This window comes from Ovis canadensis, chromosome X (genome assembly GCF_042477335.2).
Source record: "Ovis canadensis isolate MfBH-ARS-UI-01 breed Bighorn chromosome X, ARS-UI_OviCan_v2, whole genome shotgun sequence".
Taxonomy (NCBI): domain Eukaryota; kingdom Metazoa; phylum Chordata; class Mammalia; order Artiodactyla; family Bovidae; genus Ovis; species Ovis canadensis.
In genome coordinates this window covers 131526774-131598862 of record NC_091727.1, presented here as the reverse complement: position 1 = coordinate 131598862, position 72089 = coordinate 131526774, and the positions used below count along the sequence as shown (strand labels likewise).

General features: G+C 45.4%; 1 protein-coding gene across 1 annotated transcript; it reads left to right on the top strand.

Annotated features, from left to right (window-relative positions):
• Positions 1-46822: 46822 nt before the first annotated feature.
• Positions 46823-66007, top strand: LOC138930561 (glycine receptor subunit alpha-4). The gene is made up of 8 exons (XM_070290987.1): positions 46823-46997; positions 47272-47339; positions 47992-48215; positions 48342-48424; positions 50487-50627; positions 53508-53722; positions 59173-59322; positions 65661-66007. Exons 1-8 carry the CDS (start codon positions 46823-46825, stop codon positions 65949-65951), a joined length of 1347 nt encoding a protein of 448 aa, XP_070147088.1. The 3' UTR covers positions 65952-66007.
• Positions 66008-72089: the final 6082 nt, after the last annotated feature.

The window sequence follows — 72089 nt, the reverse complement described above, 5'->3', positions numbered from 1 at the left end:
CAGGTATCCTTCGTTGGCAAGTGGATTCTTTATTGTTTGAGCCACCTGGGAAGCCTGGGGAGCAGGGGACAAACTGTTTAAGATCCAGTGGTTCCCTCCTGAGAATTGGTTAGGAGAGGCGCTATTTATGAACTTCACAAGACTGTACTGAGGGCCTTCCCACGAGGGCACTATGGCTGGCAGGGGTAGACGGTGTGCTTCATACAGCCCTCTTGTAAGTGTTATAAGCACCAGGTATACTCCCCCCACAAAGTCCTAGTTTAATATGATGCCTTGTTCATGGCTGGCCTTTATTAGATAGAGTACATTTTCCCATCTTCACTCACAGATTTAAGAGGGGAATAGAACCACTGAAGTGATCCGTGGCTTTCTTGAGATTGGATCCTCCAAATTTGAACCTGGAAGGTTAGAGTGGGGGGCTGACTTGGTCCATCTGGACATCAGTCATCTTGTTTGTCCCACAGTCACTAGTCACCAGCCCAGTTTCTACTCCTCTTCTTAGAAAGCCCCAGGCCCCACAAGACACAGTGCCTCTTCTGCTGTCTCCAGCAGCCCAATTGACAGCAGGATGGCATTTAAAAAAAAAGAACCTCCCTTCAACCCCTCTCCAAATAGGAGATAATGAATAGGAAAGAAAGCATCAATAACATGATATGGAAACATTCTGAAAGCACTGACACAGTTCATTGGAGTCACTCCCTAGAAGGAGAATGGAGCTTCCCAAAGTACTTCTTTTATAATGTCAGTTCCACCGGATGCTAAAAGGTGGCTGTGAGGAGAAATCTGCCTGTGAAAGGCTGAGTTAATCAAACTTAAAAATTTAAAAAAAAAAAGTTTCTACTTCGAGACTTCTTAGAACCTCTAATATGCTAATGTGCATTTATGGTTTCTAAAAGATGGAAAGAATGGAGTTTGCAGCTAGATGCCATTGATCAAGCCCTTACTGTGTGCTAAGTCTGAGCTAAGTGCTTCACTCGTAGTTTTTAAAGCTTGTTTCTTTTTTATATTTATTATTTATTTATTTGGCTGCACTTGATCTTAGCTGAAACATGCAGAATCTAGTTCCTTGACCAGGGATCAAACCCAGGCCTCCTGCACTGGGAGCACAGAGTCTTAACTGCTATACCACTAGGGAAGTCCTTGCTTCACATATATTAATCCTCATGTAACCCTTATCATGTAAGATAGATGCTACTGTTCTCTTCATTCTAGAGGTAAGGTAGAGGAACAGAGAGGTTAAGTTAACTTCATCCAAGTCACAAGCAGAGCTGATACTTTGGGAGATTGCCCTGTAGTATATCAGATCCCTGTGGCAGAGACTGTTTAGATGCTCAACAAACACATTTTCTCTTCTTAAGAGCCCATCGCTAAATTAGATCTCCCAGGCTCCCTTGTAATGAGGTGGTTAGTTCTTATGTTTGGAATGTAAGTAGAAGTAATGTGTGTCCTCTCCAGGCTGAAGCAATAAAGAATGGGTGTGTCCTGAGACACATAGTAATCAAAATGATGAAAATTAAAGACAAAGATAAAATATTAAAAGCAACAAGGGAAAAACAACAAATAACATACAAGGGAACTTCCACCAGGTTATCAGCTGATTTCTCAAGAGAAACTCTACAAACCAGAAGAGAATGCCATGATATATTTAAAGTGATGAAAGGGAAGAACCGATAACCAAGAATACTCCACCCAGCAAGACTCTCATTCAGAGTTGATGGAGAAATTGAAAGCTTTCCAGGCAAGCAAGAGAATTCAGCACCATGAAACCAGCTTTATAGCAAATACTAAAGGAACTTCTCTAGGCTGGAAACAAGAAAAGGAAAAGACCTACAGAAAATAAATGCAAAACAGTTAAGAAAATGGTAATAGGATCATGTATGTGTGTGCTCAGTTGCTCAGTCATGTCTGACTCTTTGTGACCCCATGGACTATAGCCTGCCAGACTCCTCTGTCCATGGATTTCCCAGGCAAAAATACTGGAGTGAGTAGCCAGCCATTCCCTTCTCCAGGAGATATTCCTGACCCATGGATCAAACCCCAGTCTCCTGCAGTGCAGGTGGATTCTTTACCTTCTGAGCCACCAGGGAAGCCCAATATGATCATACATATCAATAATTACCTTAACTGTAAATGGATTAAATGCACCAACCAAAAAACATAGATTGGCTGGATGGATGAGAGCATGTGCATGTATGCACTTCCACTTACCACATCTACTTAACCCCCCAAACTGTATGTAATTATTTTATATTGTCAAGTTTCTATTATGGCTTGCAATTGTAATTACCTTTTATTTGTTGTCTGGCTATTGACTGTGAAAACTGATAAACATATTCTACTATTTTGATTATGTAACTAAAAAATAAGAATGGTTGTGCCTCCTCCAACTTCTCAATTTTCCCTCACCTCTTGGCAGAATGCAGAGGATTCAGTAAAGGACTCCAGGGACATAAAAGTGACCAAGTCACACTATGAGATGAGCCTTGGTCACTGGAAGTCTGTGTAGATCAGAAACCCCCAGCCCAGCCCGCCCACCCACCACTCCCTCCAAGCAGCATTGCACTGTGACAGGGATACAAAATAATCATTTATTGCATTAAACCACTGAGATTTGGGAGGTGTTTGTTTGTCACAGCAGTTTTCCTATCCTACCCTGATTAATGCAAGCAAGAAATTCTTTTTTTTCCTAGAGCGTTTCCTGGAGCAAAGATTCTAAGGAGTCAACACTGAGGAACACCTGTGTAATATAATGAGTATCAGCTTCAAAATCAGAACCAGATTCAAACCTCAGTTCTGCACCAGCTGTGCCTCTCTGGGCAAGTCACTTAACTCTTCTGAGCTGCTGTTGCCTAATTAAAGTAGACATAATAATGCCAAATTCAGGGAGATTAAGTGAGATCATGTACAGAAAAGTGTCTGACATGCAGTAGGTGCTTGTTAAAAGGTATGTGTGCATGCTCAGCCGCTCGGTCTTCTCTGACTCTTTGCGATGCCAAGGACTGAAGTCCATCAGGTTCCTCTGTCCATGGGATTTCCCAGACAAGAATATTGGAGTCTCTTATGATCCTTTGTATTTCTGTGTTGTCTGTTGTGACTTCTCCATTTTCATTTCTAATTTTGTTGATTTGATTCTTCTCTTTATTTTTCTTGATGAGTCTGGCTAATGGTTCGTCTTTTATTTATCTTCTCAAAGAACCAGCTTTTAGTTTTGTTGATTTTTGCTATAGTCTCCTTTGTTTCTTTTTCATTTATTTCTGCCCTAATTTTTATGATTTCTTTCCTTCTACTAACCCTGGGGTTCTTCATTTCTTCTTTTTCTAGTTGCTTTAGGTGTAAAGTTAGTTTATTTATTTGATTTTTCTCTTGTTCCTTGAGGTAAGCTTGTATCGCTATGAACCTTCCCCTTAGCACTGCTTTTACTGAATCCCATAGGTTTTGGGTTTTTATGTTTTCATTTGCATTAGTTTCTATGCATATTTTGATTTCTTTTTTGATTTCTTCTGTGATTTGTTGGTTATTCAGAAGCGTGATGTTTAGCCTCCATATGTTTGTATTTTTAATAGTTTTTTTTCCTGTGTTGACATCTAATCTTACTACATACAAGAGATTTCTTTGTTATTCAAAAGCATGTTGTTTAGCCTCCATATGTTTGTATTTTTAATAGTTTTTTTTTCCTGTGTTGACATCTAATCTTACTACATACAAGAGATTTCTTGGTTATTCAAAAGCATGTTGTTTAGCCTCCATATGTTTGTATTTTTAATAGTTTTTTTTTTCCTGGAGTTCACATCTAATCTTACTTCATACAAAGGATCACAAGAGACTACTATCAGCAACTATATGCCAATAAAATGGACAACTTGGAAGAAATGGACAAATTCTTAGAAAAGTATAACCTTCCAAAACTGAACCAGGAAGAAATAGAAAATCATAACAAACCCATCACAAGCATGGAAATCAAAACTGTGATCAAAAATCTTCCAACAAACAAAAGCCCAGGACCAGATGGCTTCACAAGTGAATTCTACCAAAAATTTAGAGAAGAGCTAACACCTATCCTACTCAAACTCTTCCAGAAAATTGCAGAGGAAGGTAAATATCCAAACTCATTTTATGAGGCCACTATCACCCTAATACCAAAACTAGACAAAGATGCCACAAATAAAGAAAGCTACAGGCCAACATCACTGATGAACATAGATGCAAAAATCCTCAACAAAATTATAGCAAACAGAATCCAACAACATATTAAAAAGATCATACATCATGACCAACTGGGCTTTATCCCAGGGATGCAAGGATTCTTCAGTATTCACAAATCAATCAATGTGACACACCACATTGACAAATTGAAAGATAAAAACCATATGGTTATCTCAATAGATGCAGAGAAAGCCTTTGACAAAATTCAATACCCATTTATGATTTAAAAAAAAAAAACTCTCCAGAAAGCAGGCTCAGAAGAAACATACCTCGACATAATAAAAGCCATATATGATAAACCCACAGCAAACATTGTCTTCAATGGCAAAATACTGAAAGAATTTCCCCTAAAGTCAGGAGCAAGACAAGGGTGCCCACTCTCACCACTACTATTCAACATAGTTTTGGAAGTTTTAACCACAGCAATCAGAGAAGAAAAAGAAATAAAAGGAATCCAGATTAGAAAAGAAGAAGAAGTAAAACTGTTTGCAGATGACATGATTCTCTACACAGAAAACCCTAAAGACACCACCAGAAAATTACTAGAGCTAATCAATGAATACAGTAAAGTTGCAGGATATCACTTGCATTCCTATACACTAACAATGAGAAAACAGAAAGAGAAATTAAGGAAGCAATCTCATTCACCATTGGAATGAAAAGAATAAAATACTTAAGAATAAATCTATCTAAAGAAACAAAAGACCTATATATAGAAAACTATAAAATACTAATGAAAGAAATTAACAATGACACAAACAGATGGAGAAATATACCATGGATGAGAAATAGACCATGTTCATGGATCAGAAGATTCAATATAGTGAAAATGGGTATACTACCCAAAGCAATCTACAAGTTCAATGCAACCCATATCAAGCTGCTACTGCTGCTGCTGCTAAGTCACTTCAGTCTTGTCCAACTCTGTGTAACCCCATAGACGGCAGCCCACCAGGCTCCCTGCCCCTGGGATTCTCCAGGCAAGAACATGGGAGTGGGTTGCCATTTCCTTCGCCAAGTGAAAAGTGAAAGTGAAGTCACTCAGTCATGTCCGACCCTCAGCAACCCCATGGACTGCAGCCTTCAGGCTTCTCCATCCATGGGATTTTCCAGGCAAGAGTACTGGAGTGGGGTGCAATTGCCTTCTCCGCCCTATCAAGCTATCAACAGTATTTTTCACAGAACTAGAAAAAATAATTTCACAATTTGTATGGAAATACAAAACACCTCAAATAGCTAAAGCAATCTTGAGAAAGAAGAATGCAGCTGGAGGAATCAACCTGCCTGACTTCAGACTACACTACAAAGCCACAGTCATCAAGACAGCATCATACTGGCACAAAGACAGAAATATAGATCAATGGAACAAAATAGAAAGCCCAGAGATAAATCCACACACTTTTGGACACCTGGCAACCCACTCCAGTGCTCTTGCCTGGAGAATCCCAGGGACGGCGGAGCCTGGTGGGCTGCCACCTATGGGGTCGCACAGAGTCGGACACAACTGAAGCAACTTAGCAGCAGCAGCATGGGCACCTTATCTTTGACAAAGGAGGCAAAAATATACAGCGGAGAAAAGATAATCTCTTTAACAAGTGGTGCTGGGAAAACTGATCAACCACCTGTAAAACAATGAAACTAGAACACTTTCTAACACCATACACAAAAATAAACTCAAAATGGATTAAAGATCTAAATGTAAGACCAGAAACTATAAAACTCCTAAAAACTCCTAGAGGGAAACATAGGCAAAACACTCTCTGACATAAATCACAGCAAGATCCTCTATGATCCACCTCCCAGAGTAATGGGAGCAAAAATAAACAAATGGGACCTAATTAAACTTAAAAGCTGTTGCACAATGAAGGAAACTATAAGGAAGGTGAAAAGACAGCCTTGAGAATGGGAGAAAATAATAGCAAATGGAGAACAGTGTGGAGATTCCTTTAAAAACTGGAAATAGAACTCCCATACGACCCAGTAATCCACTGCTAACCATACACAGCAAGGAAATCAGAACTGAAAGAGACACATGTACCCCAATGTTCATTGCAGCACTGTTTACAATAGCTAGGACATGGAAGCAACATAGATGTCCATTGGCAGACAAATGGATAAGAAAGTTGTAGTACATATGGACAATGGAGTATTACTCAGCTTAAGAAAGAACACATTTGAATCAGTTCTAATAAGGTGGATGAACGTGGAGCCTATTATACAGAGTGAAGTAAGTTAGGAAGAAAAACACCAATGCAGTATATTAACACATGTATATGGAATTTAGAAAGATGGTAATGATGACCCTATATGGAAGACAGGGTGGGATGATTTGAGAGAATACTATTGAAACATGTATATTACCATATGTGAAATAGAGGATGAGTCCAAGTTCAATGCATGAAACAGGGCACTCAAAGCCGGTGCACTGGGACAACCCAGAGGGATGGGATGAGGAGGGAGGTGGGAAGGGAGTTTGGGATGGGGTACACATGTATACCCGTGGCAGATTCATGTCAGTGTATGGCAAAAACCACCACAATATTGTAAAGTAATTAGCCTCCAATTAAAATAAATATATATTTTTAAAGAATACTGGAGTGTGTTGCCAGTTCCTTTTCCAGGGGATCTTCCGAACCCAGGGATCAAACCCTTGTCTCCTGTGTTTCCTACACTGCAGGCAGATTCTTTACCACTGAGCCAACTGAGAAGCCCAAGAATACTGGAGTGCATTGCCATTTCCTTCTCCAGGGGATCTTCCTGACTCAGGGATCAAATCCGAGTTTCCTGCTTGGCAGGCAGATTCTTTACTACTGAGCTGCCAGGGAAGAATGCCTGTTAAAAGGTAGCTATTTTCATTACTGAAAAGCCCTGGCACTCTCTCTGACACATAACATAATAAAGAGTAACTCTTGTTCAGTCACTCAGACGTGTCCGACTCTTTGCGACCCCATGGATGCCAGGCTTCCCTGTCCTTCACAATCTCCTGGAGCTTGCTCAAACTCGTGTCCATTGAGTCAGTGATGCCATCCAACCATCACATCCTCTGCCATCCCCTTCTCCTCCTGCCCTCAAGCTTTCCCAGCATCAGGGCCTTTTCTAATGAGTCGTCTCTTTGCACCAGGTGGCCAAAGTATTGGAGCTTCAGCTTTAGCATCAGTTCTTCCAATGATGTATAGTCAGGGTTGATTTCCTTCAGGATTGACTGCTTTGATTTCCTGGCAGCCCAAGGGACTCTCAAGAGTCTTCTTGAACACCACTCTTTAAGTCCTTCCCTCATCCCCATAGCTTAAGAGCTGGCTTTGACTTGGCTAGCACCTTGTTGAAATTACCTCTCCCAGTTCCCTCCTAACCAGTGTCTCCTTGGCAGCACAATCCTCTACCACACCTTCCAAATCTGGTCCATACCCCATCTTCATCTTATCCCACACAAACCACAAAACCCAAGTGAAATGACTCTCTACTGAAGACCTGCCTTTTTAAAAAAGGTTCTGTGGGGGTTAATAATGTCCCTCTTCCTAAAGCAAGCCCTCAGCTCCAAGCTCCTCTGGGGTCCTCTGAGCTGACTGATGATGTGCCAGGGATATGGTGCCACTCTCCACACCCAACATCCAATTTAATGCTTCCTTCAGCATGCAGGGACCAAATGTGAATTCTTCCGGTGCCAACCAATGTGGTGCCACTGAAACCTACAAAGGGGCACACCTATGGAAGACCTGGCATTGCAAGAACTGCAGACAGAGGGCTAGTGGGTAGTGAGAAGGGAGTGCCCACTGCACAAAGAATTCCGGGGGCAAGGGGATCCTTGATCTGTGGAGATCTGTGGTTACTGCAGGCAGTGATCCAGAAAACTGAATTCACATCAACTCACCTCTTCCCGGAGCAGGCAAGAACAAATGCTTCTTGCTTCCTGTCCAGTTCTAGCACCCTCCTAATTCCCCCACCACCACTAAAAGAAGAAGAAAAAAGTTCAGCTATTTTTAGTTCTCTGCTTTTTCAGAGTTGGCCTGGATCTCTCAACTGTTTTTCCTCTTCCTTCTGTGCTCGGTTTTTCACTGATTTGAAACTTTCTTATTCCCTTAGGCTGATCAAGCTCCTGAGGTAATCTCTTTGGAGGGTAGCACAGGTGGGTGTCCATGTTCTTTCTGGGGACAAGGAAGGCCTTCCTTGGCCCTTGTAGGTCATGACCTCCTCCTGTTCTCCCTCTGGCTTTTCCTGCTGTTCTTGACTATGAGCCTAGGGGCACCTATGCCTACCCTAAATCTAGACCATCTGTCTCTTCTGCATGAAGTAGATGGCTGGACCTTAAGTCTGAAAGGAATGTCAGTGCTCGAACTAATACAGGCAGCATCTGCATCTTCAAGGTCTCAGGGCTGATTACAGGACTGAGGCTGAGGCTGAGCCAGGGATCACTGGAGAGAAACCTTTAGAAGATTCCATGGTCTCCGAGAACAGTATGAAAAGGCAAAAAGATAGGACACTGAAAGATGAACCCCTCAGGTCAGTAGGTGCTCAATATGCTACTGGAGTTCAGTAGAGAAGTAACTCCAGAAAGAATGAAGAGATGGAGCCAAAGCAAAAACAACACTCAGTTGTGGATGTGACTGGTGATAGAAGCAAAGTCTGATGCTGTAAAGAGGAATATTGCATAGGAACCTGGAATGTTAGGTCCATGAATCAAGGCAAATTGGAAGTGGTCAAACAGGAGATGGCAAGAGTGAATGTTGACATTTCAGGAACCAGCGAACTAAAATGGGAGGGGGGTTCAGGATGGGGAACACGAGTATACCTGTGGTGGATTCATGTTGATGTATGGCAAAACCAATACAATATTGTAAAGTAATTAACCTCCAATTAAAATAAATAAATTTATATTTTAAAAATTAATAAAGTGGACTGGAATGGGTGAATTTAACTCAGATGACCATTATATCTACTACTGTGAGCAAGAATCCCTTAGAAGAAATGAAGTACCCATCACAGTCAACAAACGAGTCTGAAATGCAGAACTTGGATGGAATCTCAAAAACGACAGAATGATCTCTGTTCATTTCCAAGGCAAACCATTCAATATCATGGTAATCCAAGTTTGTGCCCCGAACAGTAATGCTGAAGAAGCTGAAGTTGAACGGTTCTATCAAGACATTCTAGAGCTAACACCCCAGAAAAGATGTCCTTTTCATTATAGGGGACTGGAATGCAAAAAATGGAAGTCAAGAAACACCTGGAGTAACAGGCAAATTTGGCCTTGGAGTACAGAATGAAGCAGGGCAAAGGCTAATAGAGTTTTGCCAAGAGAACACACTGGATAGCAAACACCCTCTTCCAACAATGCAAGAGAAGACTCTACACATGGACATCACCAGATGGTTAATACTGAAATCAGATTGATTATATTCTTTGCAGCCAAAGATGGAGAAGCTCTATACAGTCAGCAAAAACAAGACTGGGAGCTGACTGTGGCTCAGACTATGAACTCCTGATTGCCAAATTCAGATTAAATTGAAGAAAGTGGGGAAAACCACTAGACCATTCAGGTATGATCAAAATCAATTCCCTTGTGATTATACAGTGGAAGTGAGAAATAGATTCAAGGGATTAGATCTGATAGACAGAGTGCCTGATGAACTATGGATGAAGGTTTGTGACACTGTACCAGAGACAGGGATCAAGACCATCCCCAAGAAAGAGAAATGCAAAAAAGCAAAATGGCTGTCAGATCAGGCCTTACAAATCACTGAGAAAAGAAGAGAATTGAAAAGCAAAGGAGAAAAGGAAAGATATACCCATTTGAATGCAGAGTTCCAAAGAATAGCAAGGAGAGATAAGAAAGTCTTCCTCAGTGATCAGTGCAGAGAAATAGAGGAAAACAATAGAACGGGAAAGACGAGAGATCTCTTCCAGAAAATTAGAGATACCAAGGGAACATTTCATGCAAAGATGTGCTCAATAAAGGACAGAAATGGTATGGACCTTACAGAAGCAGAAGATATTTAGAAAAGGTGGCAAGAATACACAAAAGAACTATACGAAAAAGATCTTCACAGCCCAGATAATCACGATGGTGTGATCACTCACCTAGAGCCAGACATCCTGGTATGAGAAGTCAAGTGGGCCTTAGGAAGCATCACTACAAACAAAGCTAGTGGAGGTGATGGAATTCCAGTTGAGCTATTTCAAATCCTAAAAGATAATGCTTTGAAAGTGCTGCACTCAATATGCCAGCAAATTTGGAAAACTCAGCAGTGGCCACAGGACTGGAAAAGGTCAGTTTTCATTCCAATCCCAAAGAAAGGCAATGCCAAAGAATGCTCAAACTACTGCACAATTGCACTCATCTCACATGCTAGTAAAGTAAAACTCAAAATTCTCCAAGCCAGGCTTCAACAATACATGAACTGTGAATTTCCAGATGTTCAAGCTGGTTTTAGAAAAGGCAAAGGAACCAGAGATCTGTTCCAATTACCAACATCTGTTGGATCATCGAAAAAGCAAGAGAGTTCCAGAAAAAAAAAATCTATGTCTGCTTTATTGACTATGTCAAGCCTTTGACTATGTGAATCACCACAAACTGTGGAAAATTCTGAAAAAGATGGGAATACCAGACCACCTGACCTGTCTTTTGAGAAATCTGTATGCAGGTCAAGAATCAACAGTTAGAACTGGACATAGAACAACAGACTGGTTCCAAATAGGGAAAGGAGTACGTCAAGGCTGTATATTGTCACCCTGCTTATTTAACTTACATGCAGAGTACATCATGAGAAACGCTGGACTGGCTGAAGTACAAGCTGGAATCAAGATTGCCGGGAGACATATCAATAACATCAGATATGCAGATGACACCACCCTTATGGCAGAAAGTGAAGAATTTAAAAGCCTCTTGAAGAAAGTGAAAGAGGAGAGTGGAAAAGTTGGTTTATAACTCAACATTCAGAAAACTAAGATCATGGCATCTGGTCCCATCACTTCATGGCAAATAGATGGGGAAACAGTGGAAACAGTGTCAGACTTTATTTTTCTGGGCTCCAAAATCACTGCAAATGGTGACTGCAGCCATGAAATTAGAAGATGCATTCCCCTTGGAAGGAAAGTTATGACCAACCTAGACAGCATATTAAAATGCAGAGACATTACTTTGCCAACAAAGGTCCATCTAGCCAAGGCTATGGTTTTTTCGGTAGTCATATATGGATGCGAGAGTTGGACTATAAAGAAAACTGAGTGCCGAAGAACTGATGCTTTTGAACTGTGGTGTTGGAGAAGACTCTTGTGAGTGCCTTGGACTGCAAGGAGATCCAACCAGTGCATCCTAAAGGAGATCAGTCCTGAATATTCATTGCAAGGACTGTTGCTGAAGCTGAAACTCCAACACCTTGGCCACCTGATGTGAAGAACTAATTTGAAAAAACCCTGATGCTGGGAAAGATTGAAGGTGAGAGGAGAAGGGGATGACAGAGGATGAAATGGTTGGATGGCATCACAGACTCCATGGACGAGTTTGAGTAAACTCTGGGAGTTCGTGAGGAACAGGGAGGCCTGGCGTGCTGCAGTCCATGGGGTCACAAAGGGTCAGACATGACTGAGCAACCGAACTAAACTGAACTGAACTGATTAGGCCAGGTATCTAGGAATCGTTGTGAGCTTGGGAGTTGGGATCAAATCCTCTGGCCAATTCCCTGGAATGCAGACTAAAACAACATCAGTAGCTATTGGATATGAGGAGGAGGAGGGGAGTTGACAACACATTCCAAAATGGCAGACAAGCTCCAGCCTCAGAAAGGCATGACTGGCCGAAGGATGGTCCATGATCCACTTCATCTGACTTGACTGTAAGCGGAGAATGAGAGAAGGAAACGAATAATTACAGCTAATAGAGTGAACAAAGCCAGTTGTAAAATACCCCATTTGTATGATTCCATTTATATGATATGTCAAGAATAAGCAAATCTACAGAGTCAAAAAGATTAGTGGGTGCCAGGGGCTGGAGCGAGCGGGAACGAAGAGTTACTGCTAATGCATACAGGATTTCTTTTGGGAACAATGAAAATGTTCTGGAGTTAGATGGTTTCACAATTTGGTGAATATACTAAAAACCACTGAACCGTACACTTTAAACGAGTGAATGTACATATGATATATGAATTATATCTCAGTAAAGCTGTGAAATTAAAACAATTACTAACAGTTATTGAGTGTTTTAGTATTAATATATGTGGCTTCCCAGGTAGCTCAGTGGTAAATAATCTGCCTGCCAAACCGCAGGAGATGGGAGTTTGATCTCTGGGTTGAGAAGGTACCCTGGAGGAGGAAATGGCAACACTCTCCAGTATTCTTGCCTGGGAAATCCCATGGACAGAGGAGCCTGGCAGGCTACAGTCCATGGGGTCGCAAAAGAGTCAGATAAAACTTAGTGACTGAGCATGTGGGCACACTTTAATATATGTCCAGCTGTGTTCTAACCACTTTGTAGATAATAATAATATGTTGAATCTGTAAAAAAAAAAAATCCTCTAAGGAAGGTATTATTATTGTCCCCATTTTAGAGTCAAGGCAACTGAGGCACAGAGAGGTTATACACCCAGTACTGTAAGAACCAAGGTTGGAACCTAGACAATCTGCCTTCCAATCCCATGCTCCTAACCAGTATGCATACTGCCTGGCCAGTGTCCATCCTGCCCTTCGCCTCCTGAGTGAGTCCTTCTCCTCTCAGGACCTAGGGGCTTCATCTACCTCAGAGAAAATCCTAGTGTTTTGCCCTATAAGGCCCTGGGCCAGTGTGACCTTAGGGCACAGAGCAGGAAGCCTCATAGGAATCTGAAGAGGACCAGGAAGGAAAAGGAGAGAGAGTAACTAAATTCCATGTCTGGAGAAGGAGGCAGCTAGTGAAGGAGCTGAAGAGTGAGAGAGAATCCTCCCCTCCCCCTCAATACAACTGCTCCCCCAGCACCTCCCTACACACACACACACACACACGCACACACTTGCACACACTCACATGCACATGCTTCTGTGCTCAATTATTCCAGCAGAAGGGCAGAGCAGGCTGCCAGAGAAGAGATTGCTTGTTAGTGAGGGAGCTTGGCGAATATGCCCTCCAGCTCTGCTTTTGAAAGCAGCTGGAGGATTGGGGGCTGGGTGACCTGCAGAACTCCTGGGGCCCAGAGAGCACCCCTAGCGGGAGCAGATGCTAAAAAGTCACTTGACTCTTGCTCAGGACTGGCTTATTCAAGATTCTGTGGCTAGCCCCCAGAACTCCAAATCAAGTTCTAAGGCTTCATTCTGGAACTTTTCTAAAACAGACACAATAGGGATATACAGACGAAGCCTCATTCCCTGTTGACTCTGCTTATCCTGCAGGACCCCTCCAACTTCTCAACCAATGTGCTAGCTGAGGACATACGCAGTTCATGAGACTTTGACTCCTCTGCATAAAAGTACAGTCGTGGTGCCTGGCCCCTTGTTCCCCGAGAAAAAGCTTCCTAGACATAAAGCAAAGCTGCCCACGATGCTTCTCTCTCAATAGCTTTCCACCCTATGTCATTAGAAGCCTTCCACTTGACATCATCACACATCTCTTCTTACTTTTCTACCTTCACAGGCATACGGTCTCAGAGAGACTTACTTGACTCACTTTATTCATCTGTCAAATGAAGATGATACTGCCCTGCAATCTCCTAGAAGTTTTAGGAGATACAGTTCTGAATACTCTAGCAAAGTACACAAAGGGCTGCAAGTGCTAGGAGATACATTCCTCTCCTCCACCAGCCTGTGAGCTTCTCATCTACCTGACTGTTCCCTCCCTAGCACGCAGCTGAATATTTTGCACATAGTAAGTTACTGAATAAAATGGTGCTTCATGAATTCAAGCTATGGATGGGAGTGTAGCATTTCAGGTCTGCAAATGACAGTCAAGCCTCTGTTACCATGAGCTGCTTCCCAACCTGAACCTGGGACCCCAGGCCTTTCCCATATCCCCCATAGCAGGATCAGGTGACACCAGGTGAAGCCAATGTCGTTCACTTTTCTTCAGAAGAGTCCAGTGGGAGTAAGATTGTGCCAGGCTGTAAGGAGATTGGGTCACAGTCTTTCATAGCAAGGAGTAGAGGAATGGCAATACCTGGGACCAGCACCATGGTGGCAGAGGGTGAAAGGGGGACAGCAGGAAACATGGAGACTGGACTCTAACTCTGTGCTCATTTCAAAGCATTTCTGATCCAGTCAGTGTGAGCACAGTGAAGGAAGAAGGCTGCATAGGACCATTTCATGCCAGCAGCAGTCAGATGGGTAAAGACTTGAGAGAGGAGAAATAATCACAGACCCACAGACTTGGATGGATGGGACCTTCAAGACCACCTCCTTCATTTTACACTTAAGGCCTGGGATTCTGAAGTAATTTACCCAAGATCAGAGAATCAGAGAAGTTCACAGCCACGTCTGGAACCAGGTAGCTCAACCCAGCTCAGGGTTCATTCTACACCCTATCTTCCCATGAGGTGGAATAGCTCTTTATTCTTTAATATCCCTTGACCCACTTGATAGTCATGGCAATCCCAGGGCTCAGGCAGGACATGGACTGTCATTTCCATTTGGTACCAGAAAAAACTAAGGTTCAGGGAGGCTTTTGTATTAATAGCCGCAGATATTGGTGATGTGGCCAGGTTGTTATTGTTTAGTTGCTAAGTTGTTTCCAACTCTTTTTTGACCCCCATGGACTATAGCTCACCAAGTTCTTCTGTCCATAGAACTCCCAGGCCAGAATACTCTTGCTCTTCTCCAGGGGATCTTTCCGACCCAGGGATCTAACCCACATCTCTGGCCTTGCAGGCAGATTATCGCTGAGCCACCAGGAAAGCCCTCAGCACGGCCAGGACCATAACCTAGTACTCCCAACAAAGGCAGCTGAGTGATTAAGGACACTGCAGTAGGAGTCAGACAAACCTGGCTTTGAATCTTAACTCTCCAGATTACCATTCCTGAAGGCTTCCCTGATAGCTCAGATGGTAAAGCGTCTACCTACAATGCAGGAGATCCAGGTTCAATACCTGGGTTGGGAAGATCCCCTGGAGAAGGAAATGGCAACCCACTCTAGGACTCTTGCCTGGAAAATCCCATGGACTGAGGAACCTGGTAGGCTACAGTCCATGGGGTCGCAAAGAGTCAGACACGACTGAGCGCCTTCACTTTACTTCACCATCCCTGAAACTTTGGGGTTAGTCATCTATCCTTCTGGGGACTCAGTTTTCTCAACTATAATCTGGGGAATGATGATAGTACTAATCTCAGAAGCACGTAATAATACTCTGAGTAGTTCTTTTCTTTCTCTCTGTACCCTCCCCCAGCCTCAGTGCCTCTCTCTTCAGGAGTCCACTGGGAGGAAGAGGTGGGGCAGTCGATAACAAAAGCTGAGAAAATGAGCTTTGGAACACATGAAGGCAGTTCTTCCCTATCACCTGGCCCCGGCCCCTCCTCCCTCCCTCCTCCCACCAAGGATGCTGGACAGAAGAGTACTCTGAGCGGACTGGTACTCCCATGCCATTTGTGTTCCTGGGCAGGCAGCCGGCAAAATCTTTAAGTGCAAATTAAAAAATAATAATAAATCAGCAAATCCCAATTGGCTGACCTTGGAAGCAAAGAGATAGACAGATGACAGATGTAGAAGAATGAGCCAGGAGGACTATGGGCCCCACAGCTTGGGGGTGGGGGAGGAGGTGGAAGTGAAGATAAGGTGAAGAGAAAAGTGGGCATAAATACGCATGCTCACTACATGGCTGAGCCCCTTTTCCCCCAGACAGACAGCCAAGTAGCTCTGTGGCCTGGTAGGACCAGGCCTCCATCTCTCTTAGCACTACCAAAACCAAGATCAATGGCAAGTCCTGACACAGGCCTAGTGAAAATCCCAGCAGGCAGGAGCCTGGTTCAGAAGAAAAAAGTAAATGATAAGCAATTGCTGTTTCCAGAAGCCCTTCTCCTTTATGCCCTCATGTGTACGTGCCTGTTCCTTTCCCATCTGTAACATTTGCCTGGTTCTTAGAACACTAGCCTAGTTCTGTCTTGGGACCTCTGTGAAGAAACGTCCTCCCTCAGCTACAAAAGGAGTCAGAGCCAGATGGAAGACTTGAGGCTTTCCTGCCTCCACTGTCACGACTCAAATCTCACAGATTGTTTTTCCCAAACCATGCCCTAGGGAGCGAGGCATTTCCCATTGCTTCTCTTACTTCTCTCCTTTGGCAGCGGGTCCCTGAAGGCTTCCCAGCTGCTGCTGCTGCTGCTGCTGCTGCTGCTGCTGCTGCTGCTGCTGCTGCTGCTGCTGCTGCTGCTAAGTCGCTTCAGTTGTGTCCGACTCTGTGCGACCCCATAGACGGCAGCCCACCAGGCTCCGCCGTCCCTGGGATTCTCCAGGCAAGAACACTGGAGTGGGTTGCCATTTCCTTCTCCAATGCATGAAAGTGAAAAGTGAAAGTGAAGTCACTCAGTCGCATCCGACTCTTAGTGACCCCATGGACTGTGGCCCACCAGGCTCCTCCGTCCATGGGATTTTCCAGGCAAGAGTGCTGGAATTGGGTGCCATTGCCTCCTCTGCCCAGGTGGTGCTAGTGGTAAAGAAATTCTCTGCCAATGCAGGAGACATAAGAGATGTGGGTACCATCCCTGGGTTGTGAAGATCCCTGGAGGAGAGCATGGCAACACACTCCAGTGTTCTTGCCTGGAGAATCCCCAAGGACAGAGGAGCCTGGCGGGCTACAGTCTATGGGGTTGCAAACAGTTGAATATGACTGAAGTTCTTAGCACACATTGAAGGCTACTATCTGTTCAGGCTGATCCAGGCTGGGCTAAACTGATAGGCCCCCAAGTGGAAATCCAGGCTGAGGCAAGTGAAAAAGCCGGCTTTCCAAGTGCCTCCTTGCTGGGGATACTTCAGCTCAGCCTGTGGGCTTAAATAATCTCTTTAGTGGTATCACTGCCTTTGGTCTTGTTTCCTGTGTCTTTATACAGGGAGGGCAGTATCCTCAAACCACCTGTCAGATGTCTTGGCCTTGGGGTTCCTGAGAATGAAACCCACTTCTCAGAGCAGCCAGGGGGTCTCTGGGGAGGCATAGTGTCGGAGCAGTCAGAAGAAGATCTACAGCTTCTCCCCACCCGCGAGCCAGCAGCGACACTAGTCTCACTGGATCCAGGACTGCTAGACTGGCAATGCAATTGACTGGACTCCTTGGGTCAAGTTCCTAATATAAAGATGGTAGGATTATGGACATGAAGAGCAAAAGGAGCTCACATTTCGACATTTGGGATATGGAGGTCTCTTGCTGGCTTCTAAAACCATGTGACCTCATTTCACTTTTAGTGTCCTCCAGCAGGGGCACCTCCACCACGTGGTCCAACTGACATCCATGGACAGATCCAAATGCCCAGGTGTTTGGCTTCTGGGCACTTAGTACTCTCTACTCACTGCCACTTCTCTCTCAAAGCAGAAAAAGGATGAATCAGGAGAAAAGAAACTCACATTTGCTGAACAAGTATTGGTTGCCAGATACTATCTTAGATACTTTCCTATACCTTCTCCAGTTTCTTTCTTCCCATTTTCTTTTTTTTTTCCTCTTTTTTTTTCTTTTTTTTTTCTTCCTATTTTCTATTTTTTATTTTTGGTAGGCAAAGGGAGTAGTGCCTTAGATGCAAAAAATAACATTGCTTGGAATTCTGTTACAGTTACACTATCAGCTCATGTGTGGCCCACTTTGTTTTATGTTATTTCTATTTTTGCTCATCTTTTTATCAAAATATAGTTGATTTACAATGTTGTGTTAGTTTCAGGTATACTAACACAAATGTTGTGTTATATATATATATACATATATATATAGATGAATATATATATAGGTGAAAATATATTCAGCTTTATATATATATATATTCATATTTATATGAGAAAGTAGGGAAATCACTACTCCATTCAGGTATGACCTAAATCAAATCCCTTATGATTATACAGTGGAAATGACAAATAGATTCAAGAAATTAGACCTGATAGAGTGCCTGAAGAACTATGGATGGAGGTTCATGACATTGTACAGGAGGCAGTGATCAAGATCATCTCCAAGAAAAAGAAATGCAAAAAGGCAAAGTGATTGTCTGAGGAGGCCTTACAATAGCTGAGAAAACAAGAGAATTGAAAAGCAAAGGAGAAAAGGAAAGATATACCCATTTGAATGCAGAGTTCCAAAGAATAGCAAGGAGAGATAAGAAAGCCTTACTCAGTGATCAATGCAAAGAAATAGAGGAAAACAATAGAACAGGAAAGACTAGAGATCTCTTCAAGAAAATTAGAGATACCAAGGGAACATTTCCTGCAAAGATTGGCTCAATAAAGGACAGAAATGGTATGGACCTAACAGAAGCAGAATATATATATATATATTTTTTTAAAGTGGCAAGAATACACAGAAGAACTATACAAAAAAGATCTTCACAACCCAGATAATCACAATGGTGTGATCACTCACCAGACATCCTGGAGTGTGAAGTCAAGTGGGCCTTAGGAAGCATCACTACAAACAAAGCTAGTGGAGGTGATGGAATTCCAGTTGAGCTATTTCAGATCCTAAAAGATGATGCTTTGAAAGTGCTGCACTCAATATGCCAGCAAATTTGGAAAACTCAGCAGTGGCCACAGGACTGGAAAAGGTCAGTTTTCATTGCAATCCCAAAGAAGGGCAATGCCAAAGAATGTTCAAATTACTGCACATTTGTACTCATCTCACATGCTAGCAAAGTAATGCTCAAAATTCTCCAAGCCAGACTTCAACATTATGTGAACTGTGAACTTCCAGATGTTCAACTGGATTTAGAAAAGGTAGAGGAACCAGAGATCAAATTGCCAATATCTGCTGGATCATAGAAAAAGCAAGAGAATTCCAGGAAAACATATACTTCCATTTTATTGATTATACCACAAACTGTGGAAAATTCTTCAAGAGATGGGAATACCAGAACACCTGACCTATCTCCTGAGAAATCTGTATGCAGATCAAGAAGCAGCAGTTAGAACTGGACATGAAACAGCTTGACATGTTCCAAATTGGGAAAGAAGTATGTCAAGGCTGTATATTGTCACCCTGCTTATTTAACTTATATGCAGAGTACATCATGCAAAATGCGGGGCTGGATGAAGTACAAGCTGGAATCAAGATTGCTTGGAGAAATATCAATAACTTTAGATATGCAGATGGCACCATCCTTATGGCAGAAAGTGAAGAGGAACTAAAGAACCTTTCAATGAAAGTGAAAGAGAAGAGTGAAAAAGCTGGCTTAAAACTCAACATTCAAAAAACTAAGATCATGGCATCTGGTCCCATCACTTCATGGCAAATAGATGGGGAAACAATGAAAACAGTGAGAGACTTCATTTTCTTGGGTTCCAAAATCACTGCAAATGGTGACTGCAACCATGAAATTAAAAGATGCAATCCCCTTGGAAGAAAAGTTATGACCAACCTAGACAGCATATTAAAAAGCAGAGACATTACTTTGCCAACAAAGTCCATCTAGTCAGAGCTATGTTTTTTCCAGTAGTCATGTATAGATATGAGAGTTGGACTATAAAGAAAGCTGAGTGCCGAAGAATTGATGGTTGTGAGAAGCAAAATCAATGTGTTGCAGAAGACTATTGAGAGTCCCTTGGACTGCAAGGAGATCCAACCAGTCCATCCTAAAGGAAATCAGTCCTGAATATTCATTGCAAGGACTGTTGCTGAAGCTGAAACTCCAATACTTTGGCAATCTAATGTGAAGAACTGACTCATTGGAAAAGACCCTGATGCTGGGAGAGATTGAAAGCAGGAGGAGGAGGGGACAACAGAGGATGAGATAGTTGGATGGCATCACTGACTTAGTGGACATGAGTTTGAGCAAGCTCTGGGAGTTGGTGATAGACAAGGAAGCCTGGCGTGCTGCAGTCCATGGGGTCGCAAAGAGTTGGACATGACTGAGTGACTGAACTGACTGACTGATATATATGTATATATATATGTTCTTTTGCAGATTCTTTTTCATTATGTTATTACAAGATATTGACTATAATTCCCTGTGCTATACAGTAGGTCCTTGTTTATTTATTCATATGACTTTATTTCTTTCCCTCTTTATCACCTTTCCCAGTGCTATTTTCTTTTCCTGATCGACATCCAGTCTTTGTTTTCTTATGTGGTTGGTTTACGTAAGTAATGTTATTCTGTTCATCTTTCTGCTTCTTTGTTTCACATAGCATCGCAATTATAAAGCTAATTACATTGATATCTATGTACCTAGTGTGTTCATTTTGACCACTGCATAGTATTCCATGACTTGCATATCCCACATTTTACTTATTTGTTCCCCTGTTGATGAACATTCAGGTTGTTCCTAATTCCTTTCCACTGCAATATTGCAGTGGACATTTTCATGTAAGCCATTTTCTGAACCTGTGAGAGCAGTTCTTGTGGGATATATATCCAAAAGTATAACTGGTCTATCACAGGGTATGCACAAATTAAAATGTTCTAAATATTTGCAAATTCCTCTTCAAGTTGGGTATATCCCTTTACACAATTCCCTATTTCCCTACATCGTTATTAATACTTATTATTAGCTTACTCTTTTCAAATATTTTGCCAGTCTGATGAGTATAAAAGAATATCTTGTTATTGTTTTGATTTGCCTTTTCCTAACGATAATGAGGTTGAACATTTCTTTAGATGATTATGATCCTCTTATTGAAGCTTCCCCTTCTGTAAGTTGCCTATTTGTACATTTGCTGTCTTCTCTGTCAGATTTTGTGTATCTTTCTTGCCCTACATATTCTGGACATTATCTGTTTTGTTCAAATATATTACAACTATTTTCTCCAAGCCTGTTACCTCTCTGTTCAATTTGCTCATTGTGTCCTCTGTAGAAAAGAAATCTTAACTCTTAATGGACTGTAATCAAATTCATCCACTTTTGCCTTTATGGTTTGTGTGCTCCACACCTTAAGAAAACATTCTTACCCCCATGCCACAAAGACATTCTCCTATATATTCTACCAAGAATTGTATAGCTTTGCCTTTTATGTTTAAGTCTTCACTATCTCTAGAGTTTATTTTGTATATGGCATGAGAAAAGCATTTTTTTTCTATGTAATAAGCTTATTTTTCCACTATTGCTACATTATGCCAGTTTACATAGAATGGACCTTTTCTGTGGTCTTCAGTTTTGATCAGTAAGTCAGGATTTATTTATCAGGCTTCTATTGTGTTTCAAAGCCTTGAAGAGGAAATCTAGTGGAGCTTATGACATAAAACCTGCCTTCAGGAAACACGCCATCTAGCTAGAAGAATAAAACATAGACACAAGGACCTGAGAGTGTGCACAAAGCAACACCTAGGTAAGGATGAATAAAGACCTTGCAAGCTGAGAACACAAGCTTAGAGGGTTAAAAAAGGAGCTAGGTCCCTATTGCCAGGATAGGATGGATAAAAGGTTTGGACTAGGGGTACAAGGACAGCTTCCCAGGTGGCACTAGTGATAAAGAACCCGCCTGCAAATGCAGGAGACATAAGAGATGTGAGAAGTTCCCCTGGAGAAGGAAATGACAACCCATTCCACTATTCCTGCCTGAAGAATCCCATGGACTGAGGAACCTGGCGGGCTGCAGTCCATGGGGTCGCAAAGAGTTGGCCACGACTGAAGCGGCTGAGCACACACGCAGTTACAGGGACAGCATTTGATGCCATCACTCTGAGGTGCTCATCCAGTCAACCTAGCTTTATGCAGTTGCCACAGAATGAAAGAGAGAGGAGCCACGAAGGCTTCATCATTTGCCACGATCTGGCCTTGCTGGTACGCTCAGTGTTTTCCTTCTCATGAACTTTTCCGTTCGTACAGCTCCCCAGCCCCAGGGTACCAATTAAGAAGGAAGCAAAATCATTTCTGACTGGAGTCCAGGTACCCAGTCCACAAAATTTCCCTGAATCAGCTGTCTCCCTTTTCAGAGAAACAGACTGAATCGAAGGGAAATCCATGTACCCAGTCCACAAAATCTCCTGAATCAGCTGTCTCCCTTTTCAGAGAAAGACTGAATTGAAGATAAATTATTTATAAAAATAATAAGAATACCCTCACAGCCCTTCTGGAGCCCACATTTTCTCCACAAATATATTATACCTTGGTCACCACTGGGAAGGGAGGCAGCTGACAGAGGAAAGTTTTTGACTGAGTACATGGACTCTGGTCAAAGGACCTCAGAGTGAGGGAGATACCAGAAGGGAGTTCCCAGACAGACAGGACCAAGCTGCCCCCTTTTTCCAGAGGCATCCCTCTGCCCAAATTCCTGGTACTTAGTTTACCTGTGCCTTTCCTATTCTATGGCCAGAAAACTATGGAGGCTTCAGAGAGCGCCAGGAACCCTCCTCCCCTGCCCCCACCACCAGTCCCCCTCAGCCTCAGGAGGCCTCGGCCGTGGCACAGAGGTGTAACATCTCGCCTTCCAAACATGGCGTTCCTAGGCGTCTGCACTGCAAAGCACACACCAATTATCCTCAGCAGGGCAGCCTGTATTCAGTGTAGCCAGCATCCGGGGCTGATTTTGCTCCTAGTAATCTCCTTCTGCTTTAGTGCTTTGAGACTTTGGAGGGGTGGGCAGGAAAGGAATGGAGGAGAAGAGGGATAGGGGCAGAAAAGCAAACAGAGCTCATCAAAATCAACAAACAATAAAGCCCAAGCTCCTAGCTCCTTAATCCTCTCAGGGCCTAGTCCTCACCATGGCAACCAATAAGCCTCTAGGCCTCCTGAGTCCTCAATCCAGTTGTTAGCGAAGAGCGGACGCTGGCTGCTTTGACTGGGGTGGTTTCAATACTGGGCAAATTAAATTGGTCCTGAGGAGATGTGGAAGTTGAAGGAGCAGGCAGAGAGAGGAGAAAGAACACGGAGACGAGGAACGGCAGGTTTGTGTCAGGCAGCATCTCTCAGGAATTCTCTTAGGGAGGTGGAGGGGACCTCCGCTACCAACTTGGATTAACTCTCAAAGGTCCCAGGTAGAGGCTGGCCCTTCCCACTCCCTTCCCCATTGCCCTTAGGCAACCCTCTGCAGTGTCAGGTATCCTTCATTGTGGGTGGGTGCCAGTCAGCTCTCTGCAGCCTAAAGTGAGACGCTCCTTCTTTGTCCAAAAGCAGAAAGTTGAGCTAGAAAGTAAAACTTGGCAGAATCCCCACTTTCACCTCACCCAGGAAATAGCTGGTCATTGGTGAGAGTCTCTGTCCCCAGAGAAACAGGAGGGACACTCCTCAGGAAAAATTCTTGGGAACTCAGTTCCTCTGACCTCAGCAGGCCTCCCAAAGTCACCACTGCCATAGCCTTTGTTGGGTTCAACCTGTCCACTAAAGGGCCCTGACCTCCATGGATAGACAGCCATCTGCCAAAGTGGGCAGTCCTTCAAGTCATATCAGAGGCTCTGTAATTCCCACAGGTGACTGTTTTGGCCAACTACCTCTCCCGAGAAACAGGCTGGAGCTGGGTAAGGGGCTGACATAGAGTCACTGATACATACAATGAGCTGAGCCTGGACTCAGAAATCAGACCCCAGTCTAGTCCCCAGGCAGCTCACACTGGCCCTATCCCCCATCGAGGTGGAAGAATTCTTAGATCTTTTCCTAAATGCATGCTTTGACAAGGAAAGGGGAGGCAGTAAGCTGGGGAGAAAGGACTCAGGGAAGGCCCTTGGGTGTTTTGCTCATGTCCACAACTAGTGAAGGGTTGCTTCCTCAATTTGTTCCTAGTGGGTTTGATTTCTCCTATTGCAAATGAAACTGGGTACTCTTTCCTCCCTAAAAATACTACCTTTCTTTCTCTGTATGTGCTCCTGGGTCTGATACCATCTGTACACTCTTTCCATTCCCTTAGTGAGGCACTGAGTCCCAGAATGTAGAAAAAATGATCATCTTCACTTTAGCCTCAACCTCTAAGAACTTGATGCCTTAGACTTATTAATTTCTGTGTCATTCACTCACTCATCTGCCATTTTTTGAAAGTCGCTAGACTAATGTCCTTGCAGGCAGGGGCTATGTCTGATTTTGCTCACCAGCCTGCTCCAGTGCCTGCTTGGCATGCAGTCGGTATTCAGTGAAGAATTTTTTGACTGAAGCCTCTCATGTGCATAACCTCAGAATCTGTTGATAACTTAAAACAACAGTAATGCCTAAAGCTTCCATTTATTGAACAACTACTATGTGCCAGGGCCTGTACTAAGTACTTCAGATACACATTCTAATTTAATGTTTGAGGAATAGAAACTGTTACTCAATTCCATTCCACAGAAGAGAATAACGAGACTCAAGGACATTAATTTTTTCCAGCTCACGTGGTTAATAAATAAGTGGCAAACCCAGGTCCTTTGGACTCCAAAGCCTGCCTCCCTATACCAGTGTTAAGGAAGTGCCGCTGAGATTAAGATTACTATCTGGTCCCCAAAATGCCAGTTAACTTTTCACAGAGAGATCCTTGGGCACATACTTTATTCCCAACACTGGCAAAGTTTGTCTGAAGGAGCCCAAGAGAGACAGTGTGTGGTGTGTTATATATGCCTTTCTACTTGCCAATATCCCTTACTCAGGTACAAAACGTTTTGTACAAAAGTTTGTAGTAAAGTTTTACTGAACACTTTTCCCCCTTCCTTCAATCAGAAGAGGGAGTTCAATTATCGTCCCTTCATTTACAGATAAGGACCCTGAGGCTCAAAAGAAGTGATACAAATTGCCTAAGTTCACAGAGCCAAGAAGTAGTAGAGCTGAAGCTAAAATTCACTCTTTACTGTCTCTAAAAAAATCCCCAAGCCTATGTATGGTTGAGTCCCTTTGCCGTCCAACTGAGACTATCACAACATTGTTAATTGGCTACGTACTTAATGTGCTTAGTCGCTAAGTCATGTCAGACTCTGGGATCCCATGGACTATATTCTGCCAGACTCCTTTGTCCGTGGGATTTCCCAGGCAAGAATACTGGAATGGGTTGCCAGGCTCTCCTCCAGGAGATCTTCCCAACCCTGGGATGGAACCCACGTCTCCTGTAGTTTTCTGCACTGCAGGCGGATTCTTTATTTGCTGAGCATCAGGGAAGCCCATACTCCAATACAAAATTAAAAGTTTAAAAAAGATAATTTAAAAAAAAATCTGGGGTTTCCTTCATATGCAAAGCATTGGAAATCTTGCTCTGTGGCATGTGCCAATTCCCACTAAAAGACTCCTGCCTTCTATGAAGACAAAGACATTCTAGGGGGCCAGTGCTGCATCCTGAAGTGCCAACTGAGGAGAAACTTGGCATCTCCCATGCACCATCAAAAGTAGAAACCCATTACCCTGCAGGAAAATCTTTTGATGCCTTCCCCTCAAAGGTGCTGTCTAAGAATTAGCCTCCTTCCCCCGCCCCTCCATCCCCCAAACAAGTCAGGGATATGTGCTCAGATGCAGTGAAAGCTGGCAAGGGCTTCTGCGAGGTTTTTGTTTGTTTGTTTTCCCCTGACACCTAATTGAGGACCAGGAATGCATGTCATTTCTTCCCTCCATCTGTCCTCTTTCCCCTCTGAGAACTCTTAATCATTTTTAAAGTCCAATGAATAAAGAAAACAGGCCACACACTCACCCCCTAGAGATTACAGCACTGCTCTCTAAAAGTAGGCCTTGGTCATAAAGAGAACACTGCTGGATGGGGCAAAAGCCAACAGATTAGTGGGGATTTGCACCAGCCTAAGTAGGCTTAACTCCTAAGTGGCAAAGTGGCTAGAACAAAGATCCGTCCGAATTCTGTTAGTGACTCCCATACAGGATTCTTTCTCCTCCTCCTCCTCCTCTCCTGTATGACTGTCACCCCACCCCATCGCTCCCATAAGATACTTTCCTTCTCTGCCTCTCCCACTGTCAAGTGACTGAAAGAATAACATTTCCTGAGCTTCCTTCACTGAATTATTCATCTCTGCTGCCTGGGCATGACAAAACTTCTTATTAAAAGCCCTGGGTGGGGGTGACCCCTCCCCTTGTCCCAGCCTGCGCAGCTAACAGGAGAAAGAGCCAAGGGGAGGAAGAGACATACCTGGTGGCTGGGCTGGGAGTTAGACAGCGTCCAGAGACCCGGGGAGTCAGGAGGGTGATGGACACAGGCAGGCTCCGGGCTCCAGGCTGACCAGCGTGCTAGTCTGGGCCATTATCCTCCTTGAAAGCTTTGGACAAACACAGAAGGCCCGAGCCCACCATGCCTCTCAGCCTAAGACTGTCCAAGTGCTGAGCAGTCAAGGAAACAGTCATGACACTGAGGAGAACTCAGCCCTGTCTCTGCCACCAGGACTCAGTAAAGTAGGACAAGTTATCCATCCCAATTGTACCTAGAGGGATAGAGCCATGCAGGGAAGAGGGTGGAGTGGGGACTGGAGCCCTAATTTCTGGTTCCAGCTCTGCCATTAGCCAGCTGTGACTGGGCACACCACTTGGCTTTTCTGTGTCTGCGTTTTCACTGGTGCAAGGGAGGCAGCACACACGGTGCGGTGATCGGGGCACAGGCTCTGGAGCCAGGCTGCCCGGGTTCACATCTCAGCTCTGTATGTGACAGTGACAAAGCCATTTAGCCTGACAAAGCCTCAGTCCTCTTGCCTGTAAAATGGGGACAACAAATAGTGCCCGCCTCAAAAGATTGCTGCAAACTGCACAGCAGCCAGCACACAGCCTTGAGAGGCACTCAGAGAGGGTTGCTACGTGCATCTCATCAGAGGTCCTCGTTCTCCAGAGTCTGATCTCTTCAAGTCACTGGGACCTGGCTCTTCGTTCCAGAGGGAACATGTCATTCTGGTGGTGAGGAGGCATGGTTTGCAGGTGGCCTGGGCCAGCCCTTCAGAAGAAGATGGAGGCACATCACGTGTGATGTTCTGCAAACCTTCGTGTGGCCCTCCTCATTTTGAGGCATCCTGGGGAACCCTGTGGTGGAGACCAGTGCTCCCAGGCTTCCAGGACATTTGCCCATGACTTTACATGGGATAGAGTAAGGACTGTGAAGGAGGAAAAATAATTTCCTCTCTATCCTTCTAGATTCTTGACTGAAGCCCCTCAGGTCACTTCAGTTAAGTCGCTCAGTCATGTCTGACTCTGTGATCCCATGGGCTGCAGCACACCAGGCTTCCCTGTCCATTACCATCTCCCAGAGCTTGCTCAAACTCATGTCCATCGAGTCAGTGATGCCATCCAACCATCTCATCTTCTGTCACCCCCTTCTCCTCCTGCCTTCAGTCTTCCCCAGCATCAGGGTGTTTTCCAGTGAGTCAGTTCTTCACATCTGGTTCCCTGAGGCCTCTGGCCCTGTAGTAAAAGACAGATTAACAGGAGAAAAACAAGCAGACTCTTAGTAACCTATGTACCTCCTGCATTCGCGGGAGAGACCCAGGAAAATTGAGTGACTCCCCAAAATGGTCTAAGCCTCCAACTTATATACCATCGCCAGCTAAAACAAAAGAAGATGATGAGGGAGTGGGGAAAGCCAGTGATGGGAGGTTTTCAGGAAAAGCTCAGGGAACAAGGATAAGATTGTCATGCATATTTAACAGTTGCTGTCTTCTCCACTGATAAGAGTTGCTTGAGATTAAGCCATCCTTCTCTTCCTGGTCCAGGAAGGGACTCCCTCCAAATGGAGATTTCCCTGATAAATGTAAATGTTTCTTACAACATGGTAACTTCTACTAGGTTTCCAGAGCTTTCCTAGCTCTGCTGTTCCTTAAAAATAACCAGCCTAAAGTAATCCTTATGCCAAAGAGATATATTTTGAGGTGGTGAATTCTGCCCTTGCTCTGTGCCCACCCCCAGGGAGCCACAGCAAGGGAGGCCAGGGCCAGGGCAAGAGGTCAGCAAATCCAGGCCTCTCCTCCCCTGCCCTCTGGATATTCAGACAACCAGCCAGAAATGTGCAGCTTCCCTTGACCTCTTACCCCAGACCAGGATGCCTTGGCTTTGGTTTGCTTTCCATTTGGGGAATCACCTATGATTCTGCCAAGATTTGGGAACCTACAGAGAAAGGGCCTGTGCTTCAAGCCATTAATGGTATCATGAGCAACCTGGTCAATAGGGCAGCCAGGACTGGCCCCACAGAGGTTTGCCACTCAGCACTGTTGTCCAAGCTGGGGCTGCCCCCAGTGCCTCCCCATCCATCCACCCATCCATCCACCCTTCCATCTCTCCACCCATCCTTCCATGTACCAACTCATCCTTCCATCCTTCCATCTCTCCACTCATCCATCCATCCACCCATCTATCCATCTACCCATCCATCCATCCACCCATCTATCCATCGACCCATCCATCCACCCATCCTTCCATCCAGCCACCATTCGTCCATCCATTCTTCCCTCTACTCACCTATCTACCCATCCACCCACTCATCTATCCATGTACCCATCTATCCTTCAATTCACCATTCACCCATCCACCCATCTATCTACCCATCCACTTATCTATCCATCCATGCGTCCATCCACCCATCCACCCATCCATCCACTCACCCATCCACCCATCTATCCATCCATCCACCCATCCATCCATCCATTCATCCATGCATTCATCTCCAAAGATATAGCTGCCACTTATCCTGTGCCTGGCCCTGTACAGGGTTCTGTGGGAACTCAGCAATGAGAACAACACAGGCCTGGACCTAAGGGAGCTTACAGTCTATTCAGGGGAGGGGAGGGGCTTTATGAGGAGCCGCACAGATGGATGTGAGATTACAGATTGGGAGAAACAGAAAGAAATAGAGAGGTGTTCTGAAAGCCTGTAAGAGTAGGAAGCCAGGAAAGAAGTCCAAAGAGGTGATGCTTAGGCCTGACCCCAAGGGAGAGAAGGCACCAGGCAGGCAATGACTGAGGGGAGAGGATGAAGGAGGGCCGACTGTGTCCCTGCCCTGGGCCAGGGTGTTTCCAAGCCCTTTGCCTTGGTGGGTCAGGCTCTGGGTTCTGGATGCCCATTGACTTTCACTTGACAAACAAACTCTCTGACTGCTACCACCGAGGCTTTTCAACACCGAGCCCTCAGACCATGGGCCTCAGAGTCCAAGAGAAAGAGACCTGAATTTAGCAGGTCATGGTGGGCTCAAGTATTTGCATTTTTAATAAGGTCTCCAGGTGGTTCTAAGTATATTGGACTTGGAGAATCTCTTTACATTCTAGAGCATGGGGGAGATAGTTTGGTGGCAAAAACAAAATGATTGAATTATTGTCTATATTTACGAGCCTGGGTTAAAAGTGACTCTCTCAAGAGCCTTCTACGGTTCCTGCCAGGCTCTAACGGCTGCCTTTATCTTGGACTTTCTAATGGGCTTTTTCTCAGGGCTCCCACATGTCCCAGTTTACTGGGACTCTCCTTGTTACATAATTGAAAGTTCCATGTACCAGGAAACTCCTCAGTGTCAGCAAACCAGGGTGGTTGATCACCTTATCTTCTTAGAGAGAAGCCCTCCTAGATTTATCTTGGAAAAGAAGGAGTCATTAGAATAAGAGATTCCCCCCCCATATCTGGCCAAAATGCTCCCTAACATGCTAATCCTGCCTTCTTATCTCTCTGAAAAGAGCTGCACAGCATACTTGTCCCTCCATTCCCCAGGGTACACCCTCACTCCTTTTTTTCTTCTGGACAAGTATCATTTCCAAAAGAAGGAATGACAAGCCAGCAGGTCCCACAGCATATCCAAAATTTTGGAGATGGAAATACCAAAGCTGCACCAAAGGCTAAGCCCTGGACTTAGAATCTAGAGCAGAAAGAAGCTATCAGCTGCCAGATTCACAGAGTAATTGAAAAGAAGACATATAGCATCACCATGGCAACTAGCCTCCAAAAGCCCCCAGCACCTGCTCCTTTCTATACAAGATTTCCCCAAACAGGAATATTTCTTACTTCCTTGTTTTTCTTTTCAATAAAGATGTTAATTTTATTTCCCCTCATTTGTGCTTAATGTTCCAGTAGCAAGTTAGCTTTTCCCTGGCTCTCCAGGCCCTCCCTGTCTGTACCAAACCTTTTCTTCCCCTCTCTCACCAGCTTCCCCTCCCCTCCTGTCTGTCTTCTCTGATTTATTCCGTCTGTCCTCACAACTTCCTGTTCCCCCACCTCCAAGGAATATTTCTAACCTAAACCCTCATCCAGAATATTTTATCAGCTGCAGTTCTAACTCCCTAGCAAGCACTAGTCTTTGCTATGGGTGAGGGCTAGATGGTACTCCCTCCAAAGCCCACCTACTCTGTTCTGGTACCCCCAGCTGAAGGGGCACAGTGCAGCAAAACCACTTCAGCCCACAGAACAAATAAAGGAACAAAAGGGCTCCAGGGCCAAGAATAATAATAGCTTACCTAGTGCTGCCTATGTGTCTGGCTCTTGGCTAGAGTCTATTATCACATTTAATCTTCATGACAACCCTGATGGCGCAGGTTTTGTTTATTTTCTCACTTAGCAGATGAGGAAACAGAGGTTTAGGCTGGTTAAGTCACTTGTAGAGGGTCACACAGCTAGTAAGTGATAGAGCTAGGATTTAAACCTAGTCAGTCAGGTGGTGCTACTGGTAAAGGACCCGACTGCCAGTGCAGGAGACATAAAAGACATGGGTTCAACCCCTGAGTCGGGAAGATCCCTAGAGGGGGGCATGCCAACCCACTCCAGTATTCTTGCCTGGAGAATCTCCATGGACAGAGGAGCCTGGCAGGCTACAGTCCATAGAGTCGCACAGAGTCGGACACAACTGAAGAGGCTTAGCATGCAAGCATCTAATGCCAAAAAGCTGCTCTTTTCACAATGACTTTCAGAAACTGTTTGGGGAAGAAGATTCTGTCCTGATTCACTGAATAGGAATGGGAATCCAGGTATGCCCTCTAATCAGCATTATTTGGAGGGAGTGGTCAATAAAAAGGTCCTGGGTAACAGTATCTGCTCCCTTGAATCTGCTTAGATCCAAGGGAGCACGTGTGGCAGAAAGTGAAATGGAGCAGGACCCTACGGTCCTTGCCACCCATATCCCCACCATGACCTCTGTCTGCCTTTTGTCTGTGGAAAACTTTTGTCGAACAAAAAGTTTAATCACAGAGGTGAGAAGTGTGGAAACAAAGGAAAACAGTGAAAGGAGACTAAATAATAGTTATGTAGTCATTAAGCATAGTCAAGGATATAGTTCTTTCTCAAGGGCTATAGATAATATTCTGAGCCACATCCTGTGAGTTGTCTTACAGATACTGAAACCCCAGGTAGAGAAGCTAACTATATGATGACCAGACTGTACCCAGGACATGAGCTGCCACAATTCTGAGAACAGGTCTCAAAGAAATGGGAACAAATGGACCCTGGAACTGAAAATTAACTGTACCTAAGACCGTCAAGATGATGCTGGTCGGACTACTGATGACCAATTTGAAGATGACTGTCAGAGTTGCGCTGTTTCTGCATGCAGCACCCTGGGGTGGGGGGTGGGGGTCGGCCTTTGGACAAATGTCTGCCACCCTCCCCCCACCCAGTTGCAGAGTTGCCAGCATCTGAAATAAAGCAAACTTTCCTTTCCACCAGCCTGTCCTGTTTATTGGCCTTTGAGCGACGAGCAGCCAGATCCCACACACTCTTTTGGTAACAAAAGGACAAGGGAGCTGAGTAACACTTTTTTCATTCATCCAACACATTTAGCTAATATTTCCCATGAACCAGTGTCTACTCAGCCTATCCATAGGCCTCTGTATTGTTGTGGAAAGACTGTCTGGTGCTAGGAGCTCTGTGGAAGAGGCCTGGCTCTCCACTTGTCATCTCTGAGCCTGTTTCTGGGAATAATAATACTTGTGAGTTAACAAAAATTATGGCTCTGGAAGCGTCTGACACGAGAGCAGTCAACCTTGTAGAGGCAAAATCACTTCTACACGGGAAAGTTCCACTGAAACAAAGGGGTATGGTACTGAACTCTACCACAGATGGGATGGGTCCAGGGATGCTGGATATGTGCTAAAATCACTTAAGTAGTGTTCAACTCTGTGTGACCCCATGGACTCTAACCCTCCAGGCTCCTCTGTCCATGGGGTCCTCCAGGCAAGAATATTGGAGTGGGTTGCCATACCCTCATCCAGGGGATCTTCCAGCCCAGGGACTGAACCCACATCTCTTATGTCTCCTGCATTGGCAGATGGGTTCTTTACCGCCAGCACCCTGGGAAGCCCAAAAGAAGATTCTTGGACCCATACCAACTCTCTTAGGAGTGGGCACTCTCAAATCAAGGATCCCCAAGGCTGCCCATGGTATCACCTATTTGTATCTTGAAGTGCACAGCTTCCCCTTTCCAGATCCTGTGGTCAAAGAAGAGACCCAAGCCTTTGTAGAACACAGCGTTTCGATCTGACACCAATCTTCTACAGTGATGAGGTCTCTGTATAAAGATGCTGCTGAGGCAACATTATTTTTATCATTATTAGAGTGGGACCTTGTCTGCCCAGGCTTGCAAGGGAAGCTGACCCTATAGAACAGGGATTAAAGAAATGCTTTGGGTGAGGGGGGAGCAGGATGCCAAGAAATTCTAAGGAAATCCAATCATTTTGTTTCACTCTCTTTCTCTCTCCTCTTTCTGTCTCTCATTTCTTACCTCCTTTCTGTATTTTTTTTTGGTTTTGTTTTTTTTGTTGTTGTTTTTTGGAAGACAATGAGTTACTGAGTAAACAGTGGAGAAAGAAACTCGGGTGTGCATAATTTAGCTGACTTGTGGCTTAATTAAAGGGACTCCCTTGGCCCTGTTGCTGAGCCTTTACAGCAGAGTAGCAACTCAGGAAGACATCTTGCCTTGGCCTGTGCTTGGTCAGGACGACTCATGGCTACGAGGTACAGGGAAGAGGGTAGGTGTACACACATGTACCTTGTGGAGAGGGCCAGAGGAAAACATCAGAAAGCACAGAGCACAAAGCAGAGAAATGGTCTGAGCTTCCAGTAGAAGGCAAGAATGTGATGGGGAACAATTCTCGGGAGCCAGAGTTTGTGAGATCCACTCCAAGCTCTAAACCAAATAGCTGGCTGGGCCAAGCTTCCGCACAAAGATGATAGAGGCAACTTTAGAGTCAACTAGGGAGTACTCTTGCCTGGAAAATCCCATGGATGGAGGAGCCTGGTGGGCTGCAGTCCATGGGGTCGCTAAGAGTCGGATATGACTGAGAGACTTCACTTTCACTTTTCACTTTCATGCATTGGAGAAGGAAATGGCAACCCACTCCAGTGTTCTTGCCTGGAGAATCCCAGGGACGGCAGAGCCTTGTGGGCTGCCGTTTATGGGGTCGCACAGAGTCAGACACGACTGAAGTGACTTAGCAGCAGCAGGGGATTCCTAGGTGGCACTAGCAGTAAAGAACCTGCCTGCCAATGCAGGAGACAAAAGAGGCATGAATTTAATCCCCGGGTCAGGAAGATCCCCTGGAGGAAGGCATGGCAACCCATTCCCATATTCTTGCCTGGAGAATGCCAAGGACAAAGGAGCCTGGTGAGCTACAGTCCATGGGGTCACAAAGAGTCTGACATGACTGAGCAACTGAATACACACACACACACACGCACACACACACACACGTTAGTTGCAGCCATGATTCATTTGATGGATAAAAATCTGTCTTTACTAGGGTGGAGGCAACTTCACCACTAACCACAACAAAGTTTGATTGGACAGAAGTATTGATTATAGACTGCACCTGAATGTTCTAAGGATCTAGTTTGTTCTCACTTGACTAGAGCAGTCAGTTGGGGGAAAGCATGCCTGACTTTGACTCTTGGCTTTGTGACCAACTTGTTTGACCTTTCGGGGGAAAAAAAAAGGCCTATTCCACAGCCAAGCTCGCCGGAATTTAGGCTGGAGAAAGTGCAATTTCTTCCTTCAAAAGCCTCCAGAGTGGCCTTTGATTCATAGGAAGGCAGGATGCTGTCCTTTCTTCACTCTGCACTCAACCCCTGAAAACAGGGGGATCTGCATGGCAGAACCAAGCATGATGAATCAATGATTCTTTACTTCCTATTCCCCCTTTCTTAAAATGAAGAGGCCTACCCTAATCCTCGCTTGGGATCAGTGGACTTCAGTTGATCTCTGCAAGACACTCTGGACTCGCAGGTAAGTAGAGATCTGAGCAAGTACAGAGCAGTGGATAGGCCAGAGTCTGAATACAGAATTGGATATGAGAGAGACATCTAAACATTTCCTGGATGCTAACTGCAAAAAGAAGCCTAGTTTCATCTCTGCTTTAGTCTATCTTATTGGTTGGCTTGAGTTTCACCAACTTGTAAACCTAATATCTTTATGTTTAAAAACTGGAAGTGGGATGAGAGTAGAGGTACAGTGAAGACATGAACTGTGTTGCGGGTCTTTATTTGCCCATCTGTAGCATGGATCTAGGAAGAAGCAATCATAGCATATCAAATTGAAACAAAGAGTTAAAGACAGTGAAATGTCTCTAATAATAGTTATGAATCTCACCAACTTGTAACAAAAAAAATCTTCTCTGCCTCTGACAAGTTGGTAGCACTTTTAATGCCAGAAATTTCTCTACAGAGTAACTAGAATCCCTTTAAAGTCTCCATGGAGATCAGAGAATTCTCTCAGAGTAAGGGGAGGAGGAGGGCCCTTTGGCATCATTAGAGTCTATGGTGGAGCAGTTTTGCCACAGGCACTGCCCTTCTTAGCACTGATTAACAGCTTCTCCCGGATTTGTTCTATGATGTGAGGAGTATCTTGTTAGTTTCACTTTATCTGGTAATATTCTGACTGCTTGCTTGGGCTTGGATGGAATCTAAGCCATCAAAAGAGAGCCACTTCAAATTCTCTTCCTCTGGTAGCTCAAAATGAGCTGAGCTCCCTGCCTGTGCTTCCAGTTTCCTCCTAGATGCTTCTCTGAAGAGTGAAAATATTTGTCCCTACTCAGTGGGCCTTCTAAACAGTCCTCGTGTACTCTATACTACCATTTCATAGACCTGGTTCTGTACATGGAAAATGAGTTGGTCTCCCAAATGTTTTTGCTTAAGGTGATGCAGCTGAGCAGACTTCCCTGGCTCCGTGCCACTGCTTGCCTGAAAATGTCAAGACCTCAGCATCCTATTTGTCTCTCCTGAAACCAGACCATAATTGAGGCTGGTTGTACTGGGTTTGCAGTTGTGAAACAGCACCTGCCTTTGACTCAGCAGTGGGCACACCCCTGTGGAAAGTGAGGGGATTATAGAACACGTGGGATGGTAGAAAGGCAATGTGAAGGTTACAGCAAGAAACTGACAATGGGCAGGAAAAAGAAGTCAGAGTTCTCAAAGCCATGCTCTCTCGGTGTTGGAAGATTATGTTGCTGACCTTGCAGGAGAGGGTGACAGCAAAAGCTGGTGTGTGTGACCTGCTGAGGTTTCTTGTCTGATTAGCAGCTCGGGTGACTCTTTGCAAGCACCTGTCATTGATTAGGATCTGTCGCTTTGGGCCATATGTTGCATAACTTTCACAAAAATGAATTAACCCACTCCGTAAACAGAGAATTGGTTCAATTTAGCACCTTAACAAGGGATTCCAATTTTTCTGTATAAGTGACTGTGGTGAAAAGGGCTTCATTAGTGCAATATATGAAGAAACCACAGCCATAAATAAAAGAACAAGATCCACTTGCACTCAGGAAGGAAAGGACTACTCACCACATCCCAACTTCATCACACTGCACGGTCACACTTTTGGATGACAGTTGCTGTCAGCAAGGCATCATCTTCAAGACTATCAAGAAGTGTTGTGTGTGCATACATAGACGTGTGTATATTCAGATGATGAAGACTATAAGAGTGTGCAATTAAACTAGTGTATCTTTTCTAATGTAAAATTCTACTCTTTGTCATATAAAATTGGCTAATCTAACTATAACTATGTGCTTAGTTTCATTAATGCAAATTCTGCATATTTCTATGTACAGTCAGCAGTTAAATTCTTCCTTACTCCAGTGTCCAGTATCCTATTGCAGCAGACATTGAATTTATTTATCAGTTCAGTTCAGTTCAGTTCAGTCACTCAGTCCTGTCCGACTCTTTGCAACCCCATGAATCGCAGCACACTAGGCCTCCCTGTCCATCACCAACTCCCGGAGCTCACTCAGACTCATGTCCATCGAGTCAGTGATGCCATCCAGCCATCTCATCCTCTGTTGTCCCCTTCTCCTCCTGCCCCCAATCCCTCCCAGCATCAGAGTCTTTTGCAATGAGTCAACTCTTCGTATGAGGTGGCCAAAGTACTGGAGTTTCAGCTTCAGCATCTTTCCTTCCAAAGAAATCTCAGGGCTGATCTCCTTCAGAATAGATTGGTTGGACCTCCTTGCAGTCCAAGGGACTCTCAAGAGTCTTCTCCAACACCACAGTTCAAGAGCATCAATTCTTCGGCACTCAGCCTTCTTCATAGTCCAACTCTCACATCCATACATGATCACAGGAAAAACCATAGCCTTGACTAGACGGATGTTTGTTGGCAAAGTAATGTCTCTGCTTTTGAATATGCCATCTAGGCATGGGAAAATCAAAAAAAAAAAAAAAAGACTGGAGGACAGACAGAAAGACAAACTGAAAGAAAGACAGAAAGAAAAAACAAAGACAGAAGAGAGAGAGAGAGGAAGAGAGCAGAGAGAGAGACAGAGAATGAAGCCTGAGTAACTGAAGACAACTTAGAGAAGCATAACAGCAACAGTGCTAAGAGTACCCTTAATCCCCCTAAATATCCTAGTGAGGAAGGTTCTTATTAGCAGTCACAGACAAATATATATGCACCACCAGAGTGACTCAAATCGACCCAGACATGTATATTCTGTTTAGGGTTGGATTATTGGAGGAAAAGCTTCTTGGGAGGGTGTCTAGCAGGTGATGATCTGTTGTGATGTGACTAGCAGACAGATTCTGGAATACATGGAAATGAAACTCATGCCTGTCTGCTGAAAAGTCATCTCTCTTTTTTTCATTTTATTTATTTTTAATTGAAGGATAATTGCTTTACAATATTGTGTTTGTTTCTGCCACACATCAACATGAGTCCGTCAGTCTCTCTTCTTCGTAAAATTGAAGTATAGTTGATTTATATCATGTTAGCCTCAGGTATACAGTACAGTGATTCATATGTATATATACATATGGAGGCTTCCCAGGTGACTCAGCAGGAAAAAATCCACCTGCAATGCAGAAACCACAGGATACACGGGTTTGATCCCTGGGTCAGGAAGATCCCCTGGAGGAGGGCATGGCAACCCACTCCAGTATTCTTGCCTGGAGAATTCCATGGACAGAGAAGCCTGGCAGGCTACAGTCCATGGGATCACAGAGAGTCGGACAGGACTGAAGGGACTAGGCACGCGTGCACACACATATATATGCAGATGTATAGATACATTCCTTCTTAGATTCTTTCCCCTTATAGATTACTACAAAATATTGGGTATAGTTCCCTATGCTATACAGTATGTCTTTGTTGGTTTTCTATTTTCTTTGATTATCTATTTTATACATAGTATTGTATATATGTTAATCCCAAACTCCTAATTTACCTAATTTACTCCTCCCTCTACCCCATTTCCCTTGTAGTAACCATAAATTTGTTTTCTATGTCTGTTTTTCTTTTGTAAATAAGTAAATAGACATTTCTTTTTTTTTTCTAGGTCATATAATAAATGCTCAGCTCAAATGCTTCCAGAGGTTCTCAAGCCCTAGGTAGGGCATTGCTGAAGACCCATGCACAGAACCTTCTTCGAGAGGCAATTACATCATTACACTACTGGAACTTAAGCTACACAGGAGCATGGACCTCGTCGGCGTTGTTCACTGTTGTATCTACAGCACCTAGTATCTGGCATTTGATGCACGCTCAACAAATATTGAAGTGCATGCATGATTTGTGGGAGCACAATCCATACCATGCAGTAGATGTTTATTCATCTTTCCAAGTTCTGTGGCTTTTATGTCATATAAAGGCTTCACCCTTTACACATCATGGATGATCACAATCCCCAAATGAGTGAAATAAGATTTTCACGAACACAGTCACCAGCAAATAACCAACTTACTTTTGAAAAGAGGTGTGACATGGTCCTATTACCCTTGAAAAAGAACGTTCAAGAGCCACGAGACAAGGAGAGTCAATGCAAGCTCTGGGCAAACCTTAATGCAACACTCCTGCATGCCTAGTGAATTGTTCTCAAGTGGCCAGTGGGATAAGTAATGACGCTGAGAGTCCAGCAGGGGAAAATGGTGCCTATCAGGATGGTGGTCAATACACTGTCCCCGCCTGGAGCCCCATTTCTCTGTTGTTCCTTAGACACTGGACAGAAAGCTAGTGACAGAGGTAAGACCATTGTTCACTATGCTATCCTGGTGCTGATTCCTCTTGTCTCTGAGGACTGAGAGGAGCTCAGTCATTCCCTCCACAGGTTCCCCCAAGTGCAGATACCCCAGGCTTTGTCTGCAAAGCCTGTGCCAGAAATATAAAAGAAGGAAAGCTAATCTTGTAAATACTGGACTTAAACTGGTCACTCTCCAAAGTCTTAGGACAAGAGCACTGAACATGTCTAATACATCTGTTCTTTTGTTCTTTCTTCTTCCTTCCTCCAGCTGAACTGAGGCCTGTGAAACTCCCATCGCCATTACTCACACACACTATGCCTGTCTCCTTGAGTCTGAAGGATGTGAAGGCATGCTGCCTCGGCTGGCAGCGCTCCCTCAGCACCCAAAGTTGAGCCCCCGCTTTTGAGTAAAGGCCACTTTCTACTTCAGTAAGTGGGATAGGTGGTGAGATGGGCAAGTTGGGCCCAGGAAGGGATGCCAAATGACTCTCCAATTCTGCCGCCAAAATTAAGCCCTAGAAGTCACTGAATTCATCAGATGACACCCATCCCCACGCAGACATGCAGTTCCTCAGACTGAGATTTCAGAAGCCTCCTTGTCAAGAGGGCACGATTGTAAATTTCCTTGCATCAGGCTGAAATGTGACAGACTCTTTCCCAGAATGAAACATTTATTAAAAGCATGTGCTTGATTTATTTTTAGCAGCTCAGTAGTTTTTCAGAATGAAATAAGTATCTTTCATTCTGAAAAACATTTTGTTTATTGTAGCTTCTACCCCATCTCCAGGCTGCAATCCAGCCAATTCTCATGGCCAATGGGGCTGCCAATTGCAAAACAGGAAAAGAGGGCAATACATTCTGGAACATGCAGATTCATGTACACCATAGTTCAATAATAACAAGAGAGGAAGTTTAGGGGGCAAGGCTGGACACAACTTTGTGCCCCTCCCACATTAGAAAATGCTGAGGCCATCTTCAGAAAGTGTGGCTTCCTATTAGTAGAGGGAATTCTTGGATGGGCAGGCTTTCCAGGTTGCACAGAGGTAAAGAATCCACCTGCCGATGTAAGAGATGTGGGTTCGATCCCCGGGTTGGGAAGATCCCCTAGATTCTTGCCTGGAGGAGCCTGGTGGGCTATAGACCATGAGGTTGCAAAGAGTCAGACACAATTGAGCACACATACACACACTCTTGGATGGGCATCTCCCCTGCTTCTTATCACCTCCTAGGAGTAGCTTATCCAGTTCCTTGCCTCCCTGGCTTCCCTTCTTCTCCCAAAGAGTCAGCTTTCAGCGCCCTTGGAAAGCCGTATCCCTTCAACATGCCAGCCAGAGCCCTGGTCATGGCTATAAGCTCTCATGGGAGCCTTTCTTCCCCAGAAGCTGACCTCGCTGTGTTCTCAGCACTCAGGGATCCCACGGGACACGCAGGGGCTGAGACCCAGGACAATGGGCCAGTGGACCAGTCCCCAGGGGCCTATGCCTTCTATTAGCCAAGAATCCCAGATGACTGAGAGTGAGGCCATAGGACTAAGGGGCAAGAGAAAGAAAATCGCTTTTTCATTTCACTTTATTACGATTACCTCATGCCAGCCCTCTCTCTGTGTGTCAGGCTTATCATTCTCATTTGACAGAGAAAGAGACAGAGGCATCAGCTTGGGGAAGTGTCTCTGGGTGCCTGGGATGCCTCTTCACAAAGGTTCTCTAGTGGCCTGGGATGTGCCTTGCTCTGGACTGGGCCCTGGGGACTGGGTAGATCACGTGGCTCTGCCCTGAGGACGCTCACGGGGTGTATAGTGGGGAAAGAGTCATGTAAGCGGGTGGCTGTAACCGAGTGTGATGGATGCCGTGAATGGGAAGGCAAGGGTCCTGTGGGAACACATTGGAGGGTCTCCTAACCCAGACCCAGGGGGTGACAGGAGCAGTCCAAGAAGTCTTCCTTGAGAGGGTGACATCAAAATCTAGTCCAGAAGAATAAGAGTGGAGGGAAGAGGGCTCTGGCAGATGAATGATTTGTGAAACAATCTGAATGCTGGAGAGACAGGGGATGCTTGGTGCAGCATCGGTGGAGGAGCAGAGAGACCAGGTCATGCCACTCCCTGAACTTCAGCTTGAGAGCCAGAGGAAACAGTTGAGGCAGGGGAAATGACACGATCAGGCTTGTCAGAGGGAGTGGGTTAAAGAAAGAAGCAAGTGCCTCTGCTTCCCATTCCCCCTTAGCATCCTAGCCTGGAGCTCGGCCCTGAGAGGTGCTATAAGGCTTGGTTCCCAGCCAAGGACTGGGGGTTGTGGTGCTTAGAGAAAACAAGGCGGGAGGGTAAGCAGGTGAAAGAGCCACTAAAAATATTTTTAGGAAAATTAATACTTTGTATTTTGTATTTACTGGCCATATAGGTATGATTGGAGGCTTATAATGTTTCCAGTCCCAATTCCAAAAGCCCAAGTCCCCCATCAACATTTTAGTGTGGAATCTTTAAAATCCTCTTCTTTCCTTTTCATTGGTTGTTTAAAAATTCCTCTTCTTTAATAATAACACAGCCACAAAGGAGATGCAGTTCTACTTATTGTAGCCTTGTCTTTAATCCCTCTAAGTAGCTGATGGATCCTGTTAGAAGAGCTCGCAGTCTCCACACATCCCTCTCTGGTGGGGCTCAGGTATTGACCCTAAGAAAGTGGCACCCACCTCACCCCCCGCCCAGCACACCCTCAAGAACTCAGAAGAGCTGTCCTGAGAGTTTCCACTGCAAAAAAAAAAAAACCATGAAAACATTTGGCTTCTCATGGCCACAGCTAAAAAGGAGAGAGTGAGAAAATGGGAAGCTGAGATAGAAAACAAATGGGAATGGAGAGAAAGCGAGGGTGAAAGAAGAGGGGAGACGGACCTAGAAGGTGAGACAGAGAAAAGAAACAGGGAGGGAGATGGAGAGAGTGTGGATGAAGGAAAGCTTCAGAAAGAGAGGGAGGAAGAAAGCAGAGAAAAGTGAGAGAGGAAGTGATAGTGGGTGAGGCCCTCAGAGAAGTCCTAGACCAGAGCGGTTCAGGTGGTGCTGAGCAAGTCTGGGGAAGGGTTGACAGGAAAAGATCTGTTCAAGCAGCTGTACTCTGTAAGCAAATGAGAAGCAAGGAGGGGTGGGTGGTCCACTCTCCCCAGCTCTCTCCTCCATCCTAAGCTTTGGGGTTGCCAGATCATTGCTCTTGGTCCCCTTGACTCTTCCAAAGCTTACAAAGCCTGCTGTGTGCCAGGCTTGCCCTGCCCCAGCTTCTGCCCTATTCCTCCTCACAGCCTAGCCAGTCTGGGGAAAGGGGGTTTCCAGAGAGCTACAGAGAGCCCACAAGCTCAGCAGAGATGACCTGAGGGAGAGAAGTATGCAGGAAAGAGGATGTGCAACCCTAAGGATGAAGGAGATGGAGCAAGCAGGCAGACAGACTGACTGATAGGCAGGCAGACGTAGGGAGAAGACTCCCAAGTTCCCCAGCAATCAGTCATCCCCCTGTCTCCATCCAGAGAGTTGAGGAAAAGCTGCCCCTGCCCTTCCCCTCCTGCTTCTTGCCTCCTCTCAGCCCTGAAACTGTTACCTGGAGAATACCCAGTGGCTCTGCCTAAACCCTCTCAGGTCGTTTCTCCCCCTTACAAAAAATCATTAAGACTTTAGAGTTTGGCCCCCGCTTGGCTCCAGGCTAAAAGGGAAACTGCTGGCGAGGCGGGGGAAGCAAGGTAGCTCGCAGGCACTCCTCCAGCCAGAGAGTTAGAAGCTGGACAGAGCACCTCCGGCCCCTCTCCAGGCTGCAGCGGCAGTCCAAGCTCCTCCCCGGCACACAACACACACGGACTCGCTCTGAACCCGACTCCGGCTGCCGGCGACTGTGCCTTTAAATTGCTGCTTTCTGGAGGGTGCATCTCAGGGGGAGGTGGGAGGGAGGGAAACATCTTCATACAGTCTCCCTCCCCCTTCTCCTCCAAGACTCTCCGGGGTTTAGAGAGTGATTGCTTCCCAAAAAGAATCTCCTTCAGCACCCCAGCAGGCAGGCAGGCTGAGGCCCTCCGGAGCCCCAGGCGAGCTGGAGCAGGAGCCGGTAGGGTTATCTGTGTCAGAATCACTTCCAGGGGAATAGTTCTGGCCCCCTGTCTGAGAGGGACGGGGCAAAGAAGAGAGAAGTGGGGAGAGAGCACGCCACTCCTAGCCCGGCCCCCCTCAGGTTCCCTGCGAGAGCGGCCTGAGCAGGAAGAAGGATCCGTACTTTCCGCGTTCCTGCCCGGGGTATCCCCTCTCACCTTGGCAGCCAGGCTGAGAAAAGGACTCCAGGGTCCCCACAGGATGACAACTCTCGTTCCAGTAACCCTCTCTTTCCTTCTCCTCTGGACCCTGCCAGGGCAGGTCCTCCTCAGGTGAGCTGAGTGGGGGTGAGAAGGAGATGCATGCAAACCCGGGCTGGGGAGGGGGGCAACTGGGGCTCCGGCAGAGTTTCCTTGAAGTTTGCCAAAAGCCCATGGATAGGATGGCTCCAGAGGCAGACTCACTCACCTCCATTGAGATCCCAGGAGCCTTTCGTGAAGGATGTCAAAGCCCCAGAGGTGATGGGAAGGCTTCTGCATGGGTGAGAGCTTCCTGGGTCAGGGTAGGGGCTAGGGAATGAGCCCCTGAACAGAAGCCATCTGTCCTGCCCTCCAACCCTATCTCCCTCCCAACTTGACCACACGCCCCTCAAATCCTTAAAAATGACACCAACCTCTGCCAGGTGCTCACCCAAAAGGTTACAACGAGTCAGGATTTTCCCCAAACCACATTAGGATGAAGCCGGGCTGATCAAAGCTGGGCCCTCTGCACTCTCCCTACCCTGCCCAGGGAGCACCTGGCTGCTCCCTGGAGTGGTACTACGTGGCCATCATTTCCTGGGCTTTGGGGCAAGACAAGCTTTGTGCTCCCTATAAATGCCCCCCCCCCCCACCGATTCCCACTTTTCTCACTAGCTGGTGTTGGGGGAGGGGGCAGTCTAGGTAGACAGGGGAAGCTAGGTGGACAGAGGATGCTAGAGGAAAGATGGCTGTGCCCTGGGCTGAACTGGTCAGAAGAGTGCCTCCCAAGGTGGAGGTGGGTGAGTGCCTCCGCAATATCATCCTCCTCTTCATTCAGGGAGCACCCCAGGAGCCTCCTTCTCATGTGCTGGCAGACACGTGAGTGGGCAGGCAGGCAGGGATTCAGTGGCATTGGCAGGGAGGGAAGAAACTTCTTCAGAGTGAAAAGGAGCCCAAAGTAGAATGGCAATGGCAGCTCAGCTAGAGCTGATATGAGGATGCAGGCAGAAGAGGGCACCCAGCTGGCATTCGCTGGCCCTGGTGGAGGGGAAATTACACCAAGGCCCAGGCTTTGGAGGCAGCAAAGCCCCCTAGGTGATTAGAGCAAGTGAGCCCTTAGGAAGCCTTGAGTCCAAGTCTTTCATTGAACTATGGAAACTGAAGCCTAGAGAGGGCAGGTGACCTGGCCAAGGTCACTCGGGCACCCAATAACAGAATTGGAGTTCTCTCCCCTACCCCATCCCAGGGCCTTCCATGAGAAAGGTTTCCAGCTCTGGAGCCTCCTGAGTCCTGCCAGTGTTTGGAACTTTCCAGGAATGAATGGGAGAAAGGAGAGTCTACACACCGTGACCCTGCTCTCAGGTCCACAAATGAGGTAGCCCTGGAAAAGATGGGCTCCCAAGGGGTTGGGGCCCCAGACAGCTGAGTTCACAGCCAGTCCCAGGGTCCTGGGGCTGGGGCCAGTGGGAGAGATGACATGAGAGTGGGGCTGAGGACGGTGGCAAGGGTCTGGCTGCTCCACACTCGGGTCCACGTGGCCTCCCTGGGGGCGGGGGCCAGACGGCAGGCGGCCAGCAGCAGCACCTGGCCAGTGTGGGTGTCCCATGGTGAAGCCATGGACGACTTCAGCTTGTACCAGCGCCTCCTTGGATTTTCAGAGCAGGCTTAAGCCACCTGCTCTGGCAACCCCTGCTCAGGGCCAAGTGGCCTCTGTTCCCAGGGTAAGAGCTTCCTCTTGCTCTTGGGATTTGAGAATGCAGGACTCTAGGGGTCAGAGTGAGGCTGCCACTGACCTTCCCCATCTCTGGCTCCTTGGCAGCCTGCCTGGGGCTGCTCGTATCTTAGTACTGCAGTAGATAGACTTAATTAATTTATTTATTTTAATTGGAGGATAATTACTTTACAATATTGTGATAGTTTTCGCCATACATCAACATGAATCAACCATAGGTATACATGTGTCCCCTCCCTCCTAAACACCCTCTCACCTCCCTCCCCACCCCACGCCTTCAGGCTGTCACAGAACACCAGCTTTGGGTTCCATGTCATATATCAAACTCCCACTCGTTATCTATTTTACATATGGTAATGTATATGCTTCAATACTATTCCCTCAAATCATCCCACCCTCTCCTTCTCCCACTGAGTCCAAACGTCTGTTCTTTACCTCTATGGATAGGCTTAGTTTTGAAGTCAAGAGCTCTGGGTGGGAATCTTGGCTTTACCATTTAGAAACTGTATGATCATGAATAAATTGCTCCATCTTGCACTCCTCACCTATAAAAGGATAATAATGGTACTTATTGAGAGGACTGATGTGAGAACTCTACTACATAAAGCATTTAGCATGGTGCCTCAGCTATTTTTATTACTCTATCAGTCACTGGCAGGTACATAGATTTACTGGGAAAGAGGAGCCCGCTGGCTCAAAGGAGACTCAGACCCAGGACAGTAGTCACTTCACCTCCTGGCACAGGGGAGCTGGCTCTAGGGATGACAGCAGGATGGAGCAGGAGGCACAAGGGCCCAGCCAGGAGTCGAGCTTCAGCTCCACCCTTGCCCTCAAGCCCTTGCTGAACTCCTGGTCCCTGGTCTAGCTTTTGGCTGCTAAGCAGACAAGCAGGCATATGGGAGAAACTTTGCTCCCCTTAGAGGAAAACCTGTGGGGGAGAAGAGGGCTGGCCTCTAGGCTAGGCCAAAGCACACTGGCCCTTTCTTGAAATGAAGCTCTTAGGGAGATAAGATGGGAGTTGACTTTCACAGCATGGCTTCTTTACTGGGAGTCTTTCCCTTGCTCCTAGAGCCCTGCTTTTTTCTGCCTATGTTATTGTGAAAGCAAGTTCATCTGCCTGCAGCTGCCTAGACCGAGGTCCAGAGCTTTTTGCTGGAGCAGAAGCCAAACTGCCCTCTCCAAAAGCTGGGTCCTAGCCCTTGAGAGATCAGCATGAAGGCCAAACAACTGAAACCAATTCTTAGGGGTGTCAGTTGCCCTTGAGCCCTTCCCATCCTTGGCTAGGCCAGATGTACAAAGTGTTGCCACAGCTACATTAATTCTGTCACTCATGTTTGAGTGTGTTCAAGACACCATCAGAAAGAGAACACTGGATGAGGCCTCAGCTGTGAGACTTTGGGCAAGTCATTCTTCTTTTGGTTAGTTGATTGATTGATCTATCTGTCTAGCTATCTATCTATTATTTATGTATTAAATTCCATGTTTATGTGTGAGATCATACAGCGTTTGTCTTCATCTGACTTATTTGACTTAGCATAATGCCTTCCAAGTCTGTCCATGTTGCTGCAAATGGCAGGATTTTCCTTCTTTTTTATGACTAAGTAATATTCCACTGCATGTATGTATGTGTATATCACAGTTTCTTTATCCATGCATCTGTTGATGTACACTTGGGTGCTTTCCTTGTCCTAGATATTACAAAGAATGCTGCTATGAACATGGGAGAGGTGCAAATATCAGTTTCCTTGGGGATAAATACCCAGAGGTAGAATTGCTGGATCAGATGGTAGTTCTACTTTTAATATTTTGAGGAAACTCCATACTGTTTTCCACAGTGCCTGCACTGATTTACAGTCCCACAGATCACTCCTTCTTTGGAAGGAGTTTACTCACTTGTAAAATGGAAATAACAGTTTTTGGCCTATAACGTGAGCATTGTGAGAGCAAAAAGACCTAATATATGTGGTAGACTGGTGGGCTATGGTCCATGGGGTTGCAAAGAGTTGGACATGACTGAGCGCGCACAGACTGTAGTCTGCCAGCCTCCTCTGTCCATGGGATTCTCCAGGCAAGAACACTGGAGTGGGTTGCCCTGCCCTCCTCCAGGGGATCTTCCTGACCCAGGGATAGAACCCACATCTTCTGCATTGCAAGTGGACTCTTTTACCGCTGAGCCACCGGGGAAGCCCCAGGCTATAGTCCATGGGGGTCACAAAGAGTTGGACATGATGGAAGCAACTTAGCACACATGCACAGACAACTGATCTCAGTGATTAACTCTCTCCTGTCCAGAGTGGCCTTGGCAAAAGAGGAAGTCAAACCTGGGACCAAGGGGTCCCAGCCCATGTCCCCCTCTGATTTCCTGGACAAGCTTATGGGGCGAACATCTGGGTATGATGCCAGGATTCGGCCTAATTTTAAAGGTAAGAAGTATTCATCCTATAAAACCTCCCCCTCCCCACTCCCTTTGGGGACACTGAGCCACCCCCATTGCCTACCTTAGAGCCAGGAGGCTGGGGAACAGGTCTAGCACTCACAGCTCAGAGGAGCTTCACCACCCCATCACCGTGGGTCTGTGTGCCAGGCACTGCCTTCTCCCAGCAGTGCCCTGGCCTCCAGCTCAGAGAGGCAGGCTTGGAATCTTCTCCCAGATTCCTGGAATGCTCTACCAATGCGGCTGTGCTTTGCTACCCTTAGGCCCGCCTGTGAATGTGACCTGCAACATTTTCATCAACAGTTTTGGCTCCGTCACCGAGACTACCATGGTAAAGCATCTCCATGCCCCCCCCCCTTCCTCTCTAGTGTGAATGGGAGAAGCCCACCAGATAGCAAGCCAGTCTCTCCTCTGCCATCCTTTCCCTGTTTCAGGGTCATGGCTAAAGCCATGGGATGTCCAAAGGTGGTCACTAGGAGTTTATCTTTCCCCAGCCCAGGGTTTTTGTGGCTAAAGGCAGACTAGCCTAAGCAGCAGACGGTCGAGTTTGGAAGATAGCATGATGGCTAGCACAGGCTTTTAATCAGAAAAACCTGCATTCAATCTCAGACTCTACCATCTAATAGTTGTATGACTTTAGGCAGATTTACTGAAACCTCTCTTTGTCTCAGTTTCCTCATCTGTAAAATGGGAATCATAACAGCACTCTCCTCTCAGGGTTGAGGTGAGATTTAAATAAGATGATGCATATGAAGAAAGCACTTAGCAAAGACTCAGGCACATAGTAAGAGCTTAATAGATGTCTTTTCCCTTCCCATCTTTGCCATATCAGCCCAAGGCAGGCTCCTTCTCCAGTGGAAAATGCCCACTGCTCCTGAGATGTGTTCCCAGAATTTTCCTCCTCGTGGCCCTCCTCTGCAGGTAGGCTTGCTAGTCCCTGCAACAACACTGCCTCTGATGGGCCCATCTTTGTGCCCTCCCAGGACTACCGGGTGAATGTCTTCCTGCGACAGCAGTGGAACGACCCTCGCCTGGCCTACCGAGAATATCCTGACGACTCGCTGGACCTCGATCCCTCCATGCTGGACTCAATCTGGAAGCCAGATCTGTTCTTTGCCAATGAGAAAGGGGCCAATTTCCACGAGGTTACCACAGACAACAAGTTGCTGCGCATCTTCAAAAATGGAAACGTGCTCTACAGCATCAGGTGCAGCTGGCAGATGGCCAGGAGAACTCGGGGCAAGGGGCAGAGGTGGAGGGGTTGGGGGGAGGTCGCTGTGCCCTGCTGGGCCACACTCAGCCAGCCTGGCTTCTTTCTTCCTGTCCCTGCCAGGCTGACTCTCATTTTGTCCTGCCCGATGGACCTCAAGAACTTCCCCATGGACATCCAGACCTGCACGATGCAGCTGGAGAGCTGTAAGTGTCCCTAGAAAGTCACAGAGTGATGCCTGAGACACCAACTGAGATAGTTGCCTGAGATAGTCAACCCCATGCTGTGATATTCCAGACAGGAGAAGGGCAGCCCAGAGTGGGGATGGACTTCCCCAAACATACACAGTCAGCTCTTGGCCCAGGTAAGACTAGAAGCCAGAGCTCCTGAACACCCAGTCTAATGTGCTTGTCCATTCCCTCACTATTTGCAGGTCTGGCTGCCCTACAGGGCTGGAGGGTGGAAAGGTACCAACCTTATATACCAGTGTGCTTGGGCTGGATGCGGAGGGCCATTTGAGGAGTACCTCCTGTGTCCAGAGATACGTTCCATCTCACAGTGCCTGCGGGAATTCTACCTTTACTTCCTTTGAGTTAACATATTCAAGATGCCTCTACAAATCTAGAGTTGGCAGGGATGGGGCAGTCTTTGAACCCTGATTCTTTGTGAACATAGGCAACTTTTTTTTATTGAAGTATAGTTGATTTAGACTTCCCTGGTAGCTCAGCTCATAAAGAGTCCACCTGCAATGCAGGAGACCCTGATTCAGTTCCTGGGTTGGGAAGATACCCTGGAGAAGGGATAGGCTACTGACTCCAGTGTTCTTAGGCTTCCCTGGTGGCTCAGACAATAAAGAATCCACCTGCAATGCAGGAGACCTGAGTTTGATCTGAGGGTTGGGAAGATCCCCTGGCAGAAGACATGGCAACCCACTCCAGTATACTTGCCTGGAGAATGGACAGAGGAGCCTGATGAGCTACAGTCCATGGGGTTGCAGAGAGTCGGACACAACTGGGCGACTAAGCAGAGCACAGCACATAGTTGATTTATAATGTTTTGTTAGTTTCAGATGTACAGCAAAGTGATTCCATTATATAGTATTATTTTCCAGATTATTTTCCATGATAGGTTATTAAAAGACACTGAACATATTTCCCTATGCTATCCAGTAGGCCCTTGTTGTTTATCTATTTTACATATAGCAGTGTGTACAGATTACTTTTGTAGAAAAGTGAGAAAGGACAGTTCTAGGCATAGACAGTGCCCAGGGTACCAAGGTCAGCCAAGGGCTACCAAGGGCATAGGGTGACAGCCTGCAGGGGCTGTCCCAAGTGCAGAGAAGCTAAAGGATGACAAGGCTGGACATCGCCCATGTCCATTTCTTTGCCATCTCCTGGGCAAGTGAGACTGCGAGATCAGGAGTTATGCATTTGATCCTCGAAAAAGTCTTGTCTGTTGGTTTCTAACATATAATAATAGTGATGGATGGAATTTGTCCTATGTGGTCCGCTTTTTAGAATTCATAAACCACCTTCACGTCCAAGTCCTCATTACCTCCTCTGAAATGTAAGTGGAACATTTTAGAGAAGGGGAAGTCTGGGCCAAGGCCCCTACACTGGACATCTGTGAGCCTTTGTGTTTCTGCTCCCATTTCTACCCAACATGTGAATATAGTCATCTATATGGCAAGAGTCTTCATGAAATTCTAGCTCTCCATGAGCAACTTGGCACTTTTGATGTTAGCTCTCAGTTTGCCCCAGTTCAGGGCCCTGGCTAGGAGTCTGTGGTATGCACATTGGCCCATGCATGGCTGGCAGGGTATAAATAGCTCTCTCCTCCCTGGAGTGAAGTGGCAGAAGCCCCAGCTCCAAGGCTGGCTCAGCTCAAGGTATGTGGTCAGTACACATGCTTACTCCCCTGGGTTTGAGATGGGGCAGGAGGTTCCCAGCTGGGTTCCTTGACATCTTTCCAAGCCTTTTGATGTGCTTTCTAGGTCTGTCAGAATAATTTCTCTTTGGGACTTTCTAATGCTTGAGAACTAGGTAGGAGAGGAATCTGAAATCTTTCTGATTTACCCACTTAGGCTGGGCACATGAAGCAATTGATCAAGTACCCTCTTCAGAATGGTTTTTCTTTCCCAGATGAGCATGAAACTCCTAAAACCCAGGCCTTATTCCTCATCTGTTCTTTCCTGCCAGTTCTAATCCTCTCCCTACCCCCAACCAACACCCACGCTCTGCAGCCCTCTGCCATCTCTTTCACTTTCAGTTGGCTACACTATGAATGACCTCATGTTTGAGTGGCTGGAAGATGCTCCTGCTGTCCAAGTGGCCGAGGGGTTGACTCTGCCTCAGTTTATCTTGCGGGATGAGAAGGATCTAGGCTACTGTACCAAGCACTACAACACAGGTAAAAAAAAAAAAAAAACCTAGGATCTTACTGGCTGTGGGCTGCACGAAGGGCCTCCAAATGGGAGGGAAAGGAGCAAGGCAGCTGGCCTCTATTGAAGGTCCAATCTGTGCCCAATGGCATGCTAAGTTTCTTATATGTCTTATCTCATTATGGTAGTGGTGATCAGTCCCATTTCTCAGAAAGAAAAACCTGAGGTTCTAAGAAATTGAATCAGTTATCCAAGTCCCACAGTTAGTAAATAACTGATTTCAATTCAAAGCCCACGTTCCACCACCAAAGCCCGTATTCTTGTCCCTATCATATGCTGCAGAACAAATGGTCCTGTGTCAGTGAGTGGCAGGAGTGTTCCATCTGTCCTGAGGCCAACTGCATGTGTAAAGTGAGGAATTTCTACATCTGGCAGTATTCAATGACTGCACTGAAGCAGGAGAGAACAGAATTCAGGGACCAGCTGGCTTCCTGTCCACACTCCCTGCCACTGTCTCCAGTGCCCAAGCCTCATGAACTGACATGGCTTCCCAGGAGTGAAAACTGAGTCTGCAAATGAAGAGCAGCTGCTTTTCCAGCTTGAGCACCTTCCTTTTGCAGCTTCCCTAATCACTGTAGGCTCCTCATTTCCACTGACCATTTGGCTGTCGTGAAGAGCTATGATGCTGAGATAGGGGCCACAAGCTGAAGAAGGGAGATCTTGGGTCCCTCCAATGGTGTGCTGATATGCTTTGGGTGCAAGCCTATGGATATGTGTTTGTGTATGTAGGGGTGCAGATAGTTGGGGAGAGGAATGAGCCATTGAACTTAGAAAATGCTGGTGGGAGTGGAAATTGGTATAAACTTTTTCAGGAAAAAAAAAAACCTGGCAATTTGTATATAGACTTATGGTTTTCAAATTTTGCTGTGCATCATATTTCCCTGGGGAGCCTGTTACAATATTGATTCCTGGGTTCTACCTCTCAGAGATTCTGATTACATGTGCTTGGAGTGATGCCCAGAAATCTGCATTTGAACACGACTCCTGAGGAGTCTGATGCATGTGGTCCAGGGGGCACACTAAGAAACTTTAGTCTGGAACCTAAATTTTTTCCTTACCTATTGATCCAGGAATTCCACTCCTTGGAATTTATTTTAAGGAAATATTCCAAAAAATCATATTGACTTGAGACCCCAAGAGGGCTCCTGGGTCATTGTTTATACTGGCAAAAACTCAGAACTGCTCTTAATATCTACCAATAGGGCAGAAGTTAAATAAATTACATAGCACATCTGCTTGCTGGGATATTATCCAGAGGTCTAAAAGGATGCTTGCTAGGTGCTTATATCAACATTGGAAAATACAAGTGGAAAAGGTTAAGATTCAAAATTGTATACACAGAATGATTCTATTGTGGTGAAAGAAACAAACCAAAAGCATTTGTTTTAAAATCCTGGAAGAAAATAGCACCAACTGTTTCTGAAGCAGTGCGATAAGAGCAAGAACTTTGGAATCAGATAGAGCTGAGTTTGAATTCTGGCCACACTATTTACTATTTGGGAACCCTCAGGAAACATAATCTCAAAGGAGCTTCCATATCCCTACCTGTAAAATGGGAAATAATCATTTTACCTGCCCCAAAGAGTTGCTATGGGGTTTAAATGAGATAAACTATATAAAGTCAGGGCACTTAGCAGGGGCTTGATAAATGTCAGTTTGTGAATATTATTATTCCCTCTCTACCTCTCACATTTTTTCTATGCTAAACAGGTGTTAATTTTGTCATGGAAAACAAAACCGCTATCATCAAAAAGAAAAAAAAAAAGAAAGAAAATATGGATACCAAAAACATTTCATGGCTAGAAGCCTGGGGTGGGATGAAGTGAGGTGGACTCAGGCAACAGTGGGGGATCACAGCATCACACGCACGACAAGTCTTAGTCAGTCATTGATGAAATCACTAACCTTGAGGAATCAGACAGGCCTGCTAACAGCAAGACTGGGCCACAATGAAAGAACAATATACGTATCGTCTGCTTTTTGCCTTGGTTATCCTAAGCATCTACTGCCAGGGGAAGCTCTGAGCTAGTGTTTTATTAGCCTTGGGGCGTGGGAAGCAGGGTAAAGTGAAGGTGACTGTCAGAGGAGGAGGAGAGCATTGGTATGTGTGCCCGGGGCCAACACACTTTTTGTTGGTGGAATAGGACGCTGCTACCTAATGCTGTCTGGGAACTCGCTGCCCACCGTCCAGAGCTGGTCTCTGTTGGACATTGTTTCCAGATATTTGCTATCCAGCTCTTCTTACTTGCTTAAGACACAGGCAGTGTTTATCTCAGTGAATCATTGCTGGAGAGCTTCAGGGGTTTCAGGACACACCAGCAAGGATGCTGAGATTGGAGTGGAGTCTAGGCTCATCGCTTTGTCAATCATGAGAATAGTACCAGCTGCCTACGTATTCAACACCTGAAATGCATCATCTAACTTAATTCCTACACTTGCCCAGTGATGGAATGGATATTGTTGTTATTCTAGTTTATAGACAAGGAAACTGAAACTTTAAAAGCTTCGGTGTTTCACCTGAGGTCGCACAGTTAGTGAGCAGAAGCTTCAGGAGTTAAACCCATACAGCCTGGCTTTGGAGTCCTCCCACTTTTAATCCTCTTTCAGGGGAAGGCCTTCTGCTGGCAACTAAAGTGCTTGGAGCAAGAGGTCAGGTCTCTGTTGGCTACTCTGAGAGCTTCATCAAAACATACATCTGGGACCTGGGACCATTTTGAAAGGCTCAATTATTGACCCAGCTTAGGTGCCCAGAGGCTGGTCTACAGAGATAGGGCTGCCCTACTCCTGCCTCTCAGTTTCAGCTGCTGGCTGGGGACCTGCGGCCTGACACCTCACCTCTTTCCTTGCAGGGAAATTCACCTGCATCGAGGTAAAGTTTCACCTGGAACGACAGATGGGCTACTATCTGATTCAGATGTATATCCCCAGCCTACTCATCGTCATCCTGTCCTGGGTCTCCTTCTGGATCAACATGGATGCTGCCCCTGCCCGAGTGGGCCTAGGCATCACCACTGTGCTCACCATGACAACTCAGAGCTCTGGCTCCCGGGCCTCTTTGCCTAAGGTGAAGAGACATGCCAGGGACCTTGCTTGCCACAGAGCTCCCCATTTCCCATTCATTCCGCCATTCCCTCCCACTGACTATTTTCCTTGGATTTAAAGTAGAGAAGAGCCATCAAGCAAGAGCAGGTGTCCTGCATTCTCTTTCCCTGGAACACACTGCTAATAACATTGCAAACAGTGTGGAGACTGGGGTTGCAGATGCTGTCTGGCTAGGGAATGAGTAGACAGTGCTGACTTTGACTTTCATCAGGAAATACTAGCATGTCCAAGATCAAAAGACCCTCAGCAAGTAGAAAGCCCCATTTCCTCCTGGCACAGATGAGGGTATTACAGCCTAGAGAGATAGAATGACTTTCTCAAGGTCATGCTTCACAAGGAACAATCAAAGAAATACAAGGATTTTAAATTGACGTCTGTTTCTCGCTATGTCAGAAATCAGATACTATCATGAAGAGCTCTAGAGACGATGTCCCTTCTTTAGGGGTGAGTAAACTTTGAGGCTGCAAATAGCAATTAAAGTCAGTAGACACAGATTTTCTAGGGCCAGGTGATATTTTGATGACACAGAGAGATTTATGCTGATGGGACTGGACCCAGGTTTTCCCTGCCTCATGTTTTCATGAACAGAATTTAGAGGTCATCACCTCAATGTCCTTAAAGTCAGCAAGGCTCTGAGACAATCAGGGAGCAAGCTAATTCATTCATTCAGTAAATATTTATTGAGCACATACTGTGTATCAGGCATTGTACTATGCCATGGAGAAATAATGGAAAGCAAAACAACACAGTTTTTATGGCTCTTATAGTGAACATATTCCCTCTTGCTCTGTTTTGTTGGAAACCAGGCCCTGTGATCTCATATCTCCCAGTGCTTATTCCTAAGAAGACTTTTACTGGGGACTTAAACAGGGGGTGATCTGGACACTCAGACTGAATTTACAAATTTCCTATATACTGAGGTGGTGGGGCAATAGTTGTTAAGAGCAGGAGATTAGAGACAGGTAGTTTTTTTGTTTGTTTGTTTGTTTTTAGACAGTTAGATTTTTATTGAAGTCCCAGCCTCATCATTTCCTAATGGTGATCTCAGATAAATTCCTTCTCAGTCTTCTCACCTGTAACGTGGGAATATTACCTCTTCCATAGGGTTATTGCAAGAAATATATACGATAATGTATTAACAGAGAGAATGGTGCTTGGCACATAATAATCACTCAATAAATGTTAGTTATTGTTGTAATTATTAGGGGTCTAGGTGGAAAGGACTGGGTAGTGGACCTAGACCTAAAGCAGCTGGTAGTGCTCTCAATTATTTTTGAATCACCAGGAAACCTTTGAGATGATCCTAAGTTCCTCTAGGGACAGACAGTGACAAAGCTGAGATTAGGATCGCGTCACAGGGAAAGTTGTCAGAGATAATTTCCTATACAAGCATACCTCATTTTATTGCACTTCATTTTATTGTGCTTTGCATATCTGCTGTTTTTTTCCCCACAAATTGAAGGTTTGTGGCAACCCTGAGTTGTCAGATGATGGTTAGCATCTTTTTAGCAATAAAGTATGTTTAAATTAAGGTATACATATAGTCTTTTTAGACATAATGTTATTGCACGCTTACTAGACTACAGTGTATTGTAACTTTCACATGCACTGGGAAACCAAAAGGTTTGTGCGATTTGCTTTATTGTCGTGATCTGGAATCAAACCCACAACATCTCTGAGGTAGGCCTGTAAGTGTGTTTTCTAAATGGCAAGGATATTGAAGAGGCTGTGAGAGGCAGACTGGGCTTAGGTGAAGGCTGCAGGGCCAGATGAGGCTGTGGTAGTGGCCCTGCATGAAGACGAGAGGAAGAAAAGTAGTTCAGACCTAAGAACCCTGCCCTAGTTTATTGCCGCTGCCATATAAGGAGATTCTCGTCTAACTCAGGGAGTTGCTTCAGTGTATGCCTTATTCTTGCTGAGAGAACTCCTTTCTCCAGTCCCCTCCTGTGAGCAAACACCATCCATCTGCTCCCAGGAATCATTCTGTTTTCTCATATAGAAAGAATGTACTTTATTGGAGGATTGTTTGGTTTGTTTTGGTTTGGTGGGGGGGGGGGGTGTTGTGGTATTTGGTATCTCCTCATCAGATTTGATGACCTTTTCTTTATACATATATAATTGAAGTATAGTTGATTTACAATGTTGTGCCAACCTCTGCTGTACTGCAAAGTGACTAGGTTATACATATATAGACATTTTTTTTAATATTCTTTTCCATTATGGTTTATCACAGGATACTAAATATGGTTCCCTGTACTATACAGTAGGATCTTGTTGTTTATCCATGCTATATATACCTGTTCGTATCCACTAATCCCAAACTCCCAGTCCTTCCCTACCACACTGCCTCCCTTTTGGCAACCATAAGTCTGTTCTCTATGTTGATGACCTTTTCTTGGCCTCATTGGCCAATAGCAAAGTATGCAGGCATAGACCCTGAACTAAAAAGTTTCATTGACCAGCCCCACAGAGCAAGGGACTAAGTCAGAGAGCTTCTGCTCACTCTTGAGTTTGTGCAACATTAGATTTCATGGGAGCCCCAAGGGAAAATGTGGGGCCAGATCAGGGGCTTTTGAAAGCAACAGCAATCTCACCCCCAATACTATTCTAGTGTCCAGGATGAGAGCAGCCGAGGGTCACTTTGTAAGGGAACTCAACTGGGATGGCAGTTTCCCATGCTACTGGAAGCCACTCCATCTTTGCCTTTATGAGGGCTAGGGCTCCCAAAGGCACCCATCATTGTCTCTTTGCTGGGCTCTTGATCTATACAACTTCCAGTTGGTTCAGTGTATAATGGAAGGTTTTAATGAAGTTTCTACTAGAGACTGACAGATTAGACCTAAAGTTGAAACAGGGAGGAGGAACCCAATTCTTTCAAACTCCTGTCATCTAAATGGCCCACAGCTCTTGGGGCAGGTAGTAACAAAGAAGGCTAAGAGGGCAAACAGAACTAGCAGAGACAAATACTCCATCCACCTCTTCATTAATTCAAAAGCTACTTACTATATGCCAGACTCTTAGCAAGGCACTGGAGATAGAACAGCGAACATGATAACAATAGTCCTTGCCACTGAAGAGCTTACAATCTAGTGGAGGAAAGAGCCAGGTCTATTTGATGGGTGCTCAGGTGCAGGTAACCTGAGCTCATCCAGTAGGGGCAATCAACCCAGACCGGGATGATTAGGGAAAACTTCCCAGAGGATATGGTATCTAAAGTGGACATTTAAGTAAAAATCATCAAGGTGAAGGAGAGATACAAAGAGATGATTCCCTTGGGAGACAACTGAAATTGATCAGCATGGCAGGGTTATAGATTGCAAGGGACAAGGTGAAGCTGAAGAAGTAGGCAGGGGCTAAGTGCCATGCGGAGGAGGGCACCGCCTATATCAGAAGGATAGTGGAGAACCACTGAAGGGTTGTAAGCAGAGGAGTGATATGATCAAACTTACATTTTGAAAACAAAATTCTGGCTGTTGTTTGAAGAACGGATTGTAAGTGGCCAGCAGAGATGCAGGGAGATTGTTTAGGAAGCTGTTGCAATCCTTCAGATGAGTCAGGATAGTGAGTGGATGATTTCCAGAGATATTTAAGGTACATGGTTGACACTTATTGTTAACAAGACTTTCTTCTTGCCTCTTAAGGTGTCCTTTTCTTTTGATGATCCAAAGTCCTTCATGGACCTCCCCTGTCATTACCTCATTGTGGATTTTCATAGCACTTACTTATCCCTGGGGGCACAGTGGGACTGGGAGATGGTAAATGAAATAGGAGGCCCTCTTTGTAGGTGGCAAAGTGGAAACACCAAGGGATGCTTAATCAGGGTTGCCTAGCAACCCACCACTATCCTCTCAATAGAATTGGCCTAAAAGAAATAGAGCAGAGTTTCTCCATCTTAGCACTATCATCATTTTGGTTGAGATCATTTTTCTTTGTTGTGTGAGTTGGCGGGGGGAGGGGTGGTGTCCTGTGCACTGTAGGATATTAACAGCATCCCTGGCCTCTAGAAGCCAGTTGCTAGCACCACCCTAAAACTGTGTGACCAAAAATGTCTCTAGACATTTCTAAAAGCCCCTGATGGCGGGGGGAGGGGAAGATGTTTGTGGGGGTCAGCCCTGATTAAGAGCTACTGAGGTGGAAGATTTCTCTTGTGAGACCTGCTCCTTACCTGGAGTGTGCAGCATCCTCAATGTCCAACATAGCAGAGGCTGGTGACAGAAGTTGCCTGTCATGAATCCTACTCCTGCTGGGGGGCCCCATAAGGTGAGCTTAGCCACTCAAAACTTTGTAAGGAGGTGATCTGATTGAGGAAGTGGAAGGACTTCATAAACCTGAGTTCTGCCCTCCCCTCTGGTCCCACCCAGCCACAACCCTGTTTCAAGAGAAGTGAGCATTTAATCTTCACAAAAAAAAGCACAGTTACCTTTAAGTGCCCTTGCGGGATTGCTTCCAGGATTCCTTGCAGATACCCCAATCAGCAGATGCTCAAGTCCCTTACATTTGGCCTCTGTATCCTCAAATGCAGAATCCATGGATACAGAGGGCTGATGGTACCTGAAAGCTACCAAGGCAGGTAGTAAAGGAGACCACTAGGGACTGGACAGGCAGAAGCCAGCATTCTCGAAATGACAGAAGCATCCATAGCAGGGGGTGGATGGTGCACCCCATTGGGATCCCTACCCTGTTCTGCTCTTCATTATGAGAGATGAGGCCCCTGCTCTCCACTCATTTCAAATCCTCACCAGTGTCTCTTGCAAAGAATGGCAGGGAAAAAGCATAGTGTCAGAGGAAGAATAGACATGGAGGAAGGAAAGGAAGGAACTCATAGTCTGGTATTGAGACTGCAACCTAGGTAATTCACAGCATTGCTGAATTGATGCCCAGAATCCCTAAGCCCTAGTGCCATCTTCTCACTGGGTAATCTTGGCTAAGACTTTCCCCTTCTTGGCCTCGAATGTCCTCATATGTCTCACTTGTGAATAACACACCCTGCCCAATTACCACCACAGCTGTGTTATCCCAGGAGAGAACAGAAGGCAAAGAAATCCAGCACTCATGTTCATTGCTTTTTATTCAAAGAAAAGAATCAGAAAATGATAAGAATGAAAAGGACAATAAGAAGCAGAAGCAGAAATTCAAAAAGGAGAAAGAAAGGAAGGAAAAAAGGTACAGGAAGGAAAAGTAGCTGGAAGTGGAGGGTGAAGAGGGCAGAGGGGTGAAGCATAACGGGTAGTCTGATCTTTTTGACACAGTCCTTCAGATAATGGAACATATCAAGGAAAGCTTCTTTAAACATGAGAAGAAAGTCACGATAAAGCTGCAGAATAGCAGGCAGTTGATGCAGGCTGGTAATCCACGAAAGAGGCCGTGAAAGGACTCGAGGAAGGTTGACTCTTCTACTGATGGATGTTGCAGGTGTCCTACGTGAAGGCGATCGACATCTGGATGGCCGTGTGCCTGCTCTTTGTGTTCGCTGCCCTGCTGGAATACGCTGCTGTCAATTTCGTCTCTCGTCAGCATAAGGAATTCATTCGACTTCGAAGAAGGCAGAGGCGCCACCGCATGGTGAGCATAACTAGGGAGGAGCCCACTTCCTTTCTGCTTTGGACTCCTTCCTTCCTACTACTCCTCCCCAAAACCAAGACTCAGTCTAGACTGCAAGGACTAGACAGGCAGTCAGGAACCCTGGATTCTAGTCCCAGCCTGGTCACAAATAAGCTAAGTACTTTAACCTTTTTGATTCCATTTCTTTATCTGTCCAATGGGACATTCGTCTAGCAGAGTAAATTAAGGGCATGGGCAGATTCTCCTGCATAGTAAGCACTGCAAATATATTAGCCAATATTAGAACCTTATTGACTGACTTACCACAAGATTGCTTTGAGAATTAGTAGTGGTTGCTCCTGACTCTCCTCCCACCCAGGAGGAAGGTACCCCAGGTTGTCCTATACTGATTGGTGGTTAAGATTCAAGTCAGGCATTGGTGCCTTTCTAGGGGAGCATTATAAAAGGGTCCCCAACATAACTAACCTGGAATTGAAACACTACCACTTGCATCTTCTGGCTCTTTCATTTCTTTGCCTTGGTCTCCATTGGGTGCATCAGATTTGTTAGGCATGACTTGTTATTTTCTCCCGTTCTTGTTTGTGATCACCTGGGGAAGCAGAGTAGGGATCTTGTCCTCATGACAACAGAGGCGGTGCATCCTCCCCCCCCCCCCCCACCCCATTGCCCAGACAGTAGGTGCTAGGTACGCTGTCATGACAACAGAACTGCCTGAGCCACTGTCACAGAAGGAAGTGCCCAATTATGAGCAAAACTAAAAGCCTTTGCTGAGCTACATAAGCTTCACTTAATCATCAGACACACAGAGTTCTGGCATATCCTGAGCTCCAACTCCCTGTTTACTGCCTAATCTGGAGGCACTAAAGCACACATATCTCTGGGTGGGGAAACAAAACAACGATCTATCTAAGCGAACTGGCTCTAGCTTGTTGGGGCCACTCTAACACTAAGGTTCTTCTCTCTACCTAACAGCCCCACCTCCCATTTCAGCTGCTCCTGGAGTGCCCTTACCATATGTCTGCACTAAAAATATCTCAAAAGCTACCTCCGGGATTTCATGTTCCTTGCTAAGGTCCCTTTCTGCTGAGGGCAGGGTTCTTGTCTCATCTAGTGGTTCGTCGGAATTTATCAATTTTTTCCCGGCTTCAGTCCTTGAGTTGCGGCCTGGGAAGCACGCCCTCTGGTGGAGTGATCCACAACTGCACCTCCTTGAGTAGGACCGAGCAAGAGTCCTAAAAGCCTTTCCTCTCCTAGGAGAAGGCGATGGCACCCCACTCCAGTACTCTTGCCTGGAAAATCCCATGGACGGAGGAGCCTGGTAGGCTGCAGTCCATGGGGTCGCTAAGAGTCGGACACGACTGAGCGACTTCACTTTCACTTTTCACTTTCAAGCATTGGAGAAGGAAATGGCAACCCACTCCAGTGTTCTTGCCTGGAGAATCCCAGGGACGGGGGAGCCTAGTGGGCTCCCGTCTATGGGTTCGCACAGAGTCGGACACGACTGAAGCGACTTAGCAGCAGCATCCTAGGCAGAGGCCCGGGGGAAAAACATATGGCCTTGGCAGAAGGGCAAGGAAAGCAGATGTACCCTTTTCTAAGTTAACTGCTCCCACCTCTTTAGCTGTGTCAAACCTGCCCAGAGGCACCCAAATCTTATCTTCATAGGGGTTTTAATCTTGGTACCTTCTCCATGCTTACCTTAGAAAAGAACAGTCTGCCAACCCGTTCCAGACTTCTTTTCCCAGCTAGATTGCCTCTACAGGTGTCCTGGTAACAGAAGACGGCTGCGGTTGCTGTAGAGCTACTCCAGGGTGACACTTGACCCACCTCCTTCCCTGCACCTCTCCAACCTCCAACTGCCCACAGCCTATCCCCTCCTGGTCATATACAGGGTGATCCTGATGTCATAATGAAGCCCATCATAATCAGTGCTCAATTATGACATAGTTATGACAGCAGCCTGGGCCCTGCTTAGGCACCTGGATCCTGCCTTAAAGTGGCCCAGGCTTTTGATTAATGTAGATAAAACCTGAAAACCATTACCTGAATCATTAGTTCTGTCCCTTTTTGAGTTTCCTACAGTCATTGCTATCCCAGGAGAAATGTAGCCAAATCCTGGAGGTCACTGAGCAGGCTGAAAAACTTAATACAGGGTTGATTCATTTCTAGAACCTCTCTCTGGACCCTGTTATTCCAGCTAGAGAAGTGATTTTCAGTCTAAGAAGAGCTCTCTTAAGGGAGAGAGAGACTCCATAGGATTTTCAAGGATCCCTTAGCCAAGAGCAAGTTAGGAGTATTCCAGAAGTCAGCTAGCTGTTCATCAAGCTCCAGCCTTCATCCTGTTCTTCTCAAATCCCAAATCTCAACCATCCATTTGCACTTTGTAGTGGTCTCCTTCCATGTCACAGTCTAAGATAGCTTATTTTTTTCCTAGACATTTCTGCTTTGTCTTCCTAGCTAGTCTAGAAGCCTCACACAGAAGGGTCTGTTTCTCATTTTTTCTGACCTCAACAGGCCGTGGCACTTGGTTCTGGACACAGCAGCCGCAGAATCCAGTCCACCAATCTTTGCCGACTTGTTGGCAAGGGCTCTCTTTCAAGATGGACAGAGGAAAAAGCCTTACCATTATCAACAGAATAACTTGAGAAATGGAAGAAATTTAAAATACTCCCCAGTCCTCTCAGGAACTTGGTCCCAGAACCCTGCTTGCCTCTTCCCATCTCCCAGGACCCTTCCCCATTCTCCAATCTCCTCTCTTCACTTCAATAAAATCACTCAATATCGATCCATCCTTCCCATCTTCACAGCTCATCTCCCACACTGTACATTCCCATCCCCACTTGATTTTGGAATATGTTTCCTCTCTAGTCCCCCAGCCCTCCTCCCCTATAGACATCTGCCACAAAAATGCTCCATCTCAACAGCCGTGGAAGCCGCAAGTATGCTTAATGTGCTGTCATGTCCGACTCTTTGTGACCCTATGGACTGCAGCCTGCCAGGCTCTTCTGTCCGTGGGATTTCCCAGGCAAGAATACTGGAGTGGGTTGCATTTCCTTCTCCAAGGGGATCTTTCTGACCCAGGGATCCATCCAACCGTGTCTCTTGTGTCTCCTGCCCTGGGAGGCAGATTCTTTACCACTAGCGCCACCTGGGAAGCATGACAGCCACAAAGTGGAGTTTAACTCTCCACTGTCCCTCCCCAACACACACACAAATACGCACACACCTCTGAATTTGGCCTAAATAAGCAATACCCAAATTCAGGACCCTCACCCTTGAATTTTAGTCCACTCATCTTTGCTACCCCAACTACAATATGTTAAAAAAAATTTTTTTTAAGCCCAGGGTGACTTATACTATTGGACATTTTTTTTCCTCTTCTGTGGGAAATAGCTTTTTCCAGCTTGAAAAATAGTTCCAAATAATTCTCTTTAGGTTTACTGTGATTGGATAAAAGGGAAAATAATTAGATCTATAGAAACAGAAGTAGCAAAAGTTGGATTTAACTTTCTCTTTCAAAGCTTTTTGCAAACAAATACATTCCATGCTTGTATCCTCTAGCTGGAGACCTACAGGGATTAGGATGAGCAATGGGGAACAGGGAGTCTGAGGGACTCTGAACTGGAAAGCAAAAGAAAACTTCATTTTATTTACTCCCTCATTTTTCACTTCAGTTCAGTCACTCAGTCATGTCTGACTCTTTGCGATCCCATGGACTGCAGCACACCAGGCTTCCCTGTCCATCACCAACTCCCGGAGCTTACTCAAACTCATGTCCATTGAGTCAGTGATGCCATCCAACCATCTCATCCTCTGTTGTCCCCTTCTCCTCCTGCCTTCAGTCTTTCCGAGCATCAGGGTGTTTTCCAAGGAGTCAGTTCATTGCATCAGGTGGCCAAAGTATTGGAGTTTCAGCTTCAGCATCAGTCCTTTCAGTGAATATTCAGGACTGATTTCCTTTAGGATGGACTGGTTTGATCTCCTTGCAGTCCAAGGGACACTTTTCACTTACTTGGGTGATATTTTGTTTACCTCTGGTTCTTCATCTGTAAAATGGATCCAGCACAACCTGTCATGAAGAAACAGTGTGTAAATGAAGTACAGAATACAGGTGAGGTGAGCCGAGGCCTATGGTGATAGGCTGTATAAAGAACTTAGACGAAAGAGCTGAGGTCTCCCCATCACAACAACTCAGGGCCAAAGCACCACCACAAGGGTGAATTGCTTCTGGCCTACACGTGTACAGGGCTTCCCTGATGGCTCAGGGGTAAAGAATCCACCTGCTATGCAGTAGTCACAGGAGACGCAGGTTCAAGCCCTGGGTGGAGAAGATCCCCTGGAGGAGGGAATGGCTACCCACTCCAGTATTCTTGCCTAGAGAATCCCATGCACAGAGGAGCCTGGTGGGCTACAGTCCATAGGGTTGCAAAGTGATTTAGCATGCACGCACACATGTACAACTCTCTTCACAGAGGCTGGCAAGGCTCTCTGGTGGGCAGACTTAGAGATACCTTTCCCTATGCCAACGATGCCATTCTTTTTAAGGGGCCTTAGGCCATTGTGCAGAGGTGGGGCAAGAAGCAATTGGTTTTTTCTGCCAGGCACTCTGTAGCTAAGATTCTCTTCTAAGTAGACTCTTCAGTTTGAGATCCTGAGAGGATGCTGGCTTCATGAGAACAAAGCCATTCCCTGTCCTGTATTCCGCGTGTGGCTCATCAGTCCATTCATTCATTCAACTAATATCTACTGGGTGCCTATCAGATGCCAGCACTGTGCTAGGCACTGGGGACACAGCAGTGAGCCAGACTGATGTCCTTTCCCACGTATGAGCCTGCAGCAGGCAGAGAAAGAGATAGGATCTGTTGACAAATCTCTGACCTGAGCTTGTCCACCTCTGATGCCCAGTGACAGGCTAGGCCTTCTAGTGCTATCATAATCAAGGATTAATGGGACCAACCACACCAACATCTCATTGAGGAAGCCATTTTGAAATGGGTTACTATAATTATAGAGGTCCCAGGATAAAGACCCTAAGATGTCCTTCTAACTGCATAGCATGTGTGAAATATACTTTGTCTACATTTTATGCATATCTGTCATATCCATTCAGTATAGATATGTGCCTTATTCTGTTTAGTACTGAAAGTCCTAAGTATCAGGAAGGCCTCAGTTCCGGGCAAACTGAGAAGATAGTTGGTACCATCCCACAAGAGGTTATTTCTTACATAGCTGAAGCTTTTACTGCTATAAACATTGATACTTTAAAAAATTATAACCATCTCTGAATGAAGTATTCCTAGGTTGTAGTATATACTTATCTGTCCTATGTCTAATTTCCAGGTTGTGAACCACCACTTGTGATGGCAGTGTGTCCTTTAGAAGGAGACAAAATGGGGCAGGTTGAGGTTGTATAGAAACCAACAATAAATAGGCTCTGAGTTAGGCCCTGAAAGACTCTTATATGAGTAAAGTTCTATTGATCACTCAGGGGCTTTGGTTCTCTCTCTCTTCTTTTTCCTCTCTTTCTCCCTCTGCATCTCTCTCTAGGTCTCTAACCACCTATCTTTCTGGCCTTACCTCCTGACTCCCAGCTGTGTTGTAGCTACTTAATGTTGTCAGTTGTCATTTTTATTGGACAAATGAACTTTGTGTAGTCTGCTACATTACTTAATGCTTAGATAAAATTTACCTCTTCAATGTTAATGTGTTCATCAGAATTCACGAACTGCACATGAATGGAATGTGTATTGGGTAATAAATGTTACCCTAGAAGTACACACATCTGCAAGAGCATAATCAGCTTTACCCTAATTCGGATAACCCACTAGGTTATTTAAAACTTTTGGAATTTTCAGAGATAAACATTTTTTAAAAGATACTATGTACAAGGAGAAATAATTCTGCAGCTTTTGGAAGTCATCAAAGTCAAGTTTCCAAGTCTCACTATCTCAGCTGTGCTTTCTAAAGGTTTCATTGTTCTGTTTATTCTGTTTATTACCAGTCAGAGATAACTTGACATTGAGATGTGCCTCTCACAGTGAGTTGGCACTTTCCTGGGTTGTAGATGGCTCTAAATGATGTTATGCATTTTAAAAAGGCAGCTCAAGGCTTATCTGCAAATGGAATCATAAACATATACCATACGTGCCACGTATAGCTGCTTAGTGTACATCGATCTTGTGAGTAGTTCTGTGACCATAAAAAAGCATGCGCTGAGCCTGTGTGCCCACCTACCCTGTCTGCATAGCATCGCCTGAGATACTTGTGTGGTGTGGTCTCTATTCTTCTACTTTAGAACTGTGACCTCAAATTCTGCCTTTTCTTCCGTGTAATTCCAGGAGGAAGATATCATCCATGAAAGTCGCTTTTATTTCCGTGGCTATGGCCTGGGCCACTGCCTGCAGGCAAGGGATGGAGGTCCAATGGAAGGTTCTGGCATTTATAGCCCCCAACCTCCAGCCCCACGTCTAAGGGAAGGAGAAACCATGCGAAAACTCTACGTGGACCAGGCCAAGAGGATTGACACCATTTCCCGAGCTGTCTTCCCTTTCACTTTCCTCATCTTCAACATCTTCTACTGGGTTGTCTATAAAGTGCTACGGTCAGAAGATATCCACCAGGCACTGTGAATAGGAGCTTAAGAGTCCAGTTGTTGGCTTCCTGCTTTCCCCTTGTGGGCTTTCCCTCTCCAGTAGATTCCATCAAGGGATGGGCATCTCCTTCCTGATCTCCCACTCAGAACTTCAACAGCCAATCCCAAAGCTTTGTGGAGCTACAATGCATGGTGCCAATGGTGGCTGTACTTAGAAAGATGGCTCACCTCTCTTCATCCAGATTTTCTGCATACTATCCCATTTCTCATGAAAGTAAGGTTTGGCTATTTTCTTGTGGCCAGGATAACCCTGACTGGAGCTTCTCTGTCTTTCAGTTCTCCGATAGAGGATATTCAGAACACTGCTACTAGATTCTGGCATTTGTCATCTTAACCTGCACCAATCTTTGCCCTGCCACCTCCTACCCAAAGTCTGACCTTTACCATGACCTCTGTCCCTCCTACCACGGGTCAAACAGGAATCTTTTCCATCCCCAAGTGCTCCCCTGTGTGACTTAGTCATGTTTCCTTGACCCTGGGAGGAAGGCAAGGGGACAGATTCCCCACTACTCAGCTTGGAACAGTCATCAGCTACACTGGGGTAGGGTGTTGCTATACAACCCAACAGAGAGGTCTTCAAGTTTCCTTGAACCTCAACACTGTTAAAATGGGGTCAGGAATCTTGGACTCTCAGAAAGACCACCTTTCCAGATCTACCCAAATTTCCTGATCTCAGAAATATTTATTGTATTCCCTAACTAGCTAGCATCATGGAAGGGTGTGTTTGACTGCTATGGAGTATGAAAAGAGAAAGATGCTTAGTCTTTTAGAAAGTTACTTGATGATGCTATAAAGCTTTCAACAAAAGTGAGCCTAAGGTGATAGGGCCTAGGAGGATTAGAATACTATCCTCAGAGAGTCTTCTGTTGCCTGGACTTTTCGTTTCTTCTTTTTCTCTAAAGTCTCTTTATTTCCCAGGACCGCTCATTTCCAACTTGCTCCTTCACCTCCTTTCAGTGAGCAAATAATAATACCATGCAACCTTGCCCAGGATAAAGCGGCCTACGAGACTCCTGGGAAGGAACTATGTATATAGAGGATCCCTATCCTGGACAAACATTGACTTGGCCAAGCTCAGGATGGAGTTGTCAAAGTTAGAAAACCATAATTTGGATGTATTTCTTAATCCTTCTCATTTCCCTTCTCTTTCCACAGTAAGGAGGTAGAGCAGTCAGTTGAAGCTACCCAAAAATATCAGAATAGAAAGAGTGTGGAAGGGCTCATCTCAGGCCTGACACTGGGACACGGGGAAGCATGGGCCTGTTACTCTGAGTCCTTTGAAATGATCCAACTGGGAAGAACTGTAAAAAGGAAGATTAAAGTGCAGGGCTAAACAGCTGGAAGACAGAAGTGATCAAACAATCTCTTAAACATCTTGTCTTTTTCTCTGAATCTAGAATAACTAACTATGTAAGTTGAGTCTCTCTCTCTCTGTCTCTCCCTTGCCCCGTATCTTCCTCCCTCCCTTTCACTTCCTCCTTTCGCCCTTCCTTAAAAACAGGTGTTCAAAATTGAAAGTCAATAAATCCAATGACCAAAGCAGATCCTACAGACAAACCAAGAGCTCAGCTTTCTTTCCCCCCTTTCCCCATTGAGCTTGTCTGCCCTTTGCTCTTTGTGGAGATACTCCTCTTGTCTCTTGGCTTTTTGGCGAGCATTCTGGGCTGACCAGGATAGCTGGACCAGAAATTAATCTTATTGAAAATATTAATTATGGTGGCCAAGGCAATTCCAAACTAAAGGACTGGTTTAAGAAAGGAGATTAAATTGAGGGGGCAGAGAATCCCTGTTTTCCCATTTCTGCCCAGGTAGTGCCAATCAATGAGAGGCCACAAGCAATACCCCTTTGAAAGGAGCAGAGAGTATCTCTTTGATACTCTCCATGGTCAGGCTGGGGTGTCAGGCTACTGCAGCCCGAAGGCGGGGGTAGTGGGGGGTGGACTATGGAGATGAGCCTATTGCACAGAGCTCTACTTGTTGTAGATCTTGTCCAGATGGGCCAACTGCACAAATCTGCCCTGTTGGAAGTCTCAAGAACAATGCCCTGGAGACAGCTACAGCACTGAGCAATAGAGCCTGCCCAACTGGGACTCAGCTCAGGGCATCAGCTGGTGCTGGGAGCCAAAGAAGCCAAAGTACCAACCAACATAATAGCCCAAAGGAGTCCACAAAGCAGCTCAGAGGCAATGCCAGGTGGAAGGTACTGTCCCTCCCCATCGGAGCTGGCAAGTGGAGAAGGGAGACACAGGGTGTCAGAATCAGGTGCAGATGGCTTTCATTTTCCTCACCCTTCCCACACAAATATGGGGGCGAGGGGGGGTGCTGGGTCTCACTGGGTCTGACAGCTAGCAATCCATTCAATCGTAGAATTCTTGAACTTTGACCCTTCATACAATGAATTGGCAGGAGACAATAATGAGACTCATTTGGAGGTCTCTTCTATCTACCCTCATTTTTACAATACTCACTGCTAGAGATCCACACTACTTTCTGCCTGGATCATGTATGAAATAATTTTTAGTTTTAAAACAGCATATTTTTAAAGGGGAACAAACTTCCTACATAAATAAAGTGTTTTGTGTTTTCATTAATTCATTGTTAATATTTAATGTCAGTTAAATATTTTATACATATATTTTTCCAGAAAAGGGCTTTATTTTTCCTGTTGTTATTAAGGCTATCAGCACCTTCATCTCCTCTTTAGTTTGGGCTGCTCTTTGAAAAGCCAGTGGTCTGTCTTCCTCTTTCCCCTCAATCCACTAGCAAGCAGGACCTCTTGCTATTCCAAATTTCACAGTCATATATATTTTTAAAATTTTCCATGTGGAAGAAAGGTTGCTGTTGTTTCAGTTGCTAAGTAGTGTCCAACTCTTTGCAACCCCATAGACTGTAACCCACCATGCTCCTCTGTCCATGGGATTTCCCAGACAAGAATATTGAAGTGGGTTGCCATTTCCTTCTCCAGGGGGATCTTCCCGACCCAGGGATTGAATTCATATCTCCTGCTTGGCAGGTGGAATTTTTTTTTTTTTTTTTACCACTGAGCCACCTGGGAAGCCCAGGAAGAAAGGTAGTGAATAAAATGTATTCCTTTCACTTTTTCTCATAAGCCTTTCCCCCCACCTATCACCAAAGAATTGACACACTTCTAGATGAAATGTTGACTCTTAACATTATTTTCCCTCTCCACTGAGCCATGCAAATATCCCAACTTTGACCAGAACATATTGCCTCCTGGGAATCGTTATACGTGTCCCCACTTGCCTCTCTCCATTCTCAGTTCACTATTATCAATGTGGTAATTATTATTACTATCTTGTCATTTGAGGCTGTCAAAATCTTACATTTAAGTTCACTGTGTTGGGATTAAAGATCTTCCTAGGTTGCTTTGTTGATGAATAATCAGGTAAACATAGAAACCACCAAGGGATCTGGAGCCCAGATAGTACTATCCCTTGCTCAATGGAAGAGATGTAGAATAAGCTCCGTGAGGACATGTTATACAGCTATTTAAGCCACACAGACTCTGGTACATAGGAAGACTCAGCATGTACATGTGGGATGAAAGCATGACTTCTCATGTGGTCTATTATATACCACAGTTCTATTCATTTGCTTCCCATTAACCTATTGATTACAGAAAAATACACTTGGAAGGGAACTTATAAAACCAGATAAAGTTTACACACACACACTCAAACTGGTCCTTTGGTATAACAGAACCTAAGTACAGAAGACATCAAAATTTGGTAAATGGCATTACTGAAGAAAGAATGATAATGATCTGATTAAACATTACTAACATGCCAAATAAGAATAGTATCAAGCTATGTTTCAAAAACCAAGCACCAAATGAAAACTCAGGCAGTGATTAGCGAGTATAGGAGCAGGGATTCTGGCAGTACAACCACCTGCCTCTCCCCATTCAATATGCTGTTTCTACCGGAGAGCCAGTCATCCTTGAAGGGATAGCAATTAGCCTCTTCTTCCCAGCTTCACACTCCCTTCAGTATACATCTAGGATAGAGTTTGCATTCTACAAACTTGGACTGGTGGCATCAGAACAGCTCGTTATCAAATCTTAGGCCAGGAGAAGGAAGGCCATCTGAACCAGAGGCTTTCTTGCTCACAGAGCATTCTCTTCACGGAAGAGCAAAGTCCAGCTCCTATCATAAAGTCACCTGAAAGAGTCCCTTGAGGACTCAGCTGTTGCCGTCCCACCTGAGTAGCTCTGCCTTTCTCAGTCTCTCCTTTCACTGTGAGGCTTTCTGCAAATGCCCTGGCTGCGTCATAGTGTGCGGTACACTACCAAGGAAGGACATGCTCTCGCTATCAGCTCCCTGGAATAAGGGCAATTTTTACTATTAAGTTCAGGGAACATTTTGCCTTACAGAGCTGGATCTAGAAAAATGTACACATAGTCTCTATTTTCATAGCTTCCATTCATGACAGTGTAGTGATGAAGAGCATGGTTTTGGTACCAGACAGAGCCGGGGCTTGAATTACAACTCACTAGATAAGAGTTCTTGGGACAAATGACTTCATCTCCCTTGGCATCCCTCGCAGCTCTGTAAAGCATCTGCCTGCAATGCAGGAGACCCGGGTTCAGTCCCTGGGTGGCGAAGATCCCCTGGAGAAGGAAATGGCAACCCATTCCAGCAGTCTTGCCTGGAGAATCCCAAGGACAGAGGAGCCTGGCAGGCTACCGACCATGGGGTCACAAGAGTCAGACATGACTTAGCAACTAAACCACCACCCTAGGAATCAGTTTCCTCCTCTAAGGGGTCATTTGAAGGCTCTGAAAGATCCAGCACACAACAACTAAGTGGCCTTGAGAAAATCATTGAATCTCTCTCTGATTCAAATATTCACATCTGTTCAATGAAAGTGCTAATAGTACCTACCTCATAGGGTTGTTTTGGCAATTAAATGTGTTAATGTAGCTAAAGTGCGCTTAACTCAGTACTTCGCACATAGTAACTGCTCAATGAAGATTAGCTATTATATGACCTGACCAGTCATAGTCTGGTCATATCATAGCTTATCAAATTTTCAGTACAGGGACCTGGTTGGAACGTCAGATTGCCATTTTTGCATATCTCTTCTTATTGAGTCCACACTCACAAAAGAGATCAACTGAAAATAACCTCTCTTATATTTTCAGTCTCTCCACTGTCACTGGGTTCTTCCTGCTGGCATATACAATACTTATAAAACATGTAACCATGGCAAATGGCTGGATCTCTCTGAACCTTAGGTTTTTCAGAGAGAGGAGGAGAAGGGGAGGAGGAGGAAGATGGAAGGGAGAGAGGGAGAGGGCAGAGAAGGAATGTCTCTCTCATTCAAAATGAAAAATAAAAGTAAAAACTACCCTCCATTTGACCCTGAAGTTATCTCTAGCTATTAATTTATTGCCCTCCTTCCATTCATCATCAAGTTTACTAAAGGGGTGTCATTATTAGGTGTTTGCACACATCACACTGCCATTACTCCGCAACACACTGCAATCTAGTCTCCGCCTTCCCCACCCTCACTCTACCTCAGGTTCCTCACAGCCCCTCCCTATTTGCCATCTCAAGTCAACACTTCTCTATCCTAATCTTTCATAACTTCCTGCAACATCTAACCGAGTTGTCACACCTTCTTTGAAATCCTCTTCTCCCTTGGCTTTCATTTCCCTGTTTCTTCTCTTGGGCCTCCAGTAATTACTTCTTGCTGTTCTCATTCTCCAGTATTTCATCTTTGGCTTTCACCCCCTCCTCATTGCACACCTACTGCTTAGCTGTTCTCAACTATTTCCAGGCTGTGAGAACTTATATGCTGATGATTCTCCAATTTCTACCTTCTGTTCCGAATCTCCACAGCTTTAGTCCTATTTTCCAATTTTCTGTTGAACATTCTGAGCTGGGTGCCCATAAGGACCTCAAACTCAGTAAGTCAAGAGCCAAGCAATTCACAATCTCCTTCAAATTTCCTCCTCCATTCTTCCCAATCTTTGTGAGTGGCACTTACCTACCCAGACACCTAAGCCAGTGCCGGCGACGGAATGAAACACCAACACTGCAGAGTGGTTTAAATCTTTATATTTTAACACTTGCTTCTTACAGCTGCTTAA

Excerpts from the sequence above, each read along its gene's own strand:
- LOC138930561 (XM_070290987.1), top strand. The coding sequence starts at position 46,823 with ATGCACAGACAACTGATCTCAGTGATTAACTCTCTCCTGTCCAGAGTG. Across the intron at positions 48,216-48,341 it reads AACGTGCTCTACAGCATCAG|GCTGACTCTCATTTTGTCCT; the intron begins GTGCAGCTGGCA and ends TGTCCCTGCCAG. Across the intron at positions 53,723-59,172 it reads CCCGGGCCTCTTTGCCTAAG|GTGTCCTACGTGAAGGCGAT; the intron begins GTGAAGAGACAT and ends TGGATGTTGCAG.